The sequence below is a fragment of the Ovis canadensis genome, chromosome 10, assembly GCF_042477335.2.
Source record: "Ovis canadensis isolate MfBH-ARS-UI-01 breed Bighorn chromosome 10, ARS-UI_OviCan_v2, whole genome shotgun sequence".
NCBI classification, from domain to species: domain Eukaryota; kingdom Metazoa; phylum Chordata; class Mammalia; order Artiodactyla; family Bovidae; genus Ovis; species Ovis canadensis.
The window spans coordinates 46815491-46878197 of NC_091254.1; the positions used below are offsets into that span (position 1 = coordinate 46815491).

The 62707-nt window shown below is 47.9% G+C and overlaps 2 long non-coding RNA genes across 2 annotated transcripts; one reads left to right on the forward strand and one right to left on the reverse strand.

Annotated features, from left to right (window-relative positions):
- The first annotated feature begins 6069 nt into the window (after window positions 1-6069).
- LOC138446599 (uncharacterized) lies at window positions 6070-24562 on the forward strand. The gene is made up of 2 exons (XR_011259457.1): window positions 6070-6587; window positions 24218-24562. It is a non-coding gene; the product is annotated as an uncharacterized lncRNA (long non-coding RNA).
- A 4938-nt stretch (window positions 24563-29500) lies between these two features.
- LOC138446600 (uncharacterized) lies at window positions 29501-58978 on the reverse strand. Its single transcript, XR_011259458.1, has 3 exons — window positions 58888-58978; window positions 54813-54977; window positions 29501-30419 (listed from the first exon to the last, which is right to left on the reverse strand). It is a non-coding gene; the product is annotated as an uncharacterized lncRNA (long non-coding RNA).
- Window positions 58979-62707: the final 3729 nt, after the last annotated feature.

The following is a 62707-nucleotide window of genomic DNA, read 5'->3' on the forward strand; positions in this document are numbered from 1 at the left end:
ATGGGCCAAAGAACTAAACAGACATTTCTCCAAAAAAGACATACATGTGGCCAACAAACATATGAAAAGATGCTCAAGATCACTCATTATCAGAGAAATGCAAATCAAAACCACAATGAGGTACCATCTCACGCCGGTCAGAAGGGCTGCCATCAAAAAGTCTATAAACAATAAATGCAGGAGAGGGTGTGGAGAAAAGGGAACCCTCTTACACTGTTGGTGAGAATGCAAACTAGTACAGCCACTATGGAGAACAGTGTGGAGATTCCGTAACTGGAAATAGAACTGCCATACGACCCAGCAATCCTACCACTGGGCATACATGCTGAGGAAACCAGAACTGAAAGAGACACGTGTACCCCAGTGTTCATCGCAGCACTGTTTACAATAGCTAGGACATGGAAGCCACCTAGATGTCCACTGGCAGATGAATGGATAACAAAGCTGTGGTACATATACACAATGGAATATTACTGGGCCATTAAAAAGAAAGCATTTGAATCAGTTCTAATGAGGTGGATGAAACTGGAGCCTATTATACAGAGTGAAGTAAGTCAGGAAGAGAGACACCAATAGAGTGCATTAATGCATATACATGAGTTTAGAAAAATGGTAACGACAACCCTAGATGCGAGACAGCAAAAGAGACACACATATAAAGAACAGACTTTTGGACTCTGTGGGAGAAGATGAGGGTGGGATGTTTTGAGAGAAAACACTGAAGCATGTGTATTACCGTACGTAAAATAGATGACCAGTGCAAGTTCAATGCATGAAACAGGGCACTCAAAGCCGATGCTCTGGGACAACCCTGAGGGATGGGATGGGGAGGGAGGTGGGAGGGGGGTTCAGGATGGGGGACACATGTACATCCACGGCTGAGTCACCTCAGTTCAGTTGCTCAGTCGTGTCCGACTCTTTGAGACCCCATAGACTGCAACATGCCAGGCCTCCCTGTCCATCACCAACTCCTGGAGTTTACTCAAACTCATGTCCATTTGAGTTGGTGATGCCATCCAACCATCTTATCCTCTGTCGTCCCCTTCTCCTTCCGCCTTCAATCTTTCCCAGCATCAGAGTCTTCTCAAATGAGTCAGTTCTTTGCATCAGACAGCCAAAGTATTGGAGTTTCAGCTTCAGCGTCAGTCCTTCCAATGAATATGCAGGACTGATTTCCTTTTGGATGGACTGGTTGGATCTCCTTGCAGTCCAAGGCACTCTCAAGAGTCTTCTCCAACACCACAGTTCAAAAGCATCAATTCATGTCAATGTATGGCAAAACCCACAATATTTTAAAGTAATTAGCCTCCAATTAAAATTATTTAACTTTTTTTTTTTTTAAGAGAGTGTCTGGTGGAGCCAGAGCTGGGAGGCTGCCCCTTGGAGGGTATTCCAGGGTTCTTCTGTATGAATGTTTTATTTCTTGTGCACTATTTTGGATTGTGGAGCCCAGGCCACTGCCGTCTGCTCCGGGGAAGCTGGGCGGCGTCTGCCCGGGTGCCTGTGGCCCCCTCCGGCCGGAAGCTTGCCGGGCTTGTCCAGGGCGGCTGTCTGCCTGCTGACCAAGCCGTGCAAACAAGGGCAGCAGCTGCTCAGTGTGGACGGAAGCACAAGCACAGTTTGCAGAGTAAACGGACTCTAATTTGGACAAACAGGGCCATGGCCGGGGGCCTGCGGCGGCAGAGAGTCGAGGGTTGTTGGCATGGTGTTCCCACGGGCTGAGTGGGAACGGGTCCCCCCCCTTCCCCAAGCTCCCCAGGGGAAGGAGGCTGAATGGCTAGGACTGAAAAAGAAATTTACCTGGAAGGTGGACATCTTTCCAATTCACCAAGGATGCTGCCAAGCGAAGGGAAGACTACGTGAAAGGGTGCGGGGTCTGATCAGGTTAAAATGTTTAAATGTTCCCACCAGCTTAGCAACCCGGCAGGTTAGCCCAGGCCCAATCTCAGAAAAGCAAGCTGGTGAAAGGACATAACACAGTAATTCCCACCCTGAATAAAAGTTGATCAAAGAGCCAGGGAGACAGTGCCTTGTCCACTGATTGCATCTCAAATGTTGCTGCGTGTGCGCACCCCCTGGTACAGGTAAGCTGATCTCCCTGCCTCCCGGTGTCTGGGCAAACGGGAGGCATCACCTAGCTTCACTGGATCTTCCCTCTCTCCACTTATACTCCGAGGGCTGCTTACAGACAGACCGAGACGGTAAAAGGCAGAGCACAGTGCCTGGCACATTGAGGACGTTAGATGGCAGATGTGCTATTAACTTCAAAAATTTTCACGGGACAAACACGCAGTGTGGTAGGACCCCACCGCCCCTGGTGAGAGCATTGCTGCTACACCTTCTCCAGAGACCTGGCCTCCTGAGGACACCACTTGCCCTGAAAACGCCTGGAAGTTTATTCCTGCTGACTTCGAGGTCATTGTTCAGTAGCTCAGTCGTGTCCGACTCTTTGTGACCCCATGGACTGTGGCCCACCAGACTCCTCTGTCTGTGGGGTTTCTCCATGTAAGAACAGTGGAGTGGGGTGCCATTTCTTCCTCCAGGGGATCTGCCTGACCCAGGGATCGAACTCGAGTCCTGGGCATTGCAGACAGAGTCTGCCTGCTGACTTGCCTGCTGACTTGCCTAGGTACAAAAATCCTGGCCCCCTTGTTGCATGTGGAACAGCTTCGCTGGTCTGTTCACGTTGCAGACCTCACCCAGGATCAGGTTGAGGCTACATTACATTTCTGTTCAGCGTCCCCCCTGCCTGACCCCCCTCACTCCCTGTGGATCGTCTTCCCCTGAGCACATGCCCTTCCTCAGCCTTTGCATGTCTCAGACCTCGGCCTCTGTCGCTGCCAGGCTCCAGCAACCTAGCAGGGAGAATGTGGTCCCTGTGCTGAGATGGTCTGTGGAGGGACAGTGACTGGCAAGGGGACAATTAATTACAGTAAGAGATTCCACAGCCATAACGCTGGGACGGCGTGCGAGCTCACAGGATGGGTCCCTGATGCAGGAAAATATTCTCGGGGGACAGAGGCACCTGACCCCGAAGGAATCGGCCGAGTACTGGGGCAGAGAGAAGGTCACCTTCAAGGCTCAGCGAGGGCATGATGAGTCTAAGGATTCGCAGGGGGCCCTCTAAAGGACAGTGACCGAGGGGCTCCAGAGTAACCCCCGCTGCCTTCTTCCCATGGGCCGCAGGAGTTGGGCAGAATTGCCGTGGCAACACAACCTGCATCACCTAAGGCTGCCCTTGGGACTCTGCTGTCAGGATGATGGAGATGCCTGCAACCTCTCGTACTGAGGTTCTTGAGCTCTTCTCCGTGAGGAGATTTGTCTGAGGTGAACCTGCGCCTTTATTCCCACCTGCAGCAGAAAGAATAAGGCTGTTGTCATGGGCAAATATGGTGTGATTTCTCTTACAGGAGGTACCCGGAGCAGGCAAATTCATGGAAATGGAGGATGGAAGGGTGGGTGCCAGGGGTAGAGAGGGGCATGAGGAGTGAGCCTTTAATAGAAGCAGATTCCACGCGGGGAAGATGGGAATGTTCTGGATGTGGATGGCGGTAACAACAGTGTGAAGGTGGTCAGTGCCCCTGAGCTGGACGCTTAAAATCGGTTGCAGTGGTAAACTTTATGCTATGTGGTTTTACTACAATAAAAAGGTGAAGTAAAACTGTTGCCTGATCTAAACTCGGGGCGTGGAGTGATGCTGTGTCTTATGGTGTAAGACTAAGAAGTTATTGCTTAGTCGCTCAGTCATGTGCTACTCTCTCAGGACCCCCTGGACTGTACCCCGCCAGGCTCCTCAGTCCGTGGAATTTTCCAGACAAGAATACTGGAGTGGCTTGTCCTTTCCTTCTCCAGGGGATCTTCCCAACCCAGGGATTGAACCCTAGTCTCCTGCACTGGCAGGCGTATTCTTTACCACTGAGCCACCTGGGAAGCCCAGAGACAAAATTTTTAAAGCATCATTTAGTACCAGAAAGCAGATGGCCAGATAACCAGGTAATACGGACCACATGTCTGTAGGTGGTGCTGGCTCCCTCTCCCGGCAACAGCGGTCTGGAGAGTTCTGAGAACATAATGTGATGATTCATCTCCGCGACGAAGCCCTTTCTGGCAAGCTAAACCTCTCTCCTCCTGGTCTACCTTTCTAGAATCACACAGAACGCAGTAAGAAAAATGTGCACGCTAAGTTGCTTCAGTCGTGTCCGACTCTTTGTGACCCCTTGGACTGTGGCCCACCAGGCTCCTCTGTCCTCGGGATTCTCCAGGTAAGAATACTGGAGTGGGTAGCCATCCCCTTCTTCAGGGGATCTTCCCAACCCAGGGATTGAATCCGCGTCTCCTAGTTCTCGCGCAGTGGCAGATGGGTTCTTTACCACTAACGCCGCCTGGGTGTTCTTTAAAAAGAGAGAATGTTCAGTCCTTCCCCCCAAAGTCCACGAGCTTTGATAAGAAAATACAATAGGAAAAATACCAACCACTGTTTCTAACTTGAGCTCACAGAGCATCATTGTCATTTGGGAGCTCTACTCCAACCAGAATAGAAACAGGACCCTGTCTTCCTGTGGCCCTGAGACTCCAGCAGGGCAAGATGGTCCTCTGATGGCCTGTCTAACACTGACCCAGCATTGCGAGGGGCTCCGGGGACTAGGGAAGAAGTCAGGACAGAGGGAGAAGGGACGCCTGGCTCCCAGACCGCCCAGCACCTCACCCGTCCTTGTTAGATATAGGGAATTTGGCCCAAGACAGAGAGGTTAAGTCCAAAGTCACATGCTTTCGTTAGGTAGGTGGTGGTCCTGGCTGGGGTCAGAACCCGGCCTCATTAAGACTGCGTTATCCTAGGACGTGACAGTCGAGACGCCACTTGATGACTGGTTAAGTCTAATTAACTCCCACCTGGAATAACTGAACTTTTGTGTTGCTCATATTTGTTTCTTTGATACTGAGTGTTTGCTCAGGTAAAGTAAACTTTTTAAAGATACGGAGCAGGGTCAGAGGCCTTGCTTTTTACACAGTGATAAGTACAGAAGAGTGGCCGTGGCTTCGTGGGTTCATCTAACTAAGGAGTCAAGTTTTTGTGGATCAGATTATCCTCCCAAACTGCCTCCCTTGTGTTCAGCCCAAATGAAAAATAAGAAACAAAAAATTATTGAGTCCTGCCAAATGCTAGCCTTGCCCATTGTCCCCCTAAATTCTCATGGAAACCCAGGGGCATCATATTCGTGTGGTTACAGGTGGGGCAGCTGTGGGCTGAACAACTAGTCCAAATTCCCCCTCCTCCGGCTGAATCTGGGTGCAGAACTCAGCTGACATTTAGGCTGCATATAAGGCTTCCCTGATAGCTCAGTTGGTGAAGAATCTTCCTGCAATGCAGGAGACCCTGGTTCAATTCCTGGGTTAGGAAGATCCCCTGGAGAAGTGATAGTTTACCCACTCCAGTATTCTTGGGCTTCCCTTGTGGCTCAGCTGGTAACGGATCCTCCTGCAACGCGAGAGACCTGGGTTTGATCCCTGGGTTGGGAAGATCCCCTGGAGAAGGGAACAGCTACCAACTCCAGTATTTCTGGCCTGGAGAATTCCATGGACTATACAGTCCATGGGGTCGCAAAGAGTTGAACACGACTGAGCAGCTTTCACTTCACTTCAGCGCCTGGTAGTTAATGCCTATGTGTAGCATCTCTTGAATGAATAACCCACCTCTTATCCATCTACCCATAGCATCTGTGCTCTTGCCTCTCAACCGTATCTATTATCCTTTGTTGGAAGGTAACATATAGACCTTAGAGATTATCCTCAGGCTCAAACAGTAGGGCGACAATACAGTCAGATGGGAGCTAAAAACACCCGGTGAAGGAGAAGAATAAGCAAAACCAGTTTAACGAATCATGAAGGCCGATGGAGGTCAGGGAGTGGGAGGGGTGTTGCGCAAGTAACAGCTAACTGTTAGCTGTCACATGAGATGTCAGCTTTTTGGAGAAAACCTGCGTCCTAGAGCTGTCCTTGCCAAAGTCTCAACAGGAAGGACCAGGAAGGCTGTCAGGCCAGCAGAGCAGCACGGACGGCGTGTAGACCAGAACACCAGGGTCCTTGGGAGCCTCTCCCGCGCCTTCTCTTCTTTCCCACAAACAGCTATTGCTGTCGTTGAGTCGATAAGCCGTGTGTGATTCTTTGCGACTCCATGGACTGCAGCACGCCAGGCCCTTCCACTAACAAGACAGAGTCTAAGACAGAAAGGAGCCTAGTGAAGATTTTGAAACGTTCCCCTGGCCGAGAGCTCTTTGTGCTGCTCCGCGCCCTCCGGCACGAGTGACTTCTGTTTACAGGCTCTTGGAGGACCAGACCTTCCCACTGAGGTTTATGGCGGCATCTTTCCATCAAGCTGAGAAGTCATCAGTCAGGGAAAGCTACCTGGAGTTCCTGGCCCCAGCAGACATTCATTTCATGTCTGCCTTCCCCCTGATTCAGTTGTTTATATCCTCGGCCTCGGGAAACCTTGGAAGTTACTCCAGCTAAAAGCAGGCAATGCACTGTGCCAGCAAAATGCAGTCGGGACCTGGTGACACGGGGGATTGGCCTCGGTCCACTACCCTGGGGTAAGACTCTACATTTGTTTTGAAAGTGGGGGGATGGAGAAGGAGGTGGTGAAATCAATACCTCGCGTTTTTCCTGACTGGATGGGAGGTGTGTGCTTTCTTTTCCACCCTAGTTGTTGTTGAAGCTGTTTATTGAAAGGTTGTGCAAATATGATCAGTCGGCTCCAGGGCCATTAATAATCTGCTGGACAAAGCCGGCTCCATTCCAATTGATTTTGGATTTTTGAAAATGTCAGATTTCTTGGAACAGAGATGAAAGCCTGGGAGGCATTGGCCCCGGCGCGTGAACTCTCCCTTGCAGCCTTCCTGGGGCTCCAGCAACATAATTTCTGTGGTGTGTTTGTTAAAGCCCACATTTAGAACAAAGCCACTTGGAACGTAAACTGGTGCAGCCACTATGTATGGAGGTTCCCCAAACACTAAAAATAGTTACCATACAATCCAGCAATCCCATTCCTAGGCATATATCCAGAGAAAACCCTAATTCAAAAAGATAGTGCACCCCAGTGTTCATAGCAGCTCTATTCACAGTCAGTAAGACATGGAAACAAACTAAGTGTCCATCAGCAGAGAAATGGATAAAGAAGACGTGGTGCGTACATACAGTGGAATATTACTCAGCCACAAAAAGAATGAAATAAGGCCATTTGCAGCCACATGGACGGACCTAGAGATCATCATACTGAGTGAAGTAGGTCGGAGAAAGACAAATACCATATGATATCGTATAAAAATGAAATCCACAACATGACACAAGTGAATGCATCTACGAAACAGGCACACAGACAGAGAGAGCAGGCTTGTGGTTGTCAAGGGGGAGGGAAGGACTGGGAGTTTGGGGTTAGCAGATGCAAACTGCAGGATGGATAAACAACAAGGTCCTACCATATAACACAGGGCATTATATTCAATGTCCTATGATAAACCATAATGTAAAAAAAACATGAACAAGAACGGGTGTATGTATAGCTTAATCACTTTACTGCCCAGTAGAAATTAACACAACATTGTAAATCAACTATACTTCAATGAAATACATTTCAAAAATACACAGAATAAAGTCATTTGCAGGTGAACGGCTCCTATACAGACTGACTCGAGGGGCCGCCCATATAGAGAGAAGGGCTTCACTGACAGCCTATAGGAAGAAAAGTTAACCTTTATTTTTTTGACCACACCATGTGGCTTGCAAGATCTTAGTTCCCCAACCAGGGATTGAACCCTTTCCCTCAACAGTGAGAGCACAGCATCCTAACCACTAGACAGCCAAGGAATTCCCAGGAAAGTTATTTTTAATGGAAGCAACATGTAAAGAAATAATAAGTGAATTTAAAACTAGTCAGTTTAAAACACATGGTGATGGAACAACTCAGAACTCTAAAAGAAGTACATGTTTTAATACTCATGTTAAAGTTGAAAAAAAAACACAAAAATATAACTTGGGTTTTTTTTTTTTTAGTTGTGCTATTCTACTTAGTATTTTATTTTCAAAAATAAACCCTGGTGTTTCATGCATCTTTGAATCTACCTAGGACATTCAGTTCAGTTCAGTTCAGTTGCTCAGTCGTGTCCGACTCTTTGAGACCCCATGAATCACAGCACGCCAGGCCTCCCTGTCCATCACCATCTCCCAGAGTTCACTCAGACTCACGTTCAACGAGTCAGTGATTCCATCCAGCCATCTCATCCTCGGTCGTCCCCTTCTCCTCCTGCCTCCAATCCCTCCCAGCATCAGAGTCTTTTCCAATGAGTCAACTCTTCGTGTGAGGTGGCCAAAGTACTGGAGTTTCAGCTTTAGCATTATTCCCTCCAAAGAAATCCCAGGGCTGATCTCCTTCAGAATAGACTGGTTGGATCTCCTTGCAGTCCAAGGGACTCTCAAGAGTCTTTTCCAACACCACAGTTCAAAAGCATCAGTTCGTTGGCGCTCAGCTTTCTTTATAGTCCCACTCTCACATCCATACATGACCACTGGAAAAACCATAGCCTTGACTAGATGGACCTTTGTTGGCAAAGTAATGTCTCTGCTTTTGAATATGCTATCTAAGTTGGTCCTAACTTTTCTTCCAAGGAGTAAGTGTCTTTTAATTTCATGGCTGCAGTCACCATCTGGGGTGAAAAAACCTTCTAAATGGAAGACAAAACACTCAGGACAGTGTGGGGAAATCTGTGCCTAGTAACCATTTTAACCGTTTCTGCTTTGAATGGCTTTACCCTGGGAGAGCAACCACATCTGGCTCTTTACCAAGTCGGATTCACTTTGAAAAGCGAGTTGCAAACGGAAAAGTGTTGCATGGGCTGGCAACCTAGACTTTTTCCTCTCAGCAACTTTCATATCTCCATACTTCTTGTTGGGCTTCCCAGGTGGCCCTAGTGGTAAAGAATCCATCTGCCAATGCAGGAGATGCAAGAGCCACAGGTGCAGTACCTGGGTGGGGAAGACCCCCTGGAGAAGGAAATGGCACCCCACTCCAGTATTCTTGCCTGGAGAATCCCATGGACCAAGGAGCCTGGTGGGCTACAGTCCTTGGGGCCACAGAGTCAGACATGATTGAGCATGCACACACACGTGCTTCTTGATCAGCTCAAAATGCTATTTTAAAAAAATCATGGCCACAGGGTGGGAGCAGGGAAGGGGGGTGTTGAGGAAGCCCCAGGGCCGGTGTCAGTCATCTGCTCCAGCTTGGTCCAGTTGAGTCTAAACCCACTAGCAGTTGCCCCAACAGTTTATAAAAGTGATGTCAATTAGCCAGAAAGAGCATGGCTTTAATATATCTTGTGGTTTTATGCTGCAAAAAAATTACAAAGAAGAGAGTTCCTAGGGAACATGTTTCAGCTTCGTGGGTAAAGTAGATAAAGACTTGGGGTAACGCTGAAAATGCTAGCAAACTCCAGTTTAGGGACATGTAATTCCAGTGAGTCAGGAACACACGGGTTTTCTCTCTAAATATATTCCAGAAGGTGTCTGGGCCCTTGCTGTGACCTCATGGGGTGTGGATGCAGTGGGCAAAGGGCTAGAATGGATGTGAGAGGAAGTCATGGGGAAAACCGAATTGCAAACGAAGAACACATCTACTGGGTTGTCCCACAGGGACGCTTGCTCACAGGACTAGTTAGTAATTCTACCATCCCATCCTTTAAGGGCCCTCTCAAAGTCTTTGCCCCTGAGAGATCATCTTAAAGGAGCAGGGCCAGGAATGATCACTTTCCTCCAGGTACAGCTGTGCCATGCTCTATCTACCAGGAGGCGTAAGAAATCTGGTCCATTCTTAAACATTGATAATTCTATGATTCAGAGAAAATGTAGTGGTGTCTTAAAGTTTCATTGCCCTGCCTTTGAGAGTTGTAGACAATCACAGTGTATTGTTTTGTGTTAAAGTTAACCCAGAGACATTACAAGCTAGAAATGGGAACTCGCGAACCAGATTCTAGTACATGCCTTCCAGGAAGTGCTTCCTGGCGGGATGGGGGTGTGGCAGGCAGTTTTTCTTGGGTCTGCTTCCACCCACATCACGGATAGCAGAGGTGGAGAGGGTTAGAGAGCCGGGCTGCCCTTTGGCCACCTCTCTGGCATACCTGGCCCAATGCCTGCACTGAGGCCACCGGGGTGAGGCCACCCTGGTGCCACTGACCCTGGGGCAGAATAACGTGGCTAAATGCAATAACCTCCCTCCCTGTGTGCACTTTATTAGGGGACTGGAGACCTGACATCCCAGGACCAGGCAAGAGTCGAGGCCCAGAAGTCTCGGCCCCCAGAGAGCTACCTGCAAGGGCACCTCCACTGGCCCAGGAGGGACAGGCCAGCCCTGAAGATGGTACCAGAAGCAAATGTCAGCTCAGGATGGCGGGGGTGGGTGGGCAGCCAGGATAGACTGGGGAGAGGGGTCAAAAAGTGAAGGTGAAAGTGTTATTTGCTCAGTTGGGTCTGACTCTTTCCCACCTCATGGACTGTAACCCACCAGGCTCCTCTGTCCATGGGATTCTCCAGGCAAGAATACTAGGCTGCCATTTCCTTCTCCAGGTGATCATCCTGACCCAGGGATCGAAGCCCCAGGGAGGGACGGGAAGCTTATGATTTAACCCAGGGATTATTGGAGACGTGGGGCAGCCCTGCTCCCCACCCTTCCGAGGATGGTGCTTGCGATGGGCTGCATCACCTGCACCAAGGATGGGTCTCCCTGGGACATCTTATCAGTGACGTGCATATTCCAGAAATTGTTAAACACGAAGGACAAATTATGGACCATGGGGATCTGGAGGCCTTGGTCAGGATAGGAGCAAGGCCTCACTCTTCCACATCAGCTTCCCTGAGATTCCTGAGATTCTTGCCCCGAGGAAGGAATAACTGCCTGGAGGCAGGAGGCGATTCTTGGAGGACGACCTCACACAGGACTGAGACAAGACCCCCCATGTCTGCAGCAGGGCGTCCACACCCCCAAACAGCAGCAGTGTCGGGGAGCAGGGGAGAGTCTAACCTACAAGCTCGAAGACAGGTGGGCGGGCCAAGAGGGCCAGTGACCACGCAGCTCCAGAAAGTCCCAGCCCCCAGCGGCTCCCGAGTCAGCGTCCAACACGGCAGGGTTGCAGCAACGAAAGCAAGTGACAGGTCGTCCCTGGTAGTGCAGTGAATAAGAGTTCAGCTGCCAATGCAGGGGATGCGGGTTCAATCCCTGGTCAGGGAAGATCCCACAAACCGCGGAGCAGCTGAGCCCGTGTGAGCCTGGCACGCTTAGAGCTCGAGCTCTGCAACCAGAAGGCCCCGCGGTGAGAAGCCCAAAGTCTGCAGCCAGAGTGGTGCCTGCTTGCCGCCACTGGGGAGAGCGTCAGAGCAGCAGCAGAGACCTAGTGTGAAAAGCAAGGTGATTAAGTAACTTAAAAAAAGTGGCAAACACATCCCCTCAAAATACAAAGGCTATCTGAACTGAAAGGCTCTAGGGAGGTCAGCAGGCCAAACATGAGCCGCTTTCCCACCGTGAACCAGCATATGAATGACCCCTGAGGCTTTAGGGCCAGCCTCATCCAGTTCTCCCCCGCAGCCCAGGTTGACCGGCCCGATCCCTGCACTTCACTTCTTGGGGGACAGCGACACTTGCTGGCCATCATGGTTACTAGGCGCCAGCACTCGGAAATTAAATAGCCTCTTTCCTCCTCATGTGAAAGCTCTGTGTGAGAGTGATGTCAATGTGAGCATGACAGAGACTACACCCTGCTCCACCCTCCGAGGGGCACCTTCAGTCTCCTAAGCAGCAAACATATCTTAAGGAGTGTCCATGTCAAAGTATCCTTCCCCCTTCACCCTGCACCGAGGGTGGGAGAGTCTGGGCTTGTGAGTGCGCACACACACAACTCGATGTTAGAGACAAGCAAGGCACAGTGATGGCGCCTGGAAAGGTTATCAAAAAGGGATATAAGGAACTTTCCTGGTGTTCCAGTGGTTAAGACTCTGAGCTCCCACTGCAGGGGCCGAGGGTTCGATTCTGGGTCAGGGAACTAAGATCCCACACACCAAGTGGTGTGGGGCCCCCCCAAAAAAATTTGAATGAGTCTCTTCCCAGCGGAGCCAAGACCCAGCTGCAGGCCCAGGCCACCTGCTTGGTGAATTAATGAGGGTGTCAGTGATCTCTTCAGACATGGGTCAATCCACACATGCAGAGACCTCACTGCTTCCCAGCTCACCGGTTAAAGAAGGGCCCACGTGTCTTTGTCATTCCTCTCTTCCCTGCTCCTTGCCTCAGGGCGGGCTGCAGAGCTGGCAGAGGAGCCCAGCTGTGAAACATGAGTTCATGAGTTCATTCAGGAAATAGTCATGGAGTGTGTCTACAGTCCAGCCACCATACGCTGCGAGAAAAGCAGAGAACACGACGAGTACTGCAAACGTGAAATACGAAGGTTGCTCATGTTGCAGGTGGGAGAGAGACCAACAAGAAATAAGGGACAAAGGTGCTTCCTGAAGTCACGAGGGAGGGGACACCTTGCTGACGGTTTTACTCCGAGGGTGCAATGCGAAGGACCCCTTAGACTGGTGGCGTGTGGATGCATTCATGAGAATGCACCTGAGGAGCCAGCCAGGAAGGGGAGGACCGTTCCTGGCAGGGGCCGGCAGGGACACAGCCCTGCGAGGGGACCGAGGGGGCGCCGGAGGAGGGAGAGGTGCATCCAGGACGGAAGGCTGCCTGGGCAGCTGTCGTCACGGACAGCGACGTTTTATCCTACAGAAGGGGGCACTTCCCTACAGTCCAGGAGAGAACAGGTGTATCAGAGTCATGTTGCCGAAGTGGCATTTCCTCTTCAGAAAAGAATGTTTTGCCCAAGATGAAAAACAGGAATGAATATAGATTTCCCAGGTGCAATGGCTTACTGTAGAGGAAGTAAATTAGATACTGTGTTTGGTTTTCAAATCACAGGCAGATTTTTATTAGTAAGCGGAGAGGGACAATCTGGCTTCAGCAAGATAGGTGATCACCACGTGCTGACTGCACCGCCAGGTGGGGCTATGGACTCAGAAGTGGGGCCTGGTCCAGCCGGCGGTCGGGAACCTGGGCCCATCTTTCCCAGAGGGAGGTGAGCTGCCTTCCTTCTCAAATGTCACAACAGATGTCTGCTTTGCTTTCTTTTCGCAGAACCTGAGCTCTTTCCTCCCCCTTTCATATTATCTTGTGTGCCAAGATCTCCTACACCCCAGCATTTGGTCACTGGGCCAGCACGTCCCTGTGGGGAAGAGGGGAAGGACCATAAGTTCAGGGAGTTCGGCCCTGATGATGCTCCTAACCAGAGCCTGCATGTCTGAGGTGTGAGCCTGGGGCACAAACTCCGTGATGGACTGATTTGTGATTCTCTAGGGATCACTTACTCATTGGGAGGATGGATACTGAAGCTGAAGCTCCAAAACATTGGCCACCTTATGTGAAGAACTGACTCTTTGGAAAAGCCGCTGATGCTGGGAAAGATTGAAGGCAGGAGGAGAAGGGGATGACAAGATGAGATGGTTGGATGGCATCACTGACTCAATGGACATGAGTTTGAGCAAGCTCTGGCAGATGGTGGACAGAGAAGGCTGGCGTCCATGGGATCACAAAGTCAGACTCAGCTAAGTGACTACACAATAACAGGGATAACTTAGGAGATGGAGGAGAAGCAGGGGTCGTCTGAGTCCTTAACAAGCCTAGGGCAGTGCCAGCTGAGCCAACGTCACAGACTCCGAGAGGATGGCCCGCTCCTGGCCCCGATGTAGACAAGGAGCCTGAGGCTCGAGTCGGTCATCCAAGTCACAGACTGGCGCCTGACACTGACCGCACAGCCAGAAGATTTGCTCCCTGTGAAGTCAAGGGCCAACGGCGCCTTCTAGATGAGCACAAGCGAGGATGCTATTAAGTCAGCTGCTACTTTCCTCTAGTTTGGAAAAGAAAGATGAATTCGGTTCCAGACAAACTTGGGTTTGGTTTGGCAGGAGGCAAGCTTTTGTTCCCTGGAGTGTTTTAGGAAGTTTCATAAGAGGTTAAGTGTGAAGAACGGATAGGGGCAGGGGCAGGCAGGAGGGAGGCCCAGCCTGGACCAGGGCCTGGATGCAGGACTGGACGTGGGACAGCTCCGCAAGGCCCTCCCCAGCACAGCAAGCAGGAGGCCCGGGGAAATGCCAATAGCCAGCAATCTTCTGTCACAGGCATCCTGAAGTCATCTGCCCTGCCACATCCTGCTGTTTTGGGATCTGTGGCCTCTGAGGCTTTGAGTTTTCCACCTGGGCTGGCAATTACAGAGAACTGCTCTGGTTAAAGGAGAGGCTAGCTGGGCAAAGAGGGTAGGAATTCTGCTCAGCAGTGGGCGGGTCTCAGACAGTAGATAGCCTTGGGCACCAATCAAGACACTGGGGCTTCAGAAACAGACTCACAGGTACCAAAGGGGAAAGGGGTGGGGGAATAAATTAGAAGTGTAGGATTAACAGATACAGACTACTCTACATAAAATAGATAAGCAGGGACTTCTGTGGTGGTCCAGATGCTTAGGTTCTGAACTCCCAATGCAGGGGACTTGAGTCTGATCCCTGGTCAGGGAACTAGATCCCACATGGGGCAACTAAAAGAAGATCCTATATGCTGCAACTAAGACTTGGCACAGTCAAATAAATAAATATTTTTTAAGTAATAAAAAACAAAATAAGCAATAAGGATTTAGTGTATAAAACAGGGAAATATATTCAATTTCTTATAATAACCTATAATGGAAAATAATCTAATATACATTTACGTACAAAACTGATTCACTTTGCTCTACACCTGAAAGTAACAGAATATTGTAAATCAACTGTGTGTGTGTGTGTGTGTGTGTGTGTGTGCTCAGCCTCTTCCGTTGTGTCTGACCCTTTACAACCTCAGGGACTGTAGCCTGCCAGGCTCCTCTGTCCATGGGATTCTCCAGGCAAGAATCCCGGAGTGAGCTGCCATTTCCTTCTCCAGGGCTTCTTCCCACCCAAGGATCGAAACTGGGTCTCCTGCGTTTCCTACATTGGCAGGTGGAGTCTTTACCAGCTGAGCCATCAGGGAAACCCAAATCAAATATACTTCATTAAAACAAAGAGAGGCACTGGGGTTTTCATCCTAAGCCATGAAAGGGCTGGTACAGGGGAATAACATGGGTTTTCAGAAAAATAATCCAGGGGCAGATTTAGGATTGATCCGCAGACTGGAAGCTGGGTGGTCAGAAAGATTATGGGATGAGTTGATCTCTTGTGATTTCTTGTTTGCAGCTCCCTCAGACTAGGATGTCCCTTCCTGCCCTGCCTCCCCACAGCTCACCACCTGGGAACACGCCCCTTCATTCCAACAATCCAGCTAAGGCTCTTCTCTCTGGAAACCTCCACACCCCAGCTCCCAGGCATGGCATCTCCAAACATAACCCACAGAACTGAGCTTGTATAACAGCGCTCTGTAGAATGGTAACAGCTTGAAGACAGGGGGTGTGTTTTCTCCATTTTTATAACCAGTGCTCAGCTCTGCTCATGACAGACTGTGATGCTGAAAAAATGATGAGGGACGAACCGGGAGGAGCTGGGTGATTGAAGGGATGAATGCGCTCCTTGGAGACAAGCCCCGGCAGAGCGACCCAGGACGTTTGGGTGAGGACTCGGGTGCGTACAGGGTGCCCTCTTCCCCTTCTGACCATCCTCCCAATCTTGGTGGAGCCCCTCTCTGTGTGGACGGGTCTTGTGGGCAGGAACGCTGTGGTGGGGAGTGGGTAGAATTGTTGAGAGAGAGCGTGTGTGTGTCTGGCTGCTTGCTGCCCAAAAGCCAATAAACAGGCCAGCCTGGTGGAAAAGAAAGCTTGCTTTACTTCAGATGTCAGCAACTGGGGGCCCTGCGGGGAGCTGACATCTGTCCAAAGACCGACTCTCCCCACCGCCAACAAGCAGAGGGTAAGAGCTTTTATAGACGTGGTGTTGGGGTGGGGGGCTACGTGCAGAAACAAGCACAGCCATCTCTGACAGTCATCTTCCATTGCTCATCAGTGGTCTGTCCAGCATCGCCTTGGTTGTTTCAGGTACAGTTAATCTTCAGCTCAGGGGTCCATTTGTTCTGATTTCTTTGCAGCCAATTCTTGGAATTGTGGCAGCTCTTATCATGGGTACAGTCTGCTCATCAAATAGTTAACTTCACCTGGGCTTTTAGTGTCTATAAGACAGCTCACAGGATATGGCTCAGAATATTATCTATAGCCCTTGAGAAAGAGCTAAAAGTCCTTGACTATTCTTAATGACTATATTATTATTATTTAGTCTTCTTAGACTGCTTTCCTTTGTTTCCACAGTTCTCACCTCTCTGATGAAACTTACTCTCTGACTAAAGATAGACAAAAGGCAGGCAGAGGTCATGGTTGCAGGGCAAGGACTGTAGGGTCCCGCTCCATCTCAGAATGCCGAACCCACCCAGGGCATTTCAGCTGCCCTCGAGGCCACGCCTTCCTCAGGACCCAGGGCTGCGGGTGCATCTTGACGAACGCGTCTCTTTTGTATCACCTTTGTGCCACAGGCCATGTGAGTTTTCTACCTCTGGACTTCGTTGTCGCTGCTGTTTACTCAGCTGTGTCCTACTCTTTGAGACCGCATGGCCTATAGCCTGCAAGCCTCCTCAGTCTAGGATTTCCCAAATGGAATGGGTTGCCGTTTTCTTCTCCAAGATAGCGATGGAATCCTCATCTCCTGCACTGCCGAGTCTTTACCTCTGAGCCACCGCGGAAGGTGATTAGAGGTAGACAAATATAAATCACCATTTGTACATTATATCAAACGTGCTTCTTATGTAAGCCCTCATTTGACGCCTTGTCACTTTTATGTTACTGGCTTGTCACATGCCTGACCGTTCTCCACCAGTGACACCAGTCTGCGTCGGCTAGTACCTGTGCTCTGCTCAGTGGATGCTCCCTGAGCCCTGGAAAATGCAGTCCACGTATGCGTGCTTTCCTTCTCTGGGAAGAAGCAGAGCACCCCAAAGGAGAAAGCTCACAATCGGAAGTGTTCCTAATGAGCACAGACACATGGCTGTTTCTCTGGTTGGCCAGCTTGGAAGCCGCCTGGTTCGGGAGAGGTCAGATGGCAGACTGGTCAAGCCCTACCCCCTGGCTCTGCTCGTCGTTGACTGTGTCACCTTGGGTAGCTCACTTGACCCCTCTGAGCCTCCGCATGCCCTTCTGTCAGGCCACGTCAGGGTCACGCCTGCACAGAGACAGTGTGGGCAAAGCACCACTACAGGAGCTGTTAGCCTCCTTCTAAGCCCGCCTCTCCAGCCCTGCCTCTGGAGCTTGGTCCACAGCCAGGGAGAGGCCCTTCTGGTTGCCGCAGAATAAGGACTGAACAGAACTACGTGTGACCAGGTCTCCCTCCACTCAGCCTCTCAAGTGGGACACAAGGAGGTTCTCAGCAGATCTGCTAAGTGGCTTCTTAGATGATGACCCAGCGTGAATCACCGTGTCTGGGACAATCCTGCAGTGACTCCAGCTTTCCTCCGACCTCCCAGGCTCTGCAGGGGCGCGAGAGACCTCTCCATGATATTGTCCTTAAAAGGCCTGAGTCGTGCCTCCCAAATCCACGTCTTGCCAGAGACACGTCTATCCTCCTAAACCCCAATGACCTTGTTTGGGGTTTCAGGCAGAACAATGTGGAGGAGACAGGATGCCAACCGGCCATGTGGTGTCACGGCGCTGAGCATGGGGAACGTGAGAACCCAAGGACGCGGTAAATATTTACTGAACGTGTTACTCTGAAGGCACAGCCCTTGACTGTGGCCCTCTCTGGGAAAAAAATTCACGAATTCCCCAGCCAGCAAGTCCGCTTGTGTTTATTATCATCTGTGTACTTTTTAACCAAGATGGGTTGTGGTTTCCTTTTGTGGTGGGTAATGCTAGCAACCCAGTGACTTTGGAATCACTCCATTTGGCAGAATAGCATCAGTTGGGTTTTGGCTTCTTTTGTTGTTGTTGTTGTTTAGCTGGTCAGTCATGTCTGACTCTCTGGGACACCATGGACTGTAGCCCACCAGGCTCCTCTGTCCATGGGATTTCCCGGGCAAGAACGCTGGAGTGGGTTGTCATGCCCTCCTCCAGGGATCTTCCCAACCCAAGGGATTCAACCCATATCTCCTGTGACTCCTGCATTGGCAAGTGGATTCTTTACCACTGAGATACCTGGGAAGCCCTTTGACGTCTCTGCCACCTGACAATTCACCCAAGCAACTATTTTACCACCTCTGGGTGCAATACCTGAAGCTGCGCACTCATTACTAAAATTCTTCCTTCATTCCCCATTTCCATGCGAGGGAGGAGCCTGGCGTGCCCCTTCCTTGGCACGTGAGATTGATGCCCTATCTTGCCTTGCTGGCTGCAAAGATCTTTCCTCTGACCGAGACTGTGCCCCCAGGACACACAACAGGGCGGCTGGCAGCGTCAGCTTCATGGACTCTTCCTACTCACCCTGTGCAGTGCACTGGGCACACAAGTGCTCTGCACTTGTTCACACCGAGGGTGAACAAAAGAAAGGCAGTGCTGGCCTCGTGGGGTGCCCAGGCTAATGGGGGACAGTTGTAACCCAGCGTGGTGCCCTGATCTGGATGAAGCACAAGCTGGACTCAAGATTGTCAGCAGAAGTAGCAACAACCTCGGATATGTTGATGACACCACCCTTGTGGCAGAAAAGTGAAGAGGAACTAAAGAGCCTCTTGATGAAAGTGAAAGAGGAGAGTGAAAAAGTTGGCTTAAAACTCAACATGCAGAAAACTAAGATCATGGCATCCAGTCCCATCACTTCATGAAAAATAGATGGGGAAACAATGGAAACAGTGACAAACTTTATTTTCTTGGGCTCTAAAATCACTGCAGATGCTGACTGCAGCCATGAAATTAAGACACTTGCTCCTTGGAAGAAAAGTTATAACAAATGTAGTGCATTAAAATGCAGAGATGTCACTTTGCCAACAAAGGTCTGTATATTCAAAGCTTTGGTTTTTCCAATAGTCATGTACAGATATGAGTTGGACCACAAAGAAGGCTGAGCACCGATGAACTATGCTTTTGCTTTTGAACTATGGTGTTGGAGAAGACTCTTGAGAGTCCCTTGGACTACAAGGAGATCAAACCAGTCAATCCTAAAGGAAATCAACCCTGAATATTCACTGGAAGGATTGATGCTGAGGCTGAAGCTCCAATACTTTGGCCACCTGATGGGAAGAGCCGACTCATTGGAAAAGACCCTGATGCTGGGAAAGATTGAGGGTAAAAAGGAAAGGGGGCAACAGAGGATGAGATGGTTGGATGGCATCACTGACTCAATGGACACGATCTCGAGCAAACTCTGAGAGATAGTGGAGGACAGAGGAGACTGGTGTGCTGCAGTCCATGTGGTCACAAAGAGTCGGACATGACTTAGTCACTGACCAACAACACGGTGTCCTGACAGGGAGCATAGGGCACTCTATCTTAGGGTGCTGGGCACCCCTGGAATCAGGGAAAGCTTCCTGGAAGCTCTCTGCCCTGGCCCCAAGCTTGAGCAGCAGCCCTTGAACCTTGAGGGTGCCCCTCCTCAAAGTGCTCCCCCTCAAAGCTCTCCCCCCTGCAAAGAGACTGTGGGGTCTTGCAGGCAAGCCGACAGCCCTCCGTCTGGGCCCCCTGTGGAGGCTCCACCTGGGGAGGCCGAACACCCACAAGGTGCCCAACATGGTGCCTGCCCCAGAGCAAGTCAGCAAAGTGAAACTGTTTTCACTAAAGGACTTTGATCAGAAAATAATGGGCTGCATGCTGAAGCTGTGGTCACTTGCTCACCATCCCACGGTCCATGTGGGGGAGCTGGGAGTTTGGGAGAGACAAGGGTGGAGCGAAAGGAGCCACATGACAGGGACCCGGAGACAGCGGACACCCTCCCCTTGTGGACAACGGGATTCTCATAAAGGATTAGGATCCTTCCTTGCCCATGGTCATTTCTTGCGGTTTTACTTTTATGATAGAATAGCAATGGCTTGCCTTTCCTGTGGCAGGAAGTTTGTTTTTCTTTGCCTCTTATCTCTCTCGTTCGCGTCTCACTTTTCCTGTCCTCCAACCCCCTCTCCTTGTTCACTTGAAATTAAATGGAATGAAAAGAGGCATCTTGATCCACCAGCTCTGAGCAAAGGGAAATTTTCATCTCTTCAATTGCTCCTAATTTTTCATTTCCTTTCTCTCTTCCCCATCTCGAAAATAATTGCTGCATGAGTCATTTTCCCTAGATGAGAACTGAAAGTGGCCAGGCTGTCAGCAGTGACTGAACTTTCTGCTCCAGAATCTTCATGGTGGGTGAACTTTGATGGAGCGGTCCTGACCGTGGCCGAGTCCCTACAACAGGAGGGGCAGTGGGTGCACGGAGCAGTGCTCCTTCGTCAGCACGTAGTCGTGTCATTATTGTTTTTATATTTAATATTTATGACCTGCTCAAAGTATACGTGGGGCTTCTCTGGTGGCTTAGATGGTAAAGAATCTGTCTGCAATGCAGGAGACCTGGGTTCAATCCCTGGGTTGGAAGATCCCCTGGAGGAGGAAATGGCAACCCACTCCAGTATTCTTGCCTGGAGAATTCCATGGACAGAGGAGCCTGGCAGGCTACAGTCCATGGGGTTGCAAAGAATCAGACACGAGTGACCGACCAACAGTTTCACTACAGCATGAAGAGTGAAAATGAAAGTTAGTCGCACAGTGTGTCTGACTCTGCGATCCCGAAGATCACTACAGTATATTTGGGGTTAAAGTGGAGCCATAAAAGTTCAAAGTCAATAATGACAATAATCCCTTATATTTGTCATCAATAGTTTATGATGTGGCTTCACACACATTTGCAGATTGCGAAGTTTAGTGACTTGATCAAGTGGCAGAGCCAAGAATAGAACTCCCCTCCCTGGAAGCAGCTCCCAGCTTCCTACGCGCAGGTGGGTGCCGCAGAGGGACTCGCTGGACTGGGGGAAGGTGGAGCAGGAAGACAAGGGAGCCGGGAGGAAGAAGTGGACTGCAGAATTCCGAAACAAGAGTGGCTGGGACTTCCCTGATGGTCCGGTGGTTAAGAATCCACCTTCTAATTAATGCAAGAGACATGGTTTTGATACCTGGTCGGGGAACTAAAATCCTACACGCCACAAGGCAGCTAAATCAGAGCACCACTAGAGAGACGCCCCTACACTGCAATGGAAGATCCTGCATGCCGCAGCTAAGGGCCAATGCGGCCAAATAAATAGTATTAAATTAAAAAAAGAGTTTCTGGCCCTGAACATTCCATCGGCATGGCCTCAGTGCCCACTCCTCCTCACCCCCAGGTCCCCACTGCCCCATGCACTAAGGAGAGGTCTGCCTCAGAGCCCCAGAAATGCCTCTGCAACACTGACCCAGCCCAGCCTCGGATGCTGAGCCAAATGCTTCCAGCCTCCTCGGCTCTGCCTTCCCTTTGCACTGTAACTGCTCGATCTCACCTGCCAGGCTGTGCATGGCCATGATGCCCTCAAGAGATGCTCTCACCTGCTGACCCTGGTCAGTGCTTCCCTATTAGCTCTCCTTTCCTAAAACCAGGACTTTGGAGAGAAGTGCAGAAACCCAGGTCTGAGCCGTAAGGGATGGTCTCAAAGCCAGCTTCCCTCTGATCACTGGTACTTTCATTACAAAATGGAGGGGCTCTTGGATTTGTTTGAGGTGAGGAGGAGCGTGTGGGCCAGGAGTGCACCTGAATTCTTAGACGGTTGCTGTTTGGTCAATTGAGGAAGCCAAGGAAGGCAGGTGGATGTGATGGAGGAGGGTATATGGGAGACCACCATTCCCAGAATCCTTGCAGCAAAGACTAGATGTGGGCCATGTGGGGAGCATGAGGAGCAGGCTGCATTGCTGCTGCCCACCAAGCCTGTCTGTGAGCACACCTACCCAGGTGATGGGCTTTTTTTTTGCATCAGAACGAGCCCCTTCCCATGTCTGTTCACTAGCCCACGGATGTCCAGAGGCAGGGCGCCAGGTAGCAATTTTGATGCTCTCGTGTGATTCAGGACCTAGACAGATGATTGTGAAGCGGGAGGCTTCCATTTATAACCCGTTACCTTAAATGTTGCCTTAATTCTATAGGCCATTTAATACCCTTTGCCAAATCCCTGTCTGATGAAACTCACTGAGAGGACTCTGTCCTCTGCAAGTCAACTCTGCCCATGCAGGATGTGAAGACTTCCAAAGTCACGGGTGCGTGGCATTGCAAAGAAGAAACTTCTAGATTAAAGAAGCAAAACAGACATAACTAAATGCAAGCTCTTGTCCTGGAGTGAGAGAAATGCTAGAAAGCTCACTCTTGGTCAACTGACAATTTGAAAATGAACAGTGGCTTAAGTTAAAATTGCAAGTCTATGAAAATTCATGCACTTGATGACTTTGCTTATGTAAAAGAATATCCCTGTTCTTAGAAAATACACACTGAAGTATTTAGGAATAAAGGTTCTCAGTGGATGTAACTTACTCCCAAATGGTTCAGAAAATTGAGCTGTGGGGAGAGGGAGAGAGAGTGATAGAGCAGTGGAGCAGATGAGTTAAAATGTTAACAGGTGAATCCAGGGGAAGGGTTTATTACTTTTCCTTTTATATTCTTGGTTTTTAAAAAAATATTTTTTTATTTTTGGCTACATCAAGTCTTAGTTGCTGCCCACAGGCTCCGGAGTATGCAGGCTTCGTTGTCCTGAAACATGTGAGATCTTAGTTCCCCAGCCAGGGATGGAACCTGAATCCCATGCATTGGTAGGCAAAGTCTAAACAACTAGACCACTGGGGAAGTCCCCTTCTTTTACTATTCTTGTTTTTAAGGAGACGGTCACTCCTAGGGCCACAAGTGCTTCTTAAACCAGGGCCCTCAGCATCTCTCTTTCCCCAGCCCCGGCCCTGAATGTCCCTCCTGCCACGTCCTCTTAGCGAGTCACTCCACCTCCCTGGGCTGGACCGGTGATGGACGGTCCCTTCGCTCCCAGCCATCCCGTGTCCTCTGCCCCAGGCTTGCTGTGAGTCCCAGATGTGTCCTCACAGAGCAGATGGGATGCCCCCAACCAAGCTCCCCAGGGCCTGGAGTAAGGATTATGTTTTCCTTCATTCCCTCCGCCTTTCCTGTTTGCTTGCAGCTGTCAGAGCCACTCTCCTCCACTTAGCCAGGGAAACTGAGGTTATTGCATTGCCGTTTTATAGTGAGTGAAGGAATTAGATTCTAATAGGGTTTGTGTAGGAAATGAGTTTCTTAAGTACCAGGCTGAGCAGTTCCATATTGTAACTGAGGGAAAAGGAGCCTGAAAAATCATTAAACTCTCTTCTTAGGTAAAAAAGATGAACCACAAGAGAAGGGCCATCCACTGACTCAGTCTGCAAAATTTCCAGCACCTGGGGGAGCTTCAGGTCCCTCCTGACATGTAGAGAGAGGAAGTAAACACTTGTAACAATCTTTAGCAGCTGTAGGTTTCTCAGAGACTGCTGGCTGCTCCTCCACGGAGCTATAATCCTTACATCTGACTCCTAGACTATCCGCTCAGGTATTTTCACAAGTACCCCAAATTCAACTTACCCCAAACGTAATGTATCATCCCTTCCAACCCACTCCCCTGCTACCCACCCACCCGGCCCCTGGCTGGAAACCTAGGAGTCACTGGATATTCCAGACAGTTCCCTGGCCTTCATTAAGTGCAGCATCAGTTGCAGATGCCCTGCGGTCTAACCTTGAGGTATAACCTTGAGGTTTAACCTTGGGGTCCACCACCCTGGGATCTAAATCTGGAGTCTACTCTGGGGTCCAACCCTGGGGCCTAACCTTGGGGTCTACCACCCTGGTATGTAACACTGGAGTCTACCACCCTGGGGTGCAACCCTGGAATCTACTCTGGGGTCCAACCCTGGGGTCTAACCTAGAGGTCTACCACCCTGGGGTCTAACCCTGGGGGCCACCCCTCGGGATGCCATGATGCCCCCTTGGTCCTCTACTCTCCAGCTAGCATTCCGACCCTCAGCACTTCTCGCCTGGATCACAGAGTAGCCTCCTCACTCCTTGTCCTCTTTAGTCCAGTTCCTCTGCAGACAACCCTCTCTCCTGCTACTTTTATTTTTCATGTTTTTTAATATCTCATCTACAGGTTAGACAAAGAACACTAGAGTCACCAGCGCCCAGATGAAGAGAGAGAAGAGAGAAGGCTGCCGTTTCCTTAGAGGAGCCGTGCAGCCCCCACCCCATGCATCCTCCTGCTTCTACCCAGGAGGGAACCACGACCCTGACCCTGAGAGGGCTTTCACGTTTCTACACACAATCCAGAGTCAGATCCCGGAGTCCCACGCGACAGACCCAGCTGAGACTGTATGAATACTCTAGGTTAATTAGGGGAGGGCTGACATCTTTAAAGCATGGAGTCTTCAGTCCGTGTACACTGTCTGTGTCTGTCCTCCTTTCATGCTCAATACAGATCTGTATTGAAGTCTCATAAGTATTTGGTTATTTTCCCCCAAGTTGTTTGTTGCTGTTTTACCAAAAGGCCGGTGGTTTTAGGTTGATCTTGGATCCAGAAACCCCTAACTTATCTGCAGAACCTACTACAAAGCTTTTGAACAGTGTCACCAAAAGCGTGTTACTTTGTGGACAGGCGTTCACACAACAGTTTTGGGTTCTGAGTTCAAACACCCTGAGAGGGAGCATGCTGGTGTTTCTGGGGGTTAGACACCCCTGACCTGGTGAGGGGCAGCCCTGTGTGGGGAGTGATCACCCAGGTGAAGCAGGGTTCTCTGAGCCCCTCTCTGGGTCTGCACTGAGCTGGGTCCTGGGGGACCAGCCCCGCTCTTCGGGGTCTCCTTCCAGCCTGGTGGAAGCTAGAATTACTTACTCTCTGCCAGACTACAGGGGTTTCTCTTCTGAGCACAGCGAGTGCCCACAGCTTCCCTGCTTTTCCCCTGGAACCACCCCTGGGTTCCCTTCTTCCCTATTCCTCTGGTGTCCTTTCCGTGTCTGGCTCTTCCTCTCCACAGTAGCTCCCAGATCACAGAGCCACTGAGGGAGCGGGCAGCTCACCCTCGCCCACCCAGCTTCTGGTGAAGTGATTGCTGGGTGCAGCTGCATTCCAGACGGTTCTAAGGGAACCTGGCACCCAGAGTCCTCATGGGAGGGACTGACCAGGCTCTGCTAGACTCTGGCGATCATGTCCTTGCTCACCTCCTCCCCACCTTGCTATCCAGCCTCCCCGGTAGCCGCTCCTCCAAAAACTACTTGTCTCTCTATCTCTTCCTTCTGTTTCCCTTTTTAGTGAGACTATTTGGCCCAATCTGTGTCTTCACCAGACACCCAAGTAAGTAGGAATCTCTAGGCACATGATTTAGTGTCCAACTGTGAAAGCAAGGTGCCCTCCCCATGATTCAGAGCAGGAACTCAACACAGGAGAAGGATGAGCTGACAGATGGAGCAAAGGGCCGAGGGGTGGCCAGAACCAGCACAAACCGGACCCTCACCCCCACCAGCCGGGAGGCAGGGCTGAACCCCCAGAGGGCCTGTCTGCAGGAGGTGGGGCCCCGGAGCCCACACTGCTGCTGCTGCTGAAGGAACAGAAACCAGGCAGAGAAGTGGGAGTCTTCAGGAAAGCAACAGGCCACGGACCAACTTCCAGCAGAGAAACCTGCTGCCCCAAGCAAAGGCATTTCTTTCCATTGAAAACACATCTGTGTTAAGAGCACATCCCTCCCAATCCAAGGGTCACACCAGAAAATCCAGGGTCAACCAGATGGCCTGAAATACTCAGATATGAGCGAGAGCAGCCATGACCTGCAGAGAAGTCATCAGAAGCCCCTAACTGGACCCATGTCCCTGGATCTCTAAGACACCTGCAGCCAGGAGCTAACCCCTGTGACCTCTGAGCTCCACCAGGATCCAGGAACACAAGCTGGGGTTCAGTGACCTCCCAGAGCTGAGCCCGTGGGCTTCAGCTGGATGAGGGCTCTCCCCACCCCCGTGGGAATCCCCGCTTGGGGAGCAGCGTCAGGAGGAGCCCAGTCAGCTCTTCCCGCAGCCCCGGGGCTCTGGCAGCAAGAGAACGATAAACAGGGCTGGAGCAGCTGGTGCAGCGACTTTGTGTTGGGTCCCGGGGAAAAGAGGACTGGCCTCAGCATAGCAGGGTGATCTGTCATCATATTCTGGGGGCTAATTACAAGCCGGAAACCAGAACTTTGCCAATTTTGCCCTCTCCTCTGAGGACAGCATATAGCTGACAAAGGTTTCACTTTGGGCAAAATGGTCCGACATGCCGTGACCTAGATTTTCCAACCTCAAAAATAAGATCAAATGATTTGTTTGAAACTGGGCCACCGCAACACTGCAAGAGGTGCTGGACGAGCCATGGGCTGGGGAACTGCAGTGTCTTGGGAGCCTGACAAGATCACCTGGCTTGTCCTCTGCCTTCAGACAGGCAGCTGCTCATGGAGTCTGCACGGATGAAGGGTTTTTCTCATCTCATAGTCCTTCTAAGCAGATTTCCCACTATTGTCAGTTGACTCTTTTTTTCATATTTATTTATATGGCTGTGCCAGGTCTCAGTTGCAGCAAGAGGCATCTTTAGTTGTTGCGTGCAAACTGTTAACTGCAGCATGTGGGGTCTAGTTCCCTGACCAGGGATCAAATCCAGGCCCCATGCACGGGGAGTGCAGAGTCTTAGCCACTGGACCGCCAGGGAAGTCCCCTTGTTAGTTGATTTTGACGGTCAACAGCTTGTTAAGAAATCCCCCCGCCTTTCTGTCCTAATTCACACAACCTGCACCCCTTGCACAAGCCCTGTCTGCCTCCGTAGCATTCCTGGTACTTGTGATGCTGGCCAATGATGACCCACCTGTCACTATCCCAGGAGAGGGCCACCCCTCCGAGGCGAAAAGTCAACGTCTCCAGAGAAAAGACAAAATCCAAAGATCTCCGCCAGGAAAGAAAACATGGGAGGACAGAAGCAAATCTGGCTCTTGGGGCCACAGTCCCTCAGGACCTGCAGGAGCTCCGAGGACTCCCAGAGCACAGGAGTTATGAAAGGCTTCTGTGTCGCAGAGGAAGTGCAGGAGCTGGACCAGCTGTCACCCACGGAAGGACCTCAGGGCGAGCATGTGACAGCTGCAACACTCCCGGTCACACACGGCTGAGTGTGCTTTCTGGTCCCCCGGGCTACACTCCAGACCCCCCACCCCCACCCCAAGATGAGCATTCCCTCTAAACTTTTCTAGGGAGCGAGCTTTGATGGAAAATTTGAGCAGTACTGTACTGTAGCATTTGTTTTGTGGGAATGTTTGGCTGTCGTTCCTATTCATCTTGGGCTTTCCCAGTGGCTCAGCTCGTAAAGAACCTAGTCACTCGCGCTTGGTCGCCCAGTTGTGTCTGACTCTCTGCAATTCGATGGACTATAGCCCACCAAGCTCCTCTGTCCATGGGATTCTCCAGGCAAGAATACTGGAGTGGGTCACCATTTCCTTCTCCAGGGGATATTCCTGATCAAGGGATCGAACCTGCATCTCCTGTATTGGCAGGTGGGTCCTTTACCACTGAGCCACTTGGGAAGCCCAAGTCCATGGGGTCGCAGAGCCGGACACAACTGAGCACGTGTGTGTACACTGTTCACCCTGCTGGCCAGATGCTTCCTGGTTCTTCTCTCATCTCTTCGTTCATTCCCCAAACATTCACAGAGCAGTTACCGTGTGCTCAGGGTCGAGGGCTAGCTGTGAGCACAATCTGCCCGGTGCCTGTCCTGCGGGAGGGTCCAGTCTGCAGGGAGCAGGTTCTCCTGTTCCTGAGCCTGTGTCCCTGCTATCCCCTCCCTGGCTGTCTCCCTGCTGTCTACTTGCAGGGCCTTCTAAATGCGTGCGATCTCGTGTCTCTGTGAGACAGTCCTGTGTTCTGCCTGCGAGGTGATGTTGGGAAGGTACGTGATCCAGAGGGTCCCAGAGAGGTCAGTGGTGCTGTGTGGATGCTGAGCCACTTCTGGGCCAGGGATTGCTCACTTCAAGACTGGTCAGTTTCAAAACAGACATAACTGACAAAGGAAAATCCACTAGACTGCTATTAAAGCAGCCAGGTGCTCGCTCACTTGCCCTCCACGATGAGTCACAGTTAATCCCCAGACTTAATGAAATAGCACAGCTGGAGGAAGCCCCTGCTACCAGGAACATGAGTGATAAGGAACCTTGGTAATAGGACTGGCCTTTCTGGAGCAGGATCAAGCCGTAGCCAGCCAGACTCCAGCCACTAGGGTAGGAAGATCAGAACCAGCATGCTATCACTCCAACCCCGCAGCTTGGCATTATCCAGCAGAGACAGGGTGAGAGTTAAACACACAACATGGGATGAAACAAGGCAGTGATCTTCCAGAGGCAGGTAGTTCACAGGACACCCACAAAGGCGTTTTGCCTCTTAACCAGCTCTCCCTCCTAACCACCTTAACCTGTTCTCTAGAATGGAGGAAGAAGAAATTTTAACTATCCATGGGCCCTCTTACTCTTGCCTGGAAAATCCCATGGGTGGAGGAGCCTGGTAGGCTGCAGTCCATAGGGTCGCTAAGAGTCGGACACGACTGAGCGACTTCACTTTCACGCATTGGAGAAGGAAATGGCAACCCACTCCAGTGTTCTTGCCTGGAAAATCCCAGGGACGGGGGAGCCTGGTGGACTGCTGTCTATGGGGTCACACAGAGTCTGACACGACTGAAGCGACTTAGCAGCAGCAGCAGCAGCAGCAGCATGGCCCTCTGTGAACTATTTAGAAAAAGATGAAGCGTAAAACTTGCCTGAATGTTACATGGAAGCCTGGATGGGAGGGGAACTTGGGGGAGAATGGGTACATATGGCTGAGTCCCTTCGCTGTTCACCTGAGACCACCACATTGTTAATCAGCTACTGTGCTGTACTTCAGAGAAGGCAATGGCGACCCACTCCAGTACTCTTGCCTGGAAAATCCCATGGACGGAGGAGCCTGGAAGGCTGCAGTCCTGGGGTTGCTGAGGGTCGGACAAGACTAAGTAACTTCACTTTCACTTTCCACTTTCATGCACTGGAGAAGGAAATGACAACCCACTCCAGTGTTCTTGCCTGGAGAATCCCAGGGACAGGGGAGTCTGGTGGGCTGCTGTCTATGAGGTCACACAGAGTCGGACACGACTGAAGCGACTTAGCAGCAGCAGTGCTGTACTTAGTCACTTAGTCGTGTCCGAATCTTTGCGACCCTGTGGACGATAGCCCACCAGGCTCCTCTGTCCATGAGGATTCTCCAGGCAAGAATATTGGAGTGGATTGCCATGCCCTCCTGCGGGGATCTCTCCAACACAGGGATCAAACTCAGGTCTACCTACTGCATTGCAGGTGGATTTTTTACCAAATGAGCCACCAGGGAAGCCCATTAGTCGCCTATATCCCAATACAAAATAAAAAGTTTTTTAAAAAAGAAAATAGATACATGCATATGAATAACAAAGCCACTTTGCTATACACCTGCAACTAATACAACATGTTAATCGACTGTTGTGGTTCAGTTGCTCAGTCGTGTCGGACTCTTTGTGACCCCATGGACTGCAGCACTCCAGGCCTCCCTGTCCTTCACTATCTCCCGGAAATTGCTCAAACTCATGTCCATCGAGTCACTGATGCCATCCAACCATCTCATCCTCTGTCATCCCCTTCTCCTCCCACCTTCAATCCCTCCCAGCATCAGGGTCTTTTCCAATGAGTCAGCTCTTCCCATCAGGTGGCCAAAGTATTGGAGTTTCAGCTTCAGCTTCAGCATGAGTCCTTCCAATGAATATTCAGGGTTGATTTCCTTTAGGATTGACTAGTTTGATCTCCTCGTAGTCCAAGGGACTCTCAAGAGTCTTCTCCAACACCACAATTCAAAAGCATTAGTTCATGGGTGCTCAGCCTTCTTTATGGTCCAACCCTCACATCCATACATGACTACTGGAAAAAACATAGCTTTGACTATATGGACCTTTGTTGGCAAAGTGATGTCTCTGCTTTTTAATATGCTGTCTAGGTTGGTCATAACTTTTCTTCCAAGGAGCAAGCGTCTTTAATTTCATGGCTGCAGTCACCATCTGCAGTGATTCTGGAGCCCAAGAAAATAAAGTCTCTCACTGTTTCCATTATTTCCCCATCTATTCGCCATGACGTGATTGGACCAGACGCCATGATCTTAGTTTTCTGAATGTTGAGTTTTAAGCCAACTTTGTCACTCTCCTCTTTCATCTTCATCAAGAGGCACTTTAGTTCCTCTTCTCTTTCTGCCATTGGATAGATATCATCTGCGTATCTGAGGTGGTTGATATTTCTCCCGGCAATCAACTATACTTCAACATAGAAAAAAAAGTTAAAAAAAAAAACAACAAAACTTGCCTGCAGTGATTGGAATGCCCTCTTAATGCCCACATCTGCATTTTCCCAGCTGAGTTTCCTTGCAGCATTTGGCCATAGCCCACTCTGTGACCGTAGCACTGGGCAGAGCAGAGCAGCACCCAGACAGAAGCCACAGGAAGTCCTGGCTCCATTAGGATTAGCACATGACGTATGTTGAGTGTTTTCCCAGACATATCTCCTACAATGTCCCTCTAATTATTTACTAGAAAAGAAGAAAATTCTGGGGAAATTGAACTGTCTGGCTAGGAATGGCTGATTGTTTTTCTTTCGTCTCATCTGTTTCTTAGGAGAAATAATCCACCACTGAACCCCAGGCAGCCTTGTTTCTAAACAAGCATGTTCGGCATAATAAGCCTGGTAAACTATAGTATTAATATTAACTCTGACTAGCTAGGCTCGGGCAAAGTGCCAGGCTCAAGCATCAGAGGATTCTCTCAAGACCTCTTGAATCCAGACATCAGCTGTTACCTTTGGGTAACAGCATTTCCATCAGGCTCTGAACCAATCTATCATTTCCACGCCCTGCTGGAGGCAGCTGGTGAAGTGTGAGCTAGAGCAGTTTCATTTCTATTTCAGAGGATACAAGCATCTAATTGGACCCGTACACAATGGCATTCCAGCCTGGAAAATCTACCTGCTGGTTTCACCACCAACTGGGAGTTCTCAGAAGCAGGTGACGCTTCCACAATAGCAGTGGCGATTTCATGAAATTACAGCTTCTGGCTTGATTTCCCCTTCAACATTGCTTGCTCATAAGGCCAGTGACGGAGGAGAGACACTTACCTTCTACGCCACCTTCAGCTTAGTCACCCCGAGTGATGTACACATGCATAACCACTCTTGTCTCAAAGCAAGGAAGGGAGTCAGAAAAGGAGTGAGGGGGTGTCTGCTTGCCAGAGGAGGGGGTGGCTCCTTTTTCTTCAGTCTAATGAGCTTTTGCTAATTCTTTTCCTCCCACTCAAGAATGATCACACTCCTGTTCCTTTCATAGTTTCCAATAGAAAATGCACTCATTTTCCAGAATAATATTTCTCTTTTTTTTTTTTTGCCCTAAAGCAGAAGTGCTTCCAGATTGATAAACAAAGGTTTGTGACTTTCATAAGACATCAATGACTAAAGTTCTTCACTAAATTTGAATGTGATTCTGAGTCATAGTTTTAATTATGCTCATTTAACTTTGTGTTTGGGGGTTACTGCTCTAAGAGATTTTACATAGTTCAAACAAAAGTCACCAGAAAAGCATGTCTGTATGGGGGAAAAGCTAAGTAAACCAGAGAATGAGCCATACCAAACATCCAAGTACACTGAATAGCTGTTAAAAAGAAGCATTAGCCATGAAAATTGTTAAATTTTTTAAAAAGATCAAATTAGGTAACCTGATCTCATTTTTGCAAGAACAGAAGTACAGTGTTTGTGAAGGTGCTCAAAGCGCACAGAAAGGAGCCTGGCGAATTGCACGGGAGCCCTCACAATGGGGGCACAGTGCTCGGGAACTGGGGTGGGAGCGGGAGGAAGGGGGAGGTGCGCTTCTTTCTTTCTCTTTTCTTGGCCACGTGGCATGAGGACTCTTAGCTCCCTGGCCAGGATAGCACCCACATCCCCTGCATTGGAAGTGCAGTCTTAACCCCTGGAACACTAGGAAGTCCTGAGGTACGCTTCTTCGATTCCTGTTGTGTCACTGGATCTGTGACAGGAAGAGTATCTCACGTCTGTAATATATACATGTGCACACGTACACACACGAATGCCTGAGTAAGGATGCATGTGTGTAAAAGAGAACAGGAACTTCACGTTTTATTCTACTGCCACCGCAGCGGCCATATAGTAGTACGATCACTCCCGGAAGCTGGAAACCGTTCCTCCTCTTTAGTTGATGGACTTTGGGAGGCTCTATCTTTCCTTTATTGCAACGACTCCCGACCTTGAATGCAGATTAGTATCACTCAGGAGCAGAGGCCACAGCTCAACCAAGGGAGCAAGCTTGGCATCCCTAACAGTGGAACACGCGGCACTGGGCCTCTTGAGGTGATGCCATAGGGAGCACCCCATTTCACCTGTGAAGCATTTCCTCCACCTATGGAGTATTTAACCTGCCCCTAAATGAAGGCTTTGGGGCTTCCTAGGTGGCACTAGTGGTGAAGAACCTGCCTGCCAATGCAGGAGATGTAAGAGATGCTGGTTTGATCCCTGGGTTGGGAAGATCCGCTGGAGGAGGGCATGGCAACCCACTCCAGTATTCTCGCCTGGAGAATCCCATGGACAGAGGAGCCTGGAGGGCCACAGTCCCTGGGCTCTCAAAGAGTCAGACATGACTTAGCAACTAAGCACAATTAAGCCTTTAGTCCTACCTTCAATGCACAGAAAACTCGATAGCTAGGACATCAAGACAATAACATGACAAGGATGTAATTAGACACGTGGGACATTCTACATGACAAACTGGCCTTGCCTCTTCAGAAAATCAATACGATAGTGGAAAGCAGATCAATGGTTGCCTGGGCCCAGAAGCAGAGAGGGAGAATGACTGCCGAGGGGCACAGAGGAGCTTTTTAGGATGACAGAAATTTGTATTGATTGGCGTCATGATTATTAACTGATGCTTGCATCTGTCAAAGGTATGAACAGTACATGTGAAATGACTGCAATTTACAAAATCTAAATTATACCCCAATACAGTTGATTTTAAAAACAAAAACAAAATATCAGTGTCAAGAACTGAGACAATGGGTCCATATTTAAATAGTCTAAAGAGCCTTTATAACCAGATGTGATGAGAGAAACTTGGTAAATGTGGGCTTGAAAAAAAATGAACAACCAAGACAGGCGCTTTGGGAATAACTAGGAGAATTTACACAAGACTGGATATTAGATCATACTGAAGACTTTTCAAAATTTCATATGGTTGTGTAAGACAATATTCTTATTATTAGAAGATGATTACTGAAATATTTAGGAGAGGGGACTTCCCTGGTGGTCCAGTGGTTAAAACTCTGCACTCTGCGATCCCTGATGAGGTAATTCAATCCCATTCACCCAAACAAAGAGTAAAGATCCTGAATGCTACAACTAAGACCCAGCACAGCCAAATAAATAAATAGAAATAGATAGAAGTAAACATTTTTTTTAAAGATCATATGACTCTCCTACTGGAAACTCTTCAATTGACCCCCACTGCACTAAAAATAAAATGCAAATATCCTCCCAGGTCCTTCCTGATCGATGTCTTGCACCACTCTTTCAGCAGTTCCCTGGCCTTTCTGCTCCTCGAACATGTTAAATTTCTTCCTCCCTGAGGACCCTTGGAATGTTCTTCCTAAAGATCTGCACATGACCTCTCACCCTTGTCGCACAGGTGGAGAGGTCTGACAGAATGTGGTCCACTGGAGAAGGGAATGGCAAACCACTTCAGTATTCTTGCCTTGAGAACCCCATGAACAGTATGAAAAGGCAAAATGATAGGATACTGAAAGAGGAACTCCCCAGGTCTGTAGGTGCCCAATATGCTACTGGAGATCAGTGGAGGAACAACTCCAGAAAGAATGAAGAGATGGAGCCAAAGCAAAAACAATACCCAGCTGTGGATGTGACTGGTGATAGAAGCAAGGTCCGATGCTGTAAAGAGCAATATTGCATAGGAACCTGGAATGTCAGGTCCATGAATCAAGACAAATTGGAAGTGGTCAAACAAGAGATGGCAAGAGTGAACGTTGACATTCTAGGAATCAGCGAACTAAAATGGACTGGAATGGGTGAATTTAACTCAGATGACCATTACATCTACTACTGCGGGCAGGAATCCCTCAGAAGAAATGGAGTAGCCATCATGGTCAACAAAAGAGTCCAAAATGCAGCACTTGGATGCAGTCTCAAAAACGACAGACTGATCTCTGTTCGTTTCCAAGGCAAGCCATTCAATATCACAATAATCCAAGTCTATGCCCCAACCAGTAAGGCTGAAGAAGCTGAAGTTGAATGGTTCTATGAAGACCTACAAGACCTTCTAGAACTAACACCCAAGAAAGATGTCCTTTTCATTATAGGGGACTGGAATGCAAAAGTAGGAAGTCAAGAAATACCTGGAGTAACAGGCAAATTTGGCCTTGGAATGCGGATGAAGCAGGGCAAAGACTAATAGAGTTTTGCCAAGAAAATGCACTGGTCATAGCAAACACCCTCTTCCAACAACACAAGAGAAGACTCTACACATGGACATCACCAGATGGTCAACACCAATATCAGATTGATTATATTCTTTGCAGCCAAAGAGGAAGAAGCTCTATACAGTCAACAAAAACAAGACCAGGAGCTGACTGTGGCTCAGATCATGAATTCCTTATTACCAAATTCAGAATTAAATTGAAGAAAGTAGGGAAAACCGCTAACATTCAGGTATGACCTAAATCAAATCCCTTATGATTATACAGTGAAAGTGAGAAATAGATTTAAGGGCCTAGATCTGATAGAGTGCCTGATGAACTATGGAATGAGGTTCATGACATTGTACAGGAGACAGGGATCAAGACCATCCCCATGGAAAAGAAATGCAAAAGAGCAAAATGGCTGTCTGGGGAGGCCTTACATATAGCTGTGAAAAGAAGAGAGACGAAAAGCAAAGGAGAAAAGGAAAGATATAAGCATCTGAATGCAGAGTTCCAAAGAATAGCAAGAAGAGATAAGAAAGCCTTCTTCAGCAATCGATGCAAAGAAATAGAGGAAAAGAACAGAATGGGAAAGACTAGAGATCTCTTCAAGAAAATTAGAGAAACCAAGGGAACATTTCATGCAAAGATGGGCTCGATAAAGGACAGAAATGGTATGGACCTAACAGAAGCAGAGGATATTAAGAAGAGGTGGCAAGAATACACAGAAGAACTGTACAAAAATGATCTTCATGACCCAGATAATCATGACGGCGTGATCAATCATCTAGAGCCAGACATCTTGGAATGTGAAGTCAAGTGGGCCTTAGAAAGCATCACTACGAACAAAGCTAGTGGAGGTGATAGAATTCCATTTGAGCTATTCCAGATCCTGAAAGATGATGCTGTGAAAGTGCTGCACCCAATATGCCAGCAAATTTGGAAAACTCAGCAGTGGCCACAGGACTGGAAAAGGGCAGTTTTCATTCCAATCCCAAAGAAAGGCAATGCCAAAGAATGCTCAAACTACCACACAATTGCATTCATCTCACATGCTAATAAAGTAATGCTCAAAATTCTCCAAGTCAGGCTTCAGCAATACGTGAACCGTGAACTTCCTGATGTTCAAGCTGGTTTTAGAAAAGGCAGAGGAAGCAGAGATCAAATTGCCAACATCCGCTGGATCATGGAAAAAGCAAGAGAGTTCCAGAAAAACATCTATTTCTGCTTGATTGACTATGCCAAAGCCTTTGACTGTGTGGATCACAATAAACTGTGGAAAATTCAGAAAGAGATGGGAATACCAGACCACCTGACCTGCCTCCTGAGAAATCTGTATGCAGGTCAGGAAGCAACAGTTAGAACTGGACATGAAATGGCAGACTGGTTCCAAATCGGGAAAGGAGTACGTCAAGGCTGTATATTGTCACCCTGCTTATTTAACTTACATACAGAGCACATCACGAGAAACGCTGGACTGGAAGAAACACAAGGTGGAATCAAGATTGCTGGGAGAAATATCAATCACCTCAGATATGCAGATGACATCACCCTTATGGCAGAAAGTGAAAAGGAGCTAAAAAGCCTCTTGATGAAAGTGAAAGAGGAGAGCGAAAACATTGGCTTAAAGCTCAACATTCAGAAAACGAAGATCATGGCATCTGGTCCCATCACTTCATGGGAAATAGATGGGGAAACAGTGGAAACAGTGTCAGACTTTATTTTTTTGGGCTCCAAAATCACTGCAGATGGTGACTGCAGCCAGGAAATTAAAAGACGCTTACTCCTTGGAAGAAAAGTTATGAGCAACCTAGATAGCATGTTCAAAAGCAGAGACATTACTTTGCCAACTAAGGTCCGTCCATCTAGTCAAGGCTATGGTTTTTCCAGTAGTCATGTATGGATGTGAGTTGGACTGTGAAGAAGGCTGAGCGCCGAAGAATTGATGCGTTTGAAGTGTGGTGTTGGAGAAGACTCTTGAGAGTCCCTTGGACTGCAAGGAGATCCAACCAGTCCATTCTGAAGGAGATCAGCCCTGGGATTTCTTTGGAAGCATTGATGCTGAAGCTGAAACTCCAGTACTTTGGCCACCTCATGCGAAGAGTTGACTCGTTGGAAAAGACTCTGATGCTGGGAGGGACTGGTGGCAGGAGAAGGGGATGACAGAGGATGAGATGGCTGGATGGCATCACTGACTCAATGGACGTGAATCTGAGTAAACTCCGGGAGTTGGTGATGGACAGGGAGGCCTAGTGTGCTGCGATTCATGGGGTCACAAAGAGTCGGACACGACTGAGCGACTGAACTGAACTGAACTGACAATATACAGTCTTGATGTACTCCTTTCCCAATTTGGAACCAGTCTGTTGTTCCATGTCCAGTTCTCTCTGTTGCTTCTTGACCTGCATACAGATTTCTCAGGAGGCAGATCATGTGGTCTGGTATCCCCATCTCTTTAAGAATTTTCCACAGTTTGTTGTGATACACACAGTCAAAGGCTTTGGCATAGGCAATAAAGTAAAAGTAGATGTTTTTCTGAAATACTCTTGCATTTTTGATGATCCAACGGATGTTGGCAATTTGACCTCTGGTTCCTCTGCCTTTTCTAAATCCAGCTTGAACATCTGGAAGTTCATGGTTCACATACTGTTGAAACCTCGCTTGGAGATTTTTGAGCATTACTTTGCAAGCATATGAGATGAGTGCAGTTGTGCAATAGTTTGAGCATTCTCTGGCATTGTCTCTCTTTGGGACTGGAATGAAAACTGCCCTTTTCCAGTCCTGTGGCCACTGCTGAGTTTTCCAAATTTACTGGCATATTGAGTGCAGCACTTTCACAGGATCATCTTTCAGGATCTGAAATAGCTCAAATGGAATTCCATCACCTCCACTAGCTTTGCTCATACTGAGGCTTTCTAAGGCCCACTTGACTTCACATTCCACAATGTCTGGCTCTAGATGAGTGATCACACCATCGTGATTATCTGGGTCATGAAGATCGTTTTTGTACAGTTCTTCTGTGTATTCTTGCCACCTCTTCTTCATATCTTCTGCTCTGTTCAGTTCATACCATTTCTGTCATTTATCGAGCCCATCTTTGCATGAATGAGCAAAGTAATGTCTCTGCCTTTAATATGCTGTCTAGGTTGGTCAGGGATCAAACCCATGCTCCTTGCATCCTTGCATTGGGAGTGTGGAGTTTTTTAACCACTGGACCACTAGGGAAGTCCCGTGAACTTACTTTAATGAGCAAACTTATGGATTTTGCTTAGTATCTTACTCAAGCCTGGTGCAAAATCATAAAATTGCCTTCACTTTATAATTTTTAAAAAATAATTTTATTTATTTATTTTCAGCTGTGCCGGGTCTTCGTTGCTGCCTGTGGGTTTTCTCTAGTTGCAGCCAGCGGGGGCTCCACTTGGTTGTGGTGCACGGGCTTCTCATTGCAGTGGTTTCTCTTGTTGCAGAGCATGGGCTCTAGAGTGCGAGCTCAGTAGTTGTGGCAGAGGCGCTTAGTTGCTCCACAGCATGTGGGATATTCCGGGCCCAGGGATCAAACCCATGTCCCCGGCGTTGACAGGCAGACTCCTGCCCGCCGCGCCACCAGGGAAGTCCAAAATTGGTTTCATTTTAATGTCACACTCCTGTTCATTTGTTGACCTTGTTTTCTTTCTTTTTTTTTTTTTTTAATTTTTTATTTTATTTTATTTTTTTCCATTCATTAGGTTTTCCTTTTTTTTTTTTTTTAATTTTAAAATCTTTAATTCTTACATGCATTCCCAAACATGAACCCCCCTCCCACCTCCCTCCCCATAACATCTTTCTGGGTCATCCCCATGTACCAGCCCCAAGCATGCTGCATCCTGCGTCAGACATAGACTGGCGATTCAATTCACATGATAGTATACATGTTAGAATGGCATTCTCCCAAATCATCCCACCCTCTCCCTCTCCCTCTGAGTCCAAAAGTCCGTTATACACATCTGTGTCTCTTTCCCTGTCTTGCATACAGGGTCGTCATTGCCATCTTCCTAAATTCCATATATATGTGTTAGTATACTGTATTGGTGTTTTTCTTTCTGGCTTACTTCACTCTGTATAATCGGCTCCAGTTTCATCCATCTTTCTGAATGGGAGAAAATAATAGCAAATGAAGCAACTGACAAACAACTAATCTCAAAAATATACAAGCAACTTATGCAGCTCAACTCCAGAAAAATAAACGACCCAATCAAAAAATGGGCCAAAGAACTAAATAGACATTTCTCCAAAGAAGACATACGGATGGCTAACAAACACATGAAAAGATGCTCAACATCACTCATTATTAGAGAAATGCAAATCAAAACCACAATGAGGTACCACTTCACACCAGTCAGAATGGCTGCGATCCAAAAATCTGCAAGCAATAAATGCTGGAGAGGGTGTGGAGAAAAGGGAACCCTCCTACACTGTTGGTGGGAATGCAAACTAGTACAGCCACTATGGAGAACAGTGTGGAGATTCCTTAAAAAATTGCAAATAGAACTACCTTATGACCCAGCAATCCCACTTCTGGGCATACACACCGAGGAAACCAGAATTGAAAGAGACACATGTACCCCAATGTTCATCGCAGCACTGTTTATAATAGCCAGGACATGGAAACAACGTAGATGTCCATCAGCAGATGAATGGATAAGAAAGCTGTGGTACATATACACAATGGAGTATTACTCAGCCGTTAAAAAGAATTCATTTGACCTTGTTTTCTAAAGCTACTGGGTGACTTTCATTTCTGAGTTTTTAAGGTTACTATCCATCTGTATGCCTTTACAGAAGCAGTGATACTTTCTGCCCAAAGTACCCTTGCTACTTGTTCTCTGGTCAAAGAGTGCCTCCTTCATCAAGTTCAGCCTTCTCTGCAAAGCGTCCTTTCTTCCTTTCCAGAACTTACACAGGACTGGGAAATAGACTCTTGGAGGCACAACAGAACCTTGTGCACCAGAACCCAGGGGAAAGGAGCAGTGACCCCGCAGGAGACTGTCCTGGACTTGCCTGTGGGCGTCCCAGAGCCTCCGGTGGAGGCGTGGGATGGTGCTGGCCTGCTGCAGGGCTAGGGGCACTGATTCTAACAGTGCATGCAGGGATCTTTTGAAGGAGGTCACCATTATCTGCATTACCTCCCCCACAGTTTGAGTGAGTGAGAGAAGTCGCTCAGTCGTGTTCGACTCTTTGTGACCCCATGGACTGTAGCCTACAAGGCTCCTCTGTCCATGGAATTTTCCAGGCAAGATTACTGGAGTGGGTTGCCATTTCCTTCTCCAGGGGACCTTCCCAACCCAGGGATCGAACCCGGGTCTCCCGCATTGCAGGCAGATGGCCCCCAGGTAAATAGCAGGGAGGGAACACAGCCCCGCATCAACAGAAAATTGGATTAAAGATTTACTGAGCATGGCCCATCAGAACAAGACCTAGTCTCTCCCTCAGTCAGTCTATCCCATCAGGAAGCTTCCATAAGCCTCTTATCTTTCTCCATCAGAGGGCAGACAGACTGAAAACCACAACCACAGAAAACTAACCAATCTGATCTTGTCTAACTCAATGAAACTATGAGCCATACCGTGTAGGGCCACCCAAGATGGACAGGTCATGGTGGAGAGTTCTGACAAAATGTGGTCCACTGGAGAAGGGAATGGCAAACCACTTCAGTATTCTTTCCTTGAGAACCCCATGAACAGTATGAAAAGGCAGAAAGATAGGACAATGAAAGATGAACTCCCCAGGTTGGTAGGTGTCCAATATGCTACTGGAGAACAGTGGAGAAATATCCCCAGAAAGAATGAAGAGACGAGCCAAAAGCTGCTTTTATTGCACCTTAGATCTTGGGAATAACCTGTGGGTAAGGAATTCTTTTCCCTCAGCAGTCTGGAGATGTCATTAGGTAGCTGCTGGCATCTGCTACGCTTGCTGTCAGTCAAAGTATCCTTGTTTTTAGGTACCTGTCTTTCTGGTGATGCTAGGCTGCTGATATTCTGTGGTTCTCCCTGCTATGTCTGTGTGAGGACATATTTGTATCTATTCTGCATAAGACTGGGTGTGTCCCTTCGATCTACATGCTCATCTTTTGTTTTCCCTTTTATTACTGTGACTGTATCCTACATTCAAAACAGTGCATGGACTGTACCGGTGCAGTTCAGCTCAGTTCAGTCGCTCAGTCGTGTCCGACTCTTTGTGACCCCATGAATCGCAGCACGCCAGGCCTCCCTGTCCATCACCATCTCCCGGAGTTCACTCAGACTCACGTCCATCGAGTCCGTGATGCCATCCAGCCATCTCATCCTCTGTCGTCCCCTTCTCCTCCTGCCCCCAATCCCTCCCAGCATCAGGGTCTTTTCCAATGAGTCAACTCTTCGCATGAGGTGGCCAAAGTACTGGAGTTTCAGCTTCAGCATCATTCCTTCCAAAGAAATCCCAGGGTTGATCTCCTTCAGAATGGACTGGTTGGATCTCATTGCAGTCCAAAGGACTCTCAAGAGTCTTCTCCAACACCACAGTTCAAAAGCATCAATTCTTCGGCGCTCAGCCTTCTTCACAATCCAACTCTCACATCCATACATGACCACAGGAAAAACCATAGCCTTGACTAGACGGACCTTAGTCGGCAAAGTAATGTCTCTGCTTTTGAATATACTATCTAGGTTGGTCATAACTTTTCTTCCAAGGAGTAAGCGTCTTTTAAAAGTAGTGAAATAAACACCTGGAGCCACCAACCAACTTAAGAGACAGAGCTTCCTCAGAATATCAGAAGTCTCTGTGTGCTCTCCCTGACCACACCCCTCTGCCTCCTCTAAGAGGTATTTGTACACCTGACTTTTACATCAACAATTCCCTCGTTTTTCTTGAAGGATACACCACAATCGTATGAGTTTCTACTCAACACATCGTTTAATTTTGCCTATTAGTCTGGGACTTCCCTGGTGGTTCAGTGGCTCAGACTGTGGTCCCAATGCTGGGGAATCTGGGTTCGATTCCTGGTCAGGGAGCTAGAACCCACAAGTCACAGCTAAGAGTTTGAATGTCAAAACAAAGATCAAACTTCCTGCGTGCCACGACTCAGCCAAATAAATAAATAAAACTAAATTTTTTAAAAAGTTTCAACCATTATTCTACTCTGTATTACTATAATCATATATTCTCCATGCTTCTGTGACTCTTTACATTCAGCATAATGCTTTTGAGATACATTCTTGTTAATACAAGCAGCTGTAGTCCACTTAAACTACTGTATGGTATTCCATTATATAAATATACCAGGAAATAAATATTTATGTCACAAATAGGTATATGAATAAATAAATTTACCATTACACACAGCCCCATTCTGATGACTAAATTTTGCTCTCAACATCCATTTTTGAAGGAGGCAAAGATTTCCTAAACAAGACACAAAAACTTTGGTAATAAAAGAAAAAAATGACTTCAGTTGGAAAATATTAAAATGAAGACTCCCATTCATCAAAGAGACATTATTAGCAGATTAAAAATAGAACCTACACATTGGAAGAAGCATTTATAATATATGCTCAACAAAAGACTCACATTGTGAATAGGGAAAAAAAAAACCTTCAAATCGATAAGGAAAAGAATATTTCATAGAAATAATAAACAAAAGACTTGAACAGAAACTCAACAAAAGAGGATAGCCAATAAATATCTGAAAAGTTCTCAACTTCATTAGTCACCAGGAAATGCAAACTATAATTTTAATGTGATATCATTATACACCTATCAAAACAGCTAAAGGGAAAAATACTAAATATTGCAAGGATACAGAGCAACTTAAACTCCCACCTACTTCTGATTGGTATGTGAATTTGCAAAACAAGTTTCGGAAAACTGAACATAAACTGAATGAAAGCTTAACATGCTTTCTCCACAATTCAGCAATTCTACTGCTAGGTAGAGATAGGTAGAGACCCACCAAAAATGTATAGAAAGATTATATTCAACACAATCTCACTCAAAGCACCAGAAGGTTATTTTGTAGATATCAACACATCAATTCTAAAGTCTATATGGAGAGGCCAACGACTTAGAAGAGCCAACGTGAGGTTTAAGGAGAACAGCAGAATTGGAGGACCACACCACCTAGATCTAAGGCTTATTATAAAGCGGTAGTGATCAAATAGTGTGCGCTTGGTGAAAAGATAGACAAAAAGATCGATAGAACAAAACGGAGAGCCCATAAAGAGACCCACACAAATATAGTCACCTGACCTTTGGAAAGGGAGGGAAGGCAATTCAATGGAGAAAAGACAGTCTTTTCAACAAACGGCGCTGATCAGCGGGACATCCACACGTAACACAAACAAACAAAGAATCTAAACCCAGACATTATACCCTTCACAAAAATTGCCTCAGAGTGGATCATATACCTAAATGTAAAATGCAAAACTATAAAACTCCTAAAAGATAGCATAGGAGAAAATCTAGATGACCTTGGGTTTGGCAATGACTTATAGATTCAACATCAAAGGCATAATCCATGGAAGAAAGAAAGGTAGTTGAACTTCATTAAATTTTTAAAAATAGTTTAAACATTTTGTTTCCTGTTAGAGTCCAGCCAGTTAACATGACTGTGATAGTTTCAGCTGAACAGTGAAGGGACTCAGCCATGCATATCCTTGTATCCACTCTCTCCTCAAATCCCCTTCCATCAGGCTGATCAGAGTTCCCTGTGCTATATAGCAGGTCTTTGGTGGTTATTCATTTTAAACATAGCAGAGTGTACATGTCGGTCCCAAACTCCCTAACTATCTCTTTCCCCTATCCTTCTCTCCTGGCAACTATAGAACTTCATTAAAATTTAAAACTTCTGCTCTGTGAAAGACACTGTCATGAGAATGAGAACATAAGCCATAAACTTGGAGGAAACATTTGCAAAACACATATCTAATAAAGAACTGATATCTACAGTATGCAAAGAACTCTTAAAACTAAATAAGAAAACAAAAATGAATGTCAGCTGTGCAAAAGGGAATTGCCTGGCAGTCCAATGATTAGGACTCACGGCTGTCACTGCTGGGAGTTTGGGTTCCATCCTGATTGAGAAATTGTCCCACAAGCCACTCAGTGTAGCCAGAAAAAAAAAAAAAAACAAACTTGAATGAAAGATCTGAAAGGACACCTCATCAAAGAAGACATATTAATATAAATGGCAAATAAATATATGAAAATACCATCAACATCATAGTCATTAGGGACTTGCCAATTAAAACAACAATAAGATATCACTGCACACTATTAGAATGCCTAAAACCCCAGCTACTGATCACCCCAAATGCTGGTAAGGATGTGACGTGACAGGAACTGTCACTCACTGCTGATGAGAATGCAAACTGGCTCAGCCAGGGACTTCCCTGGTGGCCTGGTGGTCAAGAATCTGCCTTCCAATGAGGGTACAGGTTGGATCTCAGGTCCACAACTAACAGTCCATGTGCCATGCGGTGTGGCAAAAAAACTGTTCAAGTCCATGAGCCTGTAAAATTCATTTGTTTAAATCATCTACAATGATTTAGCCTTCTCCCAAGACTGACTTGGAAAATTGCCTTAAATTAGCGTTATTCTCACTGTTTCAATTGTTGTTTTAATCACTTCAGTCGTGTCTGTCTGATTCTTTTGTGACCCCATGGACTGTAGCCTGCCAGACTCTTTTGTCCATGGGATTTCCCAGGCAAGCATGCTGATTGCTTTTTTGTATTATAAAGTCATTTTATCTCAGTTATGATTTTATTTTCATTTTAATGCTATGACTTTGTTGCAATGATCTGAAAAAGCTAATTTCAAACAAGGATTACTTTCTCATTTTTATAATCATGTTCTTATATCCTGTAGAAAAATATTGTCTGAAATGTGAAGAAGTCTTTTCTGATCCGAAAATTTAAGAAAACCTTTCTTTGTATAAAACGTTACATGCTTGAGCCAAAATCTCTCAGGACCCACTTTATTCTCTGTGGGTAGCAAACCAAGAGAAGTTGCATTTTCTGTCTTGATGCTGTGTCTACACAATTTGCAACTGATTAAAATGAATAAGCACTCGTGTGTGTGTGTGTGTGTGTGTGTGTGTGTGTGTTAGTCGCTCAGTCATGTCCAACTCTTAGGGACCCAGTGGACTGTAGCCCACCAGGCTCCTCTGTCCATGGGATTCTCTAGGGAATAGCATATACTTTGGGGAGTTTTTCGTCAGAATTAGTAAATTGCATTCTGTTATCCTCATATAAGGGGCTTCCCTGGTGACTCAGACAGTAAAGAATCTGCCTGCAATGCAGGAGACCTGGTTTGATCCCTGGGTTGGGAAGATCCCTTGGAGGAGCGCATGGCAATCCACTCCAGTATTCTTACCTGGAGAATCCCCATGGACAGAGGAGCCTGGCGGGCTGCAGTCCATGGGGTTGTAAAGAGTCAGACATGGCTGAACGACTAAGCACACATATCCTCATATAAACCTTCAAAAAAACACCATAGAAACAAGCGTTTTGTGAGTGATAAATGGGAAAAGGCAGAACTCCCTGCCCAGTCCATGTTTAAGATGAACAATGAATGATAAAAAATGATAATGTGGAGTGATAAAAAGGGAAATCATTTTGTTGAGGAAAATTTTGGGTGGAGGAGCAGATCTGACAGCTAGGACAATTGCTATGTGATTTTGCAATTCAGTTCTCATTCATTTCTAAATTTCTTTTCCTCTGTCTCTCTCTCTCTGCAGGATGTTTAAAAGTGTTTCAATAGCAAGAAAGAGTCTTTTAAATAATTGAAGCAGAATGACACCTGTGCCTCTTTGCGATTCATCCCACTATCATCTGTGTCTGTCTTTGTTATCTCTGGAAAGACAAACACCATTCAGGAACTAAGCCCGGATTTGGAGAGCTCCAAGGATAAGCATCAACATGCCTGAAGTTATCAGAGAAAGAAAACACAGAGAGGGGGCCTCACACTGGCCACCAGCATATAGATTTGAGGTTTAAATCTACTGCTCACTTCCCTGGCATTTCCCCAAGCTGGCCCTTTGAATAACTGCTAAATAAGTCCAGATAACTGTCAGGTAACATGTTACCCCATACCTGATGGCCACTGTTAGCCAAGTTTATATTTAAACAGACATATGGAGAAGGCAATGGCAACCCACTCCAGTACTCTTGCCTGGAAAATCCCATGGACAGAGGAGCCTGGTGGGCTGCAGTCCATGGGGTCACTGGGAGTCGGACTTGACTGAGCGACTTCACTTTCACTTTTCACTTTCATGCATTGGAGAAGGAAATAGCAACCCACTCCAGTGTCCTTGCCTGAAGAATCCCAGGGACAGGGGAGCCTGGTGGGCTGCCGTCTATGGGGTCGCACAGAGTTGGACACGACTGAAGTGACTTATCAGCATGGTAGCTCAGCTGGTAAAGAATCCACCTGCAATGCAGGAGACCCTGGGTTAGGAAGATCCCTGGAGAAGGGTAGGCTGCCCACTCCAGTATACATGGGCTTCTCTGGTGGCACAGATGTTAATCTGACTGCAACGCGAGAGACCTGAGTTCGAACCCTGGGTTGGGAAGATCCCCTGGAGGAGGGAATGGCAACCCACTCCAGTGTTCTTGCCTGGAGAATCTCCATGGACCGAGGAGCCTGGTGGGCTACAGTCCATGGGGGCCCAAAGAGTCAGATACGACTGAGTGACTAAGCCCAGCACAACACATAATGGTTTTTAAAACAAAGTGTTTTCTTCACACAGAAAGAAAAAAAGATATTCAACCTTAATTATCTAGGTTCTGGCAGTCCCCAGGGACTAGGAAGCAGAGAGGGGCGGGGCCGAGAAAACACCCTCAACCCTCCAGTCCAACACGTGGCTGGAGTTTCAGAGGTTCCTCCACCCCTGGCTCCAACACTGACAACTGTCAGTGGGGAGTTAGGAGATTTCACCACCTAACAGGCTGACGGACCGTGCACATCATGGGTCTGTCTGCTCAGACCCAGTGTCTCCTTGGATGACTCCCTGCTCACTTCCCCTGTCACAGCCTCGCCTGCTGCTGTGCCCTCCGGTGCTATGCCGTCATTCAGAGCAATTAACAGGGCATCTGACGCACCGGGAAGATCACGGGGAGTGTTGTCAGGCAGAAGCCCCATCAGCTGCCAGCAGCTCTGCTCTGCTGGGAGGGTTGTGATTCACGAGGGAGGGCACCCAGCCTGGCTAAGAGAACTGGGAGTCGGTGTGTTTGCTCTGCTTTCCACTGCACAGAAAACAGGGGCCATGCCCTGCTGCCCCAGCCCCCACCCCCGCCTGGCACACAGGCAGGCCTTCCCTTCCCCGGAGGAGGAGGCCCAGGGCGCTGCCTCTGCACTCCTGTTACTACCCCACTCATCCTTCTCTCCATTCCACCTCTCCCTCCAATATGAGGGTAGAAAAGTGGTGTGTGGAGGAGCTGGGAGGCTTCGAGCAAATGCTGAAAATGTATTTGCTCCACTCATGACGAAGGTTGGAAGCTGGAAGGAGCATAACAAAGGGTTATGAGCATTCACCGAGTGCCTGAAGCTGGGAACGGATAACGAAGTGTTATACGCCCGGCCTTGAGGCGTTCGAAGGCTTCATTCTGACCACCTGTTTCTGAGAGCAAGGACTGTTGTTTCATGATAAGACTCCCTTTAGAGTTTCGCCAAAGCTATGTTATGGCTTGGGCGATGGGAACTGTATTTTATGCTTGAATGCTTTAATGTTTACCTGGAATGGCTACGTGCAAGTCTGCCTTATGCTCTATTCCCTGAGAATTATAAAACTGCGCAGTTAGATAATAAACTTTGTCAGTCCACTAGAGGCTGTCCCTGAGTGTCCTTTGCAGAGTGCGGTTCTCCGAGCCTTACAGTGGTGTCTGCCTGCAGCCCTGGGAGCTTTTGTTGGAAGGGGCCGGGATTGGAAAGTGTTCCTTCTAGCGCATGTCCAGTCCAGCAGTCCTCACACTCCTCCCCATCAGTCACAAATTCCTTCTGAAATTCCTCCAGGCTGGAGCAAGACCCAGCAGTGTCCCCCAAGCAGAGTCACTGAGAAACTACAGAGCTTCTTCAAAAGGCCAAACCCTACGCTCCCAAGAAGGGTTATGCCTCCCCAGTACTTTCCTGGTGGTCCAGTGATAAAGACTTCATGCTTCCACTGTAGGGGGCGTGAGTTCAATCACCAGTCAGGAAACTAAGATCCTACAAGCTGCAGGGTGAAGCCAAAAAAAAAAAAAAAAAAAGAGGTGGAGAGACCTAGATGCTAGCCAATTGTTCAGTCGCTCAGTCATGTCTGACTCTCTGTGATGCCATGGACTGCAGCCTGCCAGCCTTCCCTGTCCTTCACTAACTCCTGGAGTTTGCTCAGACTCATGGCCATTGAGTTGGTGATGCCATCCAACCATCTCATCCTTCTCCTCCTGCCCCCAGTCTTTCCCAGCATCAGGGTTTTTTCCAGTGAGTTGGCTGTTTGCATCAGGTGGCCAAAGTATTGGATCTTCAACCTCAGCATCAGTCTCTCCAATGAATATTCAGGGTTGGTTTCCTTTAGGATTGGGTTTGATCTCCATGCAGTCCAAGGGACTCTAAAGAGTCTTGCCCCTTCTATTTTTCCTTAGTGACAGAACTACAGTATCACTAGGGGTGCCAAAGACACCCAGAGAAAAGTCTACACTTCCCAGCTTCTCTTGAAGCTGTGTGTGACTGAGGAGATACTAATGCAAATATTGTGTAGGACTCTGGGAAGATTCATAAATGAAAGCTAGGTCATGTGGGATCCTCCTTCCTGCTGCCTGGAGCTTAGATAGCTGGTGCTCCACACCCATCCTGGACCATGAGGGAGACCCCGAGGGTGAGAGGTACATGCTAGCTAGAAGGGCAGAAAGAAAATGGTATCCTCAACTCAGATTAGCAATAGAACTACCACCCCAGCCCAAGGTATCCTACACTGGACTTTTTTTGTTTTCATTCATTGGCTTCGTTTTTGAACAGTGTTAGGTTTACAGGAAAAAATTGAGCAGAAAATTCAGAGAATTCCTCCTACCCACAGTTTTCTTGCTTAAATCAGAATTTTGCTTGAATCTGGTACATCTATTACCCTCAATGAAGTAATATTGATACGTTATTATTAACTACAATCCATGGTTTACATCAGGTTCGCTCTTTATGTTGTATATACTGTAGGTTTTGACAAATGAGAATGGCAGGGATCCACCATTCCAGTATCATATAGAATAGTTTCACTGTCCTAAAAATCCCCTAGGCTCCACCTGTTCATCCCTCCCTCCCTTGGAATCCCAGACAACCACTGATCTTCTTACTGTTTCCATAGTTTTGCCTTTTCCAGTCTATGCTTAGATAATCTGTAGCCTTTTCAGACTGGCCTCTTTCACTTAGCAATATGTGCATAAATCTCTCCATGCCTTTTTGTGGCTTGAAAGTTCACTTCTCTATTGCTGAATTAGTATTCCGTAGCCTGGATGAACCGCAGTTTATCCACTCATCTCATAAAAGATGCCAGATTGCTTCTAAGGGACTTTTTAAATATGAGAAGAAACTTCCTATTTATTGAAGCCACTGTCATTTTGGAGTTTCTATTGTAGCCAAAAGTAGTACTCCTAACTGACATGCTTCCATTTTAAGAAAGACTCAACCAAGTTCCAACTAAACCTATGCAGCCCCTTCCAGCCAGGCCGTCCCCCTGCGCACAGTGTCTCTAGACCCCAACTCTGCCTGGGGGAGGAGGGAGGAAACAGCTAAACTTAGAATCCCAGTTCAGCAGAAGCTTGTGGGGAGGGAGACTTTTGGGGAGAGAGGTTTGTGCAGAGGGGACTTCGAAGGAATCCCGTGATGAAACAACAAGTCCTGCTTGCCCTCCTGGGGCAAAAGTGAAGTGTGAGTCACTCAGTTGCGTCTGACTCTTTATGACCCCATGGACTGTAGCCCGCCAGGCTTCTCTGTCCATGGGCTTCTCCAGGCAAGAATACTGGAGTGGGTTGCCACACTCTCCTCCAGGGGATTTTCCCGACTCAGGCAGGCAGATTCTTTACCATCTGAGCCACCAAGAACTTCACTAAATCATAACCAGGACAAAAAAGATGACTTGCTTTCTCCAAACCTGGATTCGTCACCTCAGGGAAGAAGTGAAGTGAAAAGAAGCCCTGAAATATATTTTCCTAACTGGTCAAGAACTAATCTAGCCAGTGTCTGCCCCTCCCCTACCACATGCCTTGCACAGTTGTGGGTTGGGTGGGCGTGTTTCTTCTGGTGTAATCTTCACTTGTGCAAGGCACTGAACAGTGTTTTCCTGGAGCACCTGCTCGCCCTCTGGCAGGTCACTTGCCAGGTAGGCAGGTCTTCCCGTTTCTTCTCCTTCTTGGCTAATGGTTCCTGTCGTTCAGGGAGGAGTCCTTGGCTTCTTACCCGGTCAAGGGATGACCTCCCTGACTTCTAGGTGCTGGTGCTTCTCATTTCTTCTCCAGCTCATAACCCCCAACCCTCCAGACCCTGGGCACCTCTCCAGCTCTGACTGGTACCATCTCCTCTCGAGTGTTTATTCCTGGCCTCGTTTCCACTGGCCTGCCTGGCCCAACCTCGTGTCCTCGTCTCACCTGTCACACCTGACCGCACCAATTCAGGCCGCACTCTGGATCTCAACCTCTGTTTCATCTCAAAGGTTGGCTTGTTGAGTCCAGCATGAACGAGGGCCACTTTCCTCTCCAACCAGCTTCCATGCTTACTGCCCAACCCTCCTGAACTCAGACCATTGTCCTATATCATCCTGGAACCAACAGTGTGTCTATACAAGGCAAGGAAGAGCAACAGGTAAAATATTTGGGAAAATAACACTGGTAGTCTCTGCAAGACTTTTCCCAGCAAGGAGGGGAAAGGATGCCAAATGAGAGCAGACACTCTTGGAAGGGATTCACCATCATTTATCAATGTCCTAGTCTATTTGATTAAGCTCTACACGACAGCCAAGGGATAAAACACATTAGAGCATAAACGATAGATATGAAGACAAGCAGAATCATTTAAAAGTTAATCTCAACAACAATAAAAATGCAAATTTCTTGGATACCTACTTTGCGCCAGATGCCTGTGCATTTACGCATCACTTCACTTACCCCTCACACAAATTGCTTGAACCGAGGGCGGAGAGGCTGGGTTCTTTGATCAAGTTATAAAGTGGTGGAGTGGGAATTCGAGCCCAGATTTATCTAATCCGAATGTGGGCTAGTTGCTGAGTGACTGAAACCAGCAAGAGGCCCACAGAACAGGGGGACTTTCCTGGCTCAGTCTCACTCTGATCGGCTCTGTGCTCCAAGTATCCAGAGCCTGTCTACAGAGGAGACAACTGGGACGCTTGTTAAGGAAAGGAAAGATAGCGCTAAGTCAAGTCCGACTCTTGTGATCCCATGAACTGTAGCCTGCCAGGCTCCTCTGTCCATGGGATTCTCTAAAAGCACATCAAATGGAGCTTCCCTGGGAGCACAGTGGATAAGAATCTGCCTGCCAATGCAAAAGACACGGGTTTGATCCCTGGTCCAGGAGGGTCCCACATGCTACTAAGCCTGTGTGTCACAACTACGGAGCCTGTGCTCTAGAATCCGTGCTCCACAACAAGAGAAGCCACTGCAGGGAGAAGCTAGTGCGCCCTAACTAGAGAAAGACCACATGCAGCAACAGACCCAGTGCAGCCAAAAACAAAATAAATGATTTTTTTAAGTTAAAAAAAGAGCACTCTAATGAATGAGAATGTCTGGTGTTGGGGGTCCATGGATCCAAGTTGAGAATTTCTGGAAACTGCCAATGATGGAAATTTCAAACTGTTAATTTCTCCAGACCCCAGTGGAAATGTAGACAGCTGTCCTCCTGATTCAGAGTGGCCAAAGCATCCAGGTGATGCTCAGGATGCGATGGCACAGGGCCCCCCAACTTTCAGGGTCCCTCTGCTGCCAACTACTGCCTGCCCACCCACTCCGGCTTCCATGATTGAAAAAGGGCAAATGTTTCCCATCCCTTGGGATTCTGTCCTGGAGGCTTCATTTCCACTGACTTCTCTGACTGTGCCACCTCTCCCCCTGCCTTCTCAGTGGGGTTTTATGTGATATGGGCTTCCTCCTTTGTGAGGGGCACCCCAGTCGGCCCCCACTGGTCACTCATGCAGACTGAGAGGAGCTAGCTGCAAAGGACTTGTACATAATTGCAGACTGAGAGCCGAGGAGTCACCTCTAATCCTGTTTATCCTAGCACAAAACAGAGGTTGGGGGAGGGCTTTCCAAGATACTGAAAAGACACAGACTAGACGCCCTCTTTGCCTTGACCCTCTCTCATGTCAGCCTGCAGAGGGTCAGCTCCTCAGCTCCCAGGGTGAGGTCTGCCCATATCCCTGCCATCTGCAGCGGGAGGTGGCGGCACACGCATGCACACGTGCACACACATGCATCACACACACGTGCATGTCTGCACACACACTTTGGGGATCCTGCTTCTGTGCTGTGCTGATGCCTTGGGGCACATCAGCTGCTCTGCTGCCCTTCCACATGGTTCTCAACTCCATTGCAATCCACAGCCTCCACTGGACATTACCCAGGGAAGAAGGAGTCTCAGCACTTGTTATAAACCATTGTTAGCTATGTTTTTGGTACATTGTGAGTGCTATTCCTTTCCTTTGTGTGACATGTTTTCTGCTATCTCCCCAGTCACTTTCAGCACTATTGAAATTCCTCCTTTGTGAAACTAAATAGCCAGAATTAAATTACTTGAGGTGCTCCTGTTACAGGCATTGATCTGGGACTGTAGAAGATGTTTTGCCCAGGGGTCCCTGGTTTCACCATAGTCATTGTCAGTTTGCACCAGAACAGTGACGCCCTGACTCAAAACCAGCTGGGAGCTTGAACACCACATCACATTTCATGCATTTTACTGAAGCCTAATGTGGACCTGCTAAACATCCATTGGCAATACAACAGGAAGGTGTCTACTGGGTCAGAGTCCTCAAGGGACTGAGCCAGGAGGCATGACTATTCCCTGGGTGAATTCAGCTTGTTCAAAAGGCTGTTTGAACACTGCCAACACTTGAATATTTTGGAATTGCTTTCCCAACTGGGTGAAAAAGAAGAACCCAATTCTGTAACTATACACAAATACCACTCCCGGGGTTTACCATAAGATCTTTGGTTTCAGTGGTAAAGGACCCACCTGCCAATGCAGGAGACATGGGTTTGATCCCTAATCCAGGAAGACCCCACATGCCGTGGGGCAGCTAAGCCCGTGTGCCCAACCACTGAGCCCAGGAGCTGCAACTGCTGAAGCCCGTGCACCCTGGAGCTCGTGCTTCACGAGAGAAGCCACTGCGGTGAGCAGCCCACTCCCTGCAACTGGAGAAAGCCTGTGGCAGCAACAAAGACCCAGCACAACCAAAAATAAATAAATAAAATTATTTTTTAAAAAGACCTTCGGTTTGAACTCAAAGTCAGATTCTAGACTCGATAGGTAAGTTTTTCTTGCTAACCCACATGACGCTGGGATGTCCCCGGTGGTTTAGTGGCTAACACTGTGTGCTCCCAGCGCAGGGGCCCAGTGTCAATCCCTGATTAGGGGTCCAGAACTCGCACGCTGCAACTAAGACCTGACCGCCACACAAACAAAGACAAATGAATAAACTACTCCACATCGCCAAACGAATCCATATGCCAGAAGAGAAAAGACTCAAATCAACCTCGGTCTGAAGAAAACATTCGAAACAGCTTGTATAGAAAGTAGTACAAGTGGTGAGCTACCTTTGGGTGTGTGGGTGAAATGGGGTGGATAGGGACAGAATGAAGTGAAGATTTTCAGATTTCCACTTTATGCTCTTTTATAGTTTTACATTTTTCTGAACTACATAATACACCTGTTTCAAGAAAATAAAACTGGAAAATTCTGTTCCACCAGGTATGTTTGACTCTGGCCATCTACATAGATGTGGTAATAGTGGTAAAGAATCCACCTGTCAATGCAGGAGACAGAAGAGACACGGGTTCAATCCGGTTAGGAAGATCCCTGGGAGGAGGAACTGGCAACCCATTCCAGTGTTCTTTCCTGGAGAATCCTATGGACAGAGGAGCTTGGCAGGTTGCGGCCCATAGGGTCGCAAAGAGTCAGACACGCCTGAAACAACTTAGCATGCAGATGCATGATATACTGCTATCATCACATTATAGCACCCAATAAGCCAGCTTAATGCCGATGACTGAACATCGGATGGCACAAAGCTCTTATTGTTTGCACAAGGTGGTGTGTAGAGTGGAGAGAGCGCGGGAACAGTCATTAAAACAAGGCTCTGATTCCCGTGCTGCCACATTCTAGTTATGTGGCCAAAACTGGTAGTCTTTCTGAGCCTCGGTTTCCTCCCAAAAGTGGAAATAATAGCTTCACTGCCTAATTTACAGGCTCCCTCGATGGCTGAATGAGGCAGCAGCCATGAAAAATGTCTGCAGGCTCCAGAAAGATACACCAAAGCAAAGGTCAGTTACTAACAGAAATCCTTCACTTCTAAGGAGCTGGCATGTGGGCAGCCGGTCAATGACACGGGAGCCCAGCTCCGTCAGTCCTGAGGCTCCTGCTCCCCTTCTCTCCTGCCCGGTGGTCAGCAAGGAGGGATGAAACAAGACCACGGATGGCAGAGAACATTCAGCCAGCTGCAGGGGTGGGGGAGTGGTGGGAGGTGGCATGGCCCCAGTGACATGGACCCTGCACGGTAGGGCCTCATGGGATCCGAGCAGGTCGGTTTGGCCTCTGCCACAAGCGTGTAACACTTGAATTGCCAACCCTCTTCCGGAAGAACTTATACAAACAACCTCTATCCTTAATGCTTGCATTTAAAGGAATATTTACAAACATCAGACTTCTGATTCCCGGACAAACTCAGCATCAGCAAGATCATGTTCTTGTCAGGGCCAAGTGGCCTCATGCACTCATCTCTATGTCCAGTCTCCCAGCACAAACAGAATAAGAACACATAAAACTCAAATAAATTGAATCGACCCTTGGCAACCGTCTACTCTCCTGTGACCTGGGTAGTCCCTTAGCCCACTTGTGCTATAATTTCTGTGACTCTAATCAGCGTTACTAAGAGTAATGGAGGCAATGAGCAGTTCAGGTTTCCCCCTTCATTTGCTCAACTCACTTCAGAGTAACAACCAAGCACCTACTATGCTTGGGGCCCAGGGAGGAGGCATGAAGGGGTCAGAGGAGGCTCCACGGAGGAAGGAGAATGTGTGTCTTCTCTTGCAGGCAGGCTAGGACCTTGATGGGCTGGAGTTCCACGTGGAAGGAGCACACGAATGTGGGCCTGGAGACAGAACAGACAAGCCATGTTTAGGGTCGATGAATACACAAGGTCTGGTAGGAACCAAGAGAAGATTATGTCGGGATACACAGATTGCCACTCTAGACGGGCAGGTAAGACTCGACCGTGACTGACAAGGGAGGACCCCACCGCCTTCGATAGGCTTGAAGTCAGCCTGCAGAGATCAAGCAGGGAGGCCCAGCGGCCTTCCTCCCAGGGGAGAGGGTGGAGGGAGGGAAAAGAACGATGCTGACGGGCTGCTCCGACGACAGTCTGCACACGTTTTCCCCCATCTGGAGTCTTCCATGGCTCCGGATCCTGCCCATCCTTCCAGTGGGCGATCGGATGTGTGTGTCAATGTGAGGAAAGTGATGCCTGTTTTCGAGCATCTAAATCTGTCACCAGCTGAATGACTTCACTTGGAATCCCTTCATGGAATGAGTATTGTTTTTACTCACACAGATGCTCCTTTCAAATGCCGGAATGGCTGGGAGAAGAGAGAAGCTGACTCTGGGGCCAGTGATGGGCCTCTGAGACCTGAGCATCTGTTACAAGCTCCTCCTCCTAAAATACAATCACAGGTGAACATGCTGGCTTCTTAAAGTGCACTGGGGAATGCGGACAATGAAGAGGGGGAATGAGGAAGGGGTGCTCCCAGACTGCACCCAGGGGATGTCGTGAGGACTCATGAGTTAAACTCTCCTCAGTCCTAATTGTCTGATACAGCTGGTCATTCAAGCAACGAGGGCCTTTCTGTTCAAAATTGTTGGTCAGGTGCCTCCTTCTTGCTTGTTCACGGCACTCAGGGTTTTCAGCGCACCCGGGAAAGAGAAAAGGGAATCTTGTAAAATATTTTTTTTTTTTTAACCTTCTGAAGCATGAAATTAAAAAAAAAAAAAAGTGGTCTGCTTTGCGCCAAAGGAACCACGCCTTCAGAAAGATTCAACGATGCTGTTCAGGTGGTCATGTTGAGAGTCTGAAATGCTACTGAACTATGTTATTTTCTAAAAGTGACTTTGCCAATAAATGTTGGGCTTTGGACAAAAGAACCTAAAAGTATTAGAGCTGGGTTAAAGGAGACGGGCAAGACATGACAGCTGAATAACATGATGCGACTGGATCTCCTGCCACAGGGAAAAGACGCCATAAAGACATGACTGGACGCTAACTGCATCCTGGTCAGAATCGCAGTGAGAGGCCTCTGCCCTGGCAGTTCACACGCCTCCTCGGGAGCTTCCTGGGTGAAGTTGGAAGAAAGAGACAGACACCTCAAACTGGTAGGCAGCAGGTTTAATAAGCAAGGGAACTCACATGGAGTCTGGAGCGGCTGCAAGACAACAAGATCTCCGCCCTGCCCTCGAGAATCTTGAAAGTTTACCCAGAGGCCTCAGCTGGGTGCTGGCAGACACAGTCCGTTGGTCTGGACACATCACTGTCTCAAGGCTAAGTCCCCTGCAGCTTCTGGGAGGAGGGAGGACAAGCAAAGGGCACATTCCAAGGACGGGGGCGGGGTGAAGGACCTCCAGTTGCCCGGGGCCAGCTGTCAGGTCAAAGCAGAGGTCACATCTTCCTGGGGACCTCCTCCAGAACTGCACCCTCGTGATCAGCTCTCACAAGCTCTCGTGCCCTCTCTCCCACAGTGTGCCCTGCATGGTCAGCGAGGGTCCCACTAACCACAGGTGGCTCCTCTGGAGGCAAGCCGGCAGCTTTGAAGGCAGATGTCACTGCAACCATGCAGGCACGTGCAAGAGAAAGCACGGATTAAGACAGTCATTGCTGGAACTTCCCTGGCAGTCCAATGGCTAAAACCCCATACTCCCAATGCAGGGGACCTGGGTTCAGTCCCTGGTTGGGGAACTAGATCCCACACGCTGCAACTAGATCCTATGTGCTGCAACTAAGACTCGGCACAGCCAAATCAATCAATCAATCAATATGGCCTTGGCCATCGTCACATTTACCTTTAAGGTGGGAAACCCTCTGCACGCTCAGTCACCATTCAGTGGGTGCAGGGGCTTTTGCCACCTCGGTGTCAGAACCCCTACCAATGTCTGGAGTGAGCCTTCACCTCAAAGGTCTGGGTGGGACGCAGGGACCACCTGCCAAAGCAGATGCTGAAAACGCCAGATATTTTCTTGGCCTCTGTCTAACTGTGCAGCCCCCGTGGTTCTTCTCTAGCTCACCCAGTGATTGTGTGAGTTACTTAAAAGCCTTTTAATACATCCCTGCCACTGCCACCTTTTTTTTTTTTTTTCAATCAGCCAGAGTCTTTTCTATTGTTTGTAAATGAAAACCTTGACGGGTGTACCATGCAATAGTCAAGGTCAAATGCTTCATCAGGAGGATGGTAGCAGCTTCCAGGGGTGCCTGCAGGGGGATGATTGGCTTTGAATGAAGTACAGTACAGCCATTTTCAAACCAGAAAGACTTGGACTTGACTCTCAACTGTGCCACTCTACCTGCTGAGAGGCTTATGAGAAAGTTAATGAACTTCTCTGAGCCTCATTTTCCTCATCTGTCAAATGGGGGTGAAAACAATGAGTTACTCTAATAGAATCATTGGGAGGATTGAATGAATGAGTGTACCTAAATTTCTATATGTGATTAGCTAAATTTCTCTATGTGTCAACTTGACCAGGCCATGGGGTATCCAAATATTTGCTCCAGCATTATACTGGGTGTGTCTGGGAAGGTGTTTCTACATGAGATTAACATGTGATTCAGGAAACCGAGGAAAGCAGATTGCCCTCCCTGGTGTGGGTGGGCCTCATCCAATCAGTCGAAGGCCTAGATAGACTAGAAAGGCTGATCCTTCCTGAAGTAAGAGGGAACTCCTTCCAGCCTGACTGCCTGGAGCTGGGACATTCATCTTTTCCTGCCTCTGAACTCGGACTGAAACATTTGCTCTTGGATCTTGAGACTGGCTGTTTCAGGCTGGAAACACACCATCAGCACTGCTGAGGTCCCAACTCGCTGATGGCAGAACTTCTCAGTCTCCATTATTACATGAGTCAGTTCCTTGTAATAATAGTCATGAGAGGGACTTCCCTGGTGGTCCAGTGGCTAAGATTCCATGCTCCCAGTACAGGGGGCCTGGGCTGGATCCCTGATCAGGGAACTAGATCTCACATGCTGCAACTAAGAGCTTGCATGCCACAGGTGAAGATCCTGTGTGCCATAACTAAGACCCAAATAAATAAATATTGAAAATTATGATAATAAATACAAATACATCTTTATCTTGTTGGTTCTGTTTTTCTGGAGAACTCTAATACCGTAATACATGGAACACAGTGCATATTCAGTACTTATGGTAGGTAATTGTTGTTTATTATCTTATTATCATGCTACAAAGATATAACCAGCACACAGATCACTGATGGCCTCTCAAACATTGGGGCAGAAGCCTCATGTTTTCTCCATCTGGAGAAATGCATTGGCCTTTCTTTTTAAACCTTTTTCTTTTCCCTCTTTCTTGCCCCCCACCCCAGCAAGTACACTCACACTGAGTTGGGGCGGGGAGGCACTCTTAGCTCCCACTGTGCACTTTGAAGCTCTGCTCCAGCAGTAAACCACTCTGCAGTGACCCACTCATTGCCACAGCCCCTGGAAGGTGAACTTCAGCTCGCCCCCTCCTCCTCTGCAAGGTGCTAACCTCCCGCCTCCTGGAGAAAAGAAAGCACGTGAATCACCAGGGCTGCTGTGGAGGTATCTCCTCCAGGTGCCCGTCAGAGAAGAATCTGGGGAGAGAACACAGCCCTGGGGCCCACACATGTTGGCCATGCCCATCACCCTGGCTCCCACACACGGCCCGAACCCCCACCCCCACCCCTATAACCTTCAAAGCAGCCGCTCAGGCAGGAGCTCTCAAGGGAAGGGCAGTCCCGCCACCTGGATGCAGCACCAGCCTCACCTGCCTCACCAGCCACAGCACCAGGCCAGTCCAGGCCCCCTGCTCCTGTGACACCCCTGTCTTCCCTGCTTCAAGTCTGACTTCCCTGGTTAAACAGGAAGCCTGGGGTGGAGTCCAGGAGTCCGGACTGGGATCTTGCTCAGAGCTTTCAAACAGGAGACAGCCTCAGGACTTCAGGGTGCTCGTGGAAATGCAGATTCCTCCTCCAGGGCTCAAATACTAACAACAGGGTCCCAGGGATTCCCCCAGAGGTGACGGCAGGCCCTACAGAAGGGCAGGGAAGCAGCCTCCGAAATTCTTTCTTCTTCCTGGAGCCAGGCTTCCTGGTTCCTGGCTTAAATGAACTGAGGCCACTCTGTGACTTCTCTGGGCCTCAGTTTCCTCATCTGAAAGATGGGAATGACCATAACAGTACCCAGAGGATTGTGGAGGAAATTAAGGTGCTAGCACATGGTAAAAGATCAAGAATTGTTAGGTATTATTATTGATTGAATAACTGCCCCTCAGCAAACCTTCTTTTTCCCAGATGTGAAGTGGGAAAAGTCACATCGTTCAAAGCAACTACTTATACCTTGTAGAGTGTTCAAGTATGCCCTTTCCTAAAACAACTTCAAAATAATAATAGTGACAGGGGACTTCGCTGGTAGTCCCCTGGTTAAGAATCCATCTTGCAAACCTCAACATGAATCAGCCATAGGCATACATATATCCCTTCCTTTTTGAAGGTTTAACAGAAAGCAACAAAATTCTGTAAAGCAATTATCCAATTGAAAAATTGAATTAATTAAAATTTAAAAAAAAAAGAAAAAGAATCCGTCTTGCAACGCAGATGATGCAGGTTCGATCTCCAGTCTAGAAAGTAAGATTCCACCTGCCACAGAGCAACCAAGCCTGCCTGACACAACTCTTCAGCCTGAGGACCACAGCTCGAGAGAGTCCAAGCACGGCCGCCATGAAAGATCATGCAGGATGCAACAAAGATCCTGCATGCCACAAGGTCAAATAAATAAGTAAAATAAATATTTTTTAAAAATTAAAAAAAAACATAAAACAACAACCACAACTGAGTACCTCGTGTATGTCAGACTCTGACAACAACTCTGCTCGACGGGTAGTGTTAGCTCCATTTTAAGGTAAGGAAACTCTTCTTTTTTGCACTTTGCCCAAGTTCCCAGGGGATCCACGACAAGGCAGGGTGTGGAGTTGGTCTCACTCAGGAGCCCACCTGTGCTGCCTCCTTAAGGCAGCTTGGTAACTGTTCTTTGGCAGGAGCTCCTGAATCTTCCCAACTTTTCCTGAGTTATAAATCCATGTGAGTGTTTCCAGGCAAAGTAATCTCTGCTGTTTTTAACACTGTTGTTCTAATGTAAATAGAGTGCTGGTAAGAAATGGTAGCCAGTGTTTTTACAACTTTACGCATTAATCCTCATGGAACAGGAAAGGATGCTCAAAGAAGATGAGTCTTAGTCACTCAGTCGTGTGCAACTCTTTGCGACCCCATGGACTTTAGCCCACCAGGCTCCTCTGACCACGGAATTCTCTAGGCGAGAAAACTAGAGCCGGTTGGATTTTTAAATGAACTTTTTGCCCAACCCAATATATAGGGTGGATAAAAAACAAGGTCCTACTGTATAGCACAGGTAACTAAATTCAGTATCTTGTGATAATGGGACTTCCCTGGTGGTCCAGTGGTTAAGACTTTGTCTTTCAGTGTAGGGGACTCAGGTTTGATCCCTGACCAGGGAGCAAAGATCCCACATGCCTCACCCTCAGGACCAAAACAACAAACTATAAAGAAACAGAAGCAATATTGTAACGAAGTCAATAAAAGACTTTAACAATGGTTCACATCAAAACAAATCTTTAAAAAAAAATAAATCCTGTGATAAACCATAGTGGAAAAGAACATGAAAAAGAATGTATGTATGTGTGTAACAGAATAACTTTGTTGTCTAGCAAAAAGTAACACAGCACTTACCTAGTGGCTCAGATAGTAAAGAATCTGCCTGCAACGCAGGAGACCTGGGTTTAGTTCCTTGGTCAGGAAGATCCCCTGGAGGAGGGTATGGCAACCCACTCCAGTTTTCTTGCCTGGAGAATCCCATGGACAGAAGAGGCTGGCAGGCTACAGTCCATAGGATCGCACAGAGTTAGACACAATCGAAGCGACTTAGCACACAATGTAAATCCACTATACTTCAATTTAAAAAATTACAACTTTTTTTTAAAAGGATGATACCTATTTTGTCCAAGTAGACCTGCTCTGGAGAACATTTTCTTTCCAATTCACCAGAAGAGACACCTCTGACAGTTTGATGGAGGGTGCCCAAAATATCTTTTCGGAGGGTGCACGGGAGACCCTTATAGGTGCTGTGGGGCTGAATTCAATGATGATGACCCGTCCAGTCCTGAGAAAGCTGCTTTTCTACTGGGGTGGAGGCATCTGACGGCGTTCAAACAGGCGATGACTATGTTTCATTTGGGGCCGGCAAATTTCTACTCTGCTGAAATGTCTGCTCTCACAACCCAGTTACCACTTTCGTCCGTTCACTTGCCTTGAGCCCTGGCTAACTTAATGGTGTTTGAAAAAATCATTGTTTGGGGATTTTTTTCCCCCTAGATCACATCTTTCAAAGTAGCTTGAGACAAATTTCAGCCAAGTCTTTCCAAGTCTCCTTTTGGAGACAGATCAAATGGTAAGGATAAACTATTAACCACACAAAGTATCTTCACATTTTAAATTTGAATTGGTAACTTTGCATCATGAGCAGTTAAAATTGCAACACATACCAGGGAAAAAAGTTACTCAAGCCCCACATTCTTGACTAAACAGTCATCTGGTCTCTCCTATTTGCTCTTTTGTTCACTGCCGCCTTCCATGGCTATTTACTTTAATCCATTTTCTTGAAAAGGATATTAATAAACTCCAGAATGTCTGTGGTGCCCTTCATCTCAATACGAGCAAACAAATTTATTTTCTTCTGTTCTAATTGATTTATCTTCCCATCATTCAAGTTTGCTTTTTTCATAGGTCGCATGTCAAGTACAGAATGTCTGCAGGATGTACCGCTTAGCCATTTGGACTCCGTCCCGTCCTCCAGAACCTCACTGATAGGCATGTTAATTAAATCATTCTGCAGTTTCAGGGCAGAATTAAAGTCGAAGCTTGACCAGAAGGAGGATGATTGGTGGATAGAGAAAGTGCCAGGAGTTTCAAGACAGAGTGATGATGGGGAGGGGTGAAGAAGGACCAAGGATGCTTAGTTCCTCCTCCCTTGTGAGGGTGGTGGCCCCCCTAGACTGATGACGACACTTTGGAAGTAAGGCAAACCTTACAAATGTGCATAGACTGTCCTGTCCTCAGCCACCCAAGTTTTCAACATTCTGCCAAATGTGTCAGGAATCCTAACCTCGTCAGCAATATTTCCTCTCTGCCACTGCTAATAAAGAACCTTCAACCATTCTGTACACCTCTTGCCCTCATTCTGCAGAAGTGACATGTTGTTTCATCATCGTCTGCCTTGATTGTCCTGGGCACCAAAAATAATGTAGTCACTCATTCATTCATCAAATATTTACTGCAGCCACCCCCCCCCCCCCCAGCCTATATGAAAGGTTTTGGGAGGAAGGAGTAATGAATCTGGAGAGGTGGTAAATAATCCTGATTCTATGCCTCATTATTTTATCCAGTAGATAAGGGGAAACTAGCTGAGTTTTTTCAATCACAGAAACAAGATGATCAGGTTTGGTTTTAGTAAGTTTGTCTGGGTGCAAAGAAAGAAACCATTCTGCCAAGAAACCAGTCTTGTCCACATGCTTG